Below are 69,512 nucleotides of genomic sequence, written 5' to 3'. Positions count from 1 at the left end.
AAAGAACGACTTCAACTCTTTTTCATAAGAATAAAAAATAAAATTTGGGTATTTTGCACTTCGAGTTCAACTTATTACTTTACGGGTTGGCCCGAGAAGATTTGTTTTTCAGTTTAAAACTTGAAATTAGTACAAGTTTTATATTAAATTCATTTAAATGCTTTTTTTTTTTAATGCATTAACTGATCTAAAAATATTGTTCTTCTCAAATCAAAAATAATAAACTCGGATTTGCAGAACTGAAAACCTAATAACTAAAGTATAAGGTTCTGTTTAATATTGTGGTGGTATGATATAGTTTATTGTAATTTCAAAAATTATTAGATTTTTATTTTTTTAGCATATTTTTTATTTTAAATTATAATAAAAAATAAGATTTAAATATATATGTATATAATTTATTTTAATTTATTAACAGAAAAAATTATTATAGTACCAGCTAAAAAGGTGGAAAACTGGTTCGGTTTTTTAAAAAATAAAGAAATTTATCTAACATATTACAAGATATATTTATATTACTAGATACTTTTTCATATTTCACCTCGGGTTACATATTCTTTTTTCTTAACAAAAAATTTTATATACAAACTTTTTCGACATGTTTTTGTATTATAAAAATTTAAGTGAAAATATATATATATTATATATATATATATATAATTAAATAATTCAAGAACTATGTATGTTAATAAGTGGAAAAAAAAACCATAAACGATAACTAAAATAAAACTGAAAAAATCAAGAGATAAGTTTAAATCAAAATATTTAATTTTACAAGAAAGAACATTTACACCATTAAAATAAATTTTTTATTCAATCAAACAATAATAGAAATAAACACACATTAAATTGATTGAATAAAATAAAAGAAAAAAATAATATGCAAGGCTACACATATGAAAAATATTATTTGAAAATAATTTTTTTATTTTCAAAAATAAAGTTCATCTATATAAAAGATTAAAAAAAAAGAATAGATGAATCAAAAAAAATTCCTTAAAAATTAAATACATAATTAAAAAATAACTGTCATTTCAAAAAAGCTCTCTAAACAACATAAAAAAAAATGGTGTATTAATCTAAATATAAATAAATAAAAAAATATTTTCAAAAAACATATAAAAGAAGGATTAATTTTTTAAGTAGAAACAAAAAAAAAAAAAAACAAAGATTAGGCGTTGCTAGGCCTAGCAAGCCAGGTTAGCCCGCTTAGCTCATTTTGTTTGGGCCCACGCACCCTAACCCTTTATTTTGTTGCAAATTGTTTATGAAAAAAAAAAAAAAAGATGACACGTCACCTGCGAGCCAGATATTTTTTTATCTTACAAAATAGTTGTACGTGCATTTTTTTTATGCATTTTTATATATAAAAAATGATCATGCATATATGTAATCAAATAAATCAATACTTGTATGAATTAATAATAAAAAAAAAAAAGATATTAATGATAACTAAAAATAAAATTTGAGAATAAAACCAAACATTTACCCAGTAGTGTTTTTTGAATTTTTTTTATTAAAATTAATCTTTTTATTCAATCAAATGATATTAAAAATAAACACGTGTATTAAATTGAGTAAATAAAATAAAAGTGGAAAAAAATATTATGCAAGGTTATAGATATTATCTAAAAATAAATAATTTTTCTTTTTTTAAAATAAATTTCTTGTATATCAAAAGATAAAAAAAAATATTAATTAATTAGAATTAGTTTTTAAAAAATTAAATATGAACAACACCACAAAAAAAATAATCTATATCCTAAAAAAGTTAAATAAAAAAAAATCACAAATTAAGGATATTAATTGAAACATAAATTTTAAAAAAGATATATAAAAAATACCACAAAAAAAGGAATATTAGAAAAACAAAATTGCTTGGTTGTTCTAGCTTAACTCGTTAAACTTGTGATCAGAACCATAAACTCAATCGGGTTCGTGTGTTTTTCTAAATTTATATTCAACCTTTAACAAAAAAAATAATAAACTTGTGATTTGGATCATGAACTCAACCGGACTCAATATTTGTTTCCTTTAAATTTTAGAAAAAAAAATTAAACCCGTGACTCGAACTATTAACTCAACCGGGTTCAATAATTTTTCCCCTTAAATTTATATTCAACCTTAAAAACAAATGCGCACAACACCATCAAAAAACAATTTCTACCCAAAACAAGTTAAATAAGAAAACAAAAATGATGTTAATTGAAACATAAATTTAAATTATCTAAAAATATATATTTAAACAAAGATACCAATAAAAAAAAATATTAGAAAAAAAAATAATTGTCTGGTTATTGTGGCTTAACTCGTTAAACTTATGACTCGGTTCATGAACTTAACTAGGTTCAATATTTTTTTCTCTTAAATTTATATTCAACCTTTAAAAATAAAAAAATTAACTCATAACCCAAACAAATAACTGAACCATGTTCAATAATTTTTTTTCCCTTAAATTTATATTCAACATTTTAAAAAATATATCTACATTAAATACGCATAACACCATAAAAAATTGGTAAACAAAAAAAAAGCACAAATTAGAGATATTATTGAAATATAAATTTAAGTATTATTTTAAAAAAAGATATCAGGAAAAAAAAAAGCAATATAAGAAAAATAATTACTCGGTTGTTGTGGCTTAACTCATTAAACTCATGATTTGAACCTTAAACTTAATTAGGTTCAATATTGTTTTCCTTTAATTTATTTTCAACTTTAAAAAATAAAAAAATTAACTCGTAACCCAAACAAATAACTGAACCATGTTCAATAATTTTTTTCCCTTAAATTTTATGATGGAAAGCACAACACCATAAAAATCAATCTTTATATATATAAGAAAAAGGTTAAATAAGCAAAAATAAATCATAGATGAGGGATATTAATTGAAACATAATGTTAAAAATTATTTAAAAAAAGATATATATATATATATATATATATATATATATATATATATATATATATATATATATATATATATATATATATAAAGATACTAGTTAAAAAAGCAATATAAGAAAAAAAAAATTGCCTAGTTGTTGTGGCTTAACTCATTAAATATGTGACTTGGATCATGAGGTTAACTTGGTTCAATATTTTTTTTCCTTTAAATTTATAACAAATCTGAAACAAAAAATACAAAGTAAATAGTGCTATCTACAATAAAACATGTAGGGTAAACCCAGATTATAAACTAAAAGTTCAATATTTTTTAAAAAAGATTTATAGTCAACTTTTATTAAAAAAAGCTCTGGAATATGAAGTCAATAAAGTTAAATATTTTTTCTCTAAAAATTTATAACAAATCTTAAAAAAATAATAAATAATAATATGAGGGGTCTTCGCTATATATATATATATTAACTAATAATCTAAATGGCGTGGGGAAAGTACTGTAGCTTTCCCCACGCCACATGCTTCTTCTTTCTTTTTTTTTTTTTTTCGTATTTTTCCTTTTTTTTTTTGTTTTTTCTTTCCTTTTTTTCCCACATTTTTTTTTATTTTTTTGGTCTTTAGTTGTTTTTTTTTTCAAGATTGTCTTTTTTTGTGTGTTTTTTTTTTCAAAATTATCTTTGTTTTTTTTTTTTTAATATTAAACTGGTTGAAAATTTAGTTTTTTAGTTTTTTTTCTTAAAATATTATGAATTAATACAATATTTTCCTATATGCTTTTCATAAAAAAATTTCTTCTTATTTTTTAGAATGGTTTTTGTTGATTTTACTTCGTAGTTTTTTTCTTTAAAACATTGTTGATTGTTACAATGTTTCCCATATGGTTTTTGTTTTGATATAATGTTTCCCCCCATGTATTTTTTTAAAATTATCTTTGTTGATTTTTTTTTAATATTAAGCTGGTTGAGAATTCAACATTAACTTTCCCCACATGTTTTTTTTCCTTTTTTTTTCAAAATTATCTTCTTCTTCTTTTTTTATTTTTTTTGTGTTTTTTTTTTCAGAATTGTTTTTGTTGATTTTTTTTTTAATATAGAGTTGGTTAAAAATTTAGCTTTATAGTTATTTTTTTAAAAAAAAAAAAACATTGTGGATTGCTAGAGTGTTTCTCCATATTGTTTTTTTTTTTTTTTTATGATTTTTTTTCTAAAATTATCTTTGTCGATTTTTTCTTTTCATATTGAACTGGTTTAAAATTTTGTTTCATAGTTTTTTTTTTTTAAAAAAAAAAAACATTGTGATTGCTACAATATTCCCCCACATATGTTTCTTATTATGATTTTTTTTAAATTATCTTTATCGATTTTATTATTTTTAATATAGAGCTGGCTGAGAATTACAATTACAAATTTGCTCATGAAACACTATAGATTGCTACAGTGTTTCCCTACATGTTTTATTTTTCTTTTCAGTTTTTTTTGTTATAATTTTTTTCAAAATTTTTTTTGTTAATTTAATTTTTTAAATATTAATCTGGTTAAGAATTTAGCTTTGTAGTTTTTTCCTTTAAAACATTGTGGATTGCAATGGTTTTTCTTCATATATTTTTTTTTCCACAAACCTACAACAACGCACAAGCATGTCACAAGCCCGCAGCATCGTGCGGGCATGGCATCTAATTTTGTTCTAAAACGCTTTAAACAATACACTAATGTTTTTTTGCTAGTATATATATAAAAGGGAAAAATAGGAAAGGACACTGTTTTTCCGACGAGTTTAGATTATAGGTGATAACATGGACGACCCATTAACTGAACGTATCTTTACCGAGTTTATTAACATTGGTTTGAACTCTACTTCTCTACTTTCCACACTATTTACATTCTCTTTGATATTTGGGACCCCAAAAAGTTTTAGCCACAACCCGCAAACAAATAAAGGATGATGACAATGAGCATGAACACGAGCTCCTCCTCCGTTCAAGTTCAAATGCAGGTAGCAGTACCCTTTCATTTTGAAAAATGCCAATCCATGTCTCAGCTGAGGCAATATCATTCCCAGATCATCCGGCTCGGCCTCTCCTCTCATAACCATCTCATTCCCCCACTCATAAACTTCTGTGCCCGCGCCAGCACCTCCGATGCTTTAACCTACGCTCTCAAACTGTTCGACTCAATTCCCCAACCAGATGCTTTTCTTTACAATACCATCATTAAAGGATTCCTTCATTCCCAACTACTACCTACTAACTCCATCCTTCTTCTCTACTCTCACATGTTGCAAAACTCCGTTTTACCCAACAACTTCACTTTCCCCTCTCTTCTCAGAGCCTGCAGAGAGATCCAACACGGGATGCAAATCCATGCCCATCTTTTCAAGTTCGGGTTTGGAGCTCATATTGTCTGTCTCAACAGTCTGATTCATATGTATGTCACCTTTCAAGCATTGGAGGAAGCCAGGAGGGTTTTCCATACCATCCCACACCCTGATTCTGTCTCCTGGACTAGTTTGATCTCCGGGTATTCAAAGTGGGGATTAATTGATGAGGCTTTTTCCATCTTCCAACTCATGCCTCAGAAAAATTCTGCTTCTTGGAATGCCATGATGGCTGCTTATGTTCAGACCAACCGCTTCCATGAAGCGTTTGCTTTGTTTGATAGGATGAAAGCAGAGAATAATAATGTGTTGGATAAGTTTGTGGCAACCACTATGTTGTCTGCTTGTACCGGATTAGGTGCTTTAGAACAAGGGAAGTGGATACACGAGTACATTAAGAGGAATGGGATTGAATTGGATTCCAAACTCGCTACTGCAATTGTTGACATGTATTGCAAATGTGGTTGCTTGGAGAAAGCTTTGCAAGTTTTTCACAGCTTGCCTTTGCCTTGTAGATGGATTTCTTCCTGGAACTGCATGATTGGAGGGTTAGCAATGCACGGTAATGGAGAGGCTGCAATTCAACTTTTCAAAGAGATGGAGAGACAGATGGTAGTTCCTGATGACATCACTTTTCTGAATCTCCTCACTGCCTGTGCGCATTCAGGGTTAGTTGAGGAGGGGCGTAACTACTTCAGTTACATGATCCGAGTTTATGGAATTGAGCCCAGAATGGAGCACTTTGGGTGCATGGTTGATTTACTTGGAAGAGCTGGAATGGTGCAGGAGGCTAGAAAGCTTATCGATGAGATGCCTGTGAGTCCTGATGTCACTGTTCTAGGCACTCTTCTAGGAGCCTGTAAGAAGCACAGAAACATTGAGTTGGGAGAGGAAATAGGGAGAAGAGTTATCGAACTAGAACCTAACAATAGTGGACGATATGTATTGCTAGCCAACTTATATGCCAACGCTGGTAAATGGGAAGATGTTGCTAAATTAAGGAAACTGATGGATGATAGGGGAGTGAAGAAGGCTCCGGGCTTTTCCATGATTGAGCTACAAGGTACTGTTCATGAATTTATCGCTGGTGAAAGAAATCATCCTCAAGCTAAAGAATTGCATGCCAAAGTTTATGAGATGCTGGAAAATCTAAAATCTGTTGGCTATGTGGCTGATACCAATGGAGTACTGCATGGCCATGACTTTGATGAGGAAGATGGAGAGAACCCCTTATACTATCACAGCGAGAAACTTGCCATTGCCTTTGGGCTATCAAGGACTAAACCTGGGGAAACTCTTCGTGTATTAAAAAATCTGCGGATCTGTGAAGATTGTCACCATGCATGCAAACTTATTTCAACGGTTTTTGATCGAGAAATAATTGTAAGAGATAGAACTCGGTTTCACCTTTTTAAAATGGGTCAGTGCTCCTGCCAGGATTACTGGTAAGTGGGTGGTCATGGTGATTTAAGGACCTTGTATCAAAATATCTAGTAGATATACAAGATGAAAGTGCAGAATGATAAAATCATAGAAACTTAGTTTTTCTTTCCTTTTTGTTCCGCACTTTTTTTATCTGAGCAGAAACCAACTATATCATAGATCGAAAAAGATGCACACAAAACGGATTCAGAAATCAAAACATCAAAAGAACGATAGAATATTATGCTCTGTATTGGTTCCTTAAAAGAGATGTATATTTAAACTGAAAAGAGGGGACATAACACATTGAAGTTGTTTTACACAAAAATACAGTGCTTTCAACATGTTGGTCATGAGAAGTTTACATAACATCTTGTTCTGTGTGTTCTTAATCAACGGATTTTGTCGGGGAAGAGGCACCAGGAAAGATGTATCCTCTATGGTACGCACCCTTGTTAATTGCTGCGTCTTTGTGAATGAATGGCTCCGATGCCCGGGCACTAATGTGATGGATGAGCCCCGGAGCTGCATGTCTTTCTCTATATGATGCCCAGGTGACCAAATAAAGGCCAGAAATGATCAGGAATCCTCCTATAAGGCTGTTTCGACACACAAACAAAAAAAATAAGTACAAAGTCAGCTTCCTTCTTGCACCAGCAATTTACCATCCGAACCATATTCTATAGCAAAATATAATCAGAAGCATATTATAATCCTGAGAAGCAAATCGAAGCATCATTGTGGATGATTGTATAACATACATGAAATATATGTAAGCAAATTAATCAATAAGCTGCGTAAAAAATTTGAAAAGAACTAGAGTATAACCTTCCCAAATAAATAGAGCTTCCAAGAAAAATTTTTGACAGAAAGGCAGATGCTGCAGGTTGAAGTGGATTGTAAAGTGCAACCAAAGCAGGCCCCAAGATCTTGTTGGACCATGTCAGCAGGCCATAATTAATGGCAGATGCAACAACCCCCTGAGAAAATTAAGACTGAAGTTAGATACAGCTTGCACTTAAAGGTTAGACACTAGAAGAGCTACTTTAGATTTACAAAGAGAAATTCAAAGTCGAAGGTAGGGAAATTAGATGACTTGTCAAGAAGCTGGCCAAAAGAACCACAATCTATTATAGATGACAGCTAATGCAAAACTTTAAGCCAAGAGGAGAAATCCACAATAATTAACTTGCTATTAGGCATCCCTGAAAATGTTTTCCATGTTTTGATTCCTAAGATAATCAAAAGGTTTTGTTGAGCTTATGGAAATGGAATATATGGCCCTTTAAATCCATGGCAATGGCTGAGATTACCTTTGTGGTTATGAAGGAAAACTCACACAAAGAAAAGATAACAAGAAAAGAACATGGAGGAGGCAAGAGTAGTAAACTTAAAATCAGTCCACCTTCATATGTTGGACTTGAACCATAGTATACCAGAAAAGAGTATCACATTCTTCTCTCTGTAGAAGAAGTAACACCATTCTGATTTTTAGTGCTAGTTTAAAATGTCAAGCTTGACCATGTTAAAGTCCTCTTCAGGCTTCAAATTTAGTAAGTGATATAAGAACTGGAAATGTATTGATGTGAAAAAAAAAATCCAATTTCAATACAGCCCCAAAAGGAAACTTACTGCATAGATGACTGCAAAACATTCAGATTGCGTCAAACTCCAGTCTGTTGATTCATTGGTCATAAACAATGCTGTTACTACCATCAACAGAGCTCCAAAAGCATATGAATACGCTGTGACTGAAAGACTGGTTGGATACTTCGCTAGAACCGGAGCCTGGAAGTTTTCCAAACTATGAATTGAACTTCATCAAATATAAACCATTAAAATGTAAAGCAAATAAAACTAACTAAGAAACAAAATGTTTTTGGCATTAAAAGATGCAAGCTATCAGAATAAACAAATGTACTGAATTTAGAAGTTGTTTTAACAATTTTCAACATTCAAATTGTAAGAATGGCTTAAATTCAGATATGAAAATTGGTTGAATTTTCATTAGTTGAGAGGTACATAGAAACACAACAGTGCAGAGTTGTCATTAAAAAGAATATCTTGTGATCCAGATTCTTCAAAAATGATTCAACTTTTACAAGGTGAAGGGGGTTGAACCTTTGAATTTGTATCATTCAAAACATAGTGTCCAATCATACACACAGGTATAACCAAATGATGGTGTACCTGAATGGCTAGGAAAACAGCCATGCACATGCAATTCCCTATTAAGCATAAAACTCCAAGGTGCCAATTATCCAGGCCAAAGTCCAACAAGCTAGACAAGAACCATCCAGCAGGCTCTGGTTGACCCCTAGCACTTATTTCAGTTGACACAAAGTCTGCTTCCTTAAACCCAAATACAGAAGGACCACGGAAGAGAACCATCAATATGGCACCAGAAACACAGACAAGGATACCTCCGACCTTTGCTTGACCTTCAGTTGTAAACAAATTCAGTCTTTCAGTACTGCAAGAGAATATATTGAGGATGGTTCATCAAATTTTGAAACAAAAGCCACCTCATGAATCGAATTAAAATTAAAAAAAAATAAATTAAATTGTATAACAAGTAGAGAAAAATGGATTAAAAATAAACTAACCCCATAATCACAGCCAGGATAAAGGTAAAAACTGGAATTGCAGGCTGGATGGCAGCCGCATAAGTTGGATTTGTGTAGCTAAGACCAAGAAGAAATAATAGCTGGTTGCCAAATATCCTAGCAACAAAATTGATAAGCAGGATGTTGTCATTCGTATAATATATTTATAATAGTAAAAAGGAAGGATTAATTAAGAGAAGAAAAGCTTACCCTGTTAAGCCAAGAAAGAAGAACGACAGGAGGAGTGGTTTAGTCAAAGGCTGTCGAATTCTCCTAGGGAAAAAAAAGAAGTTATAGCATCTAGTAGATTCATTCGAGTGGAATATTAGCTAACCTTTCTATCCATCTTTATAATAATAATAATAATAATAATAAACATAAATATCAAGATGCAATCCATAATGGAAAAAACCCAAGAAATCTAATAGAAAGAATTGAAAATAAAATGAAAAAGAAGATACCTTTCGCGAAAACAGGCAACAGGGGCTAGGATAGCGAGGGCAAGAAGATCCCGATAGACACAGAAAACGAGCTGATTGACCCCAACATTGAGAGCCACTTTTGTAATGACATGATATCCTCCATTGAATACCTGCACCATCGCCATCGCCGTATGAGCCTTCCATGCCTCTCCTCCTCCAATTCCTCCTGATGTTGTCATGTCTTATCTCTCTCTTTCTCTCTCTAGAGAGATGTATTCTATTATTAAATGTAGTGAAGAAAGAGAACCCAAAAGGGACCAAAGCAGAAGCAGGAGCAGGATTGTGCTCTTACATATTTGAGGAAACCTCAATTTAGTCCCAAATATATATACCAACTCTCAATTACATCCAAAATCTATTAATTTATTAATTAGATCCCAAGTATTTTCTACATCTATCGATTGCTATCAATTTGTTTTTAATATTTTAATCTAATTTGCATATTTTATGAACTAAATGATATTAATTCGAAAAAAATTTAACAAAAAGGTTAATGAATATCAACGTTTCTATCTAATGTGCATTTTTTGCAATAAAAATGCATCAATTTGAACAAAAAATTGAGAAAAATGCTAATGAATTTTAAAGAAAAAAACCTAATTGAGAACTTTATAAAATGTTTAAGAATTAATTGATAAGATTTATAGGTTCGGAACTATTATAAGATAGATATAGGAGAAATTCTCAGAAGAGGATAATTGTATGGTCCTAACCTAATCAATTCCTAGTACCTTCCCTCTTAACATTTAATAAAATCAACTACTTACTTGAAATTAAATGTCAACTAGAGATCCTCCGGTCATAACAGATGGGCATGGCATCGTCCATTTGGCCATGGAGTTCGTTGAAAATTAATGGAAAGTGGAGGGCTTGATTTAATCAAATTGAAAGCGAAGATCTGGTTTGACTAAATGTAAAGAATTGAGGGACCGTATCTGGTTTTTATCTGTAAGCTAGACAGCTAGTGATAAGTTGGTGCTGGACGGTTGGTTGGGATTGCTTCCAATAACAGCCTCCCTCCCTCGATTTGGACATTCTCTGTTTGTTTATATGGTTAATATATATACAGTTTTTATTAAATTTACTTTTTAAAATCTATAAAATTATCATAATGTTAAACACACTCACTTTTCAATTTCTAATCTACCGAACGTAAGAATTTGAATCTTAAAAGTAAAGAAATTGGACTTTTTTTTCTTTTTTTTTAAGTAAAGGGTCATAGTTTTTTAAAAACCTTCCATATTTAAAAGCCATCACACGAAAACTAACCTAAAGTTAGGTTATGATTTCTCCATGTCCAATCTTGTATTGTTGGGCTGGAGTATGCTCACGCCCAACTCTAAATTGGATCATGACGCATCCATGTCTAATTCTAAGTTGGGATATATCCATGCCCAATTTAGAGTTGGGTCAAGATGAGTTCACTCCTAACTTTAGTTGGGTTAGGGCATATCTACACCCAATCCCTCTTGTGCTCAGCGTAACGCTGAATCCAATTTCTATTAGGTTCAACGTACTGCGAAACCCAAATACACTTAGGTTCAGTATACAACTAAACTCAATTCCTTTTTGGTTCAGTGTAACACCGAACTTAATTTCTATTGGATTTGGCGTACTGATGAACCCAAATACACATGGGTTCAGCTTACAAGCTGAACCCAGTTCCTCGTGGGTTCAACGTAATGTTGAACCCAACTCCTATTGGGTTCGGCATACTATTGAACCCAAATAAACTTGGGTTTAATTTATAACTGAAAAGTAACTCCACTCTAAGCCTCCCTTACTTTAGGTCTGGGCTAGTGATTATAATACCCATCACATCCCATTAATTATGAACAAGCAGCCAATGCTTTTATTAATGAGATGTGATGGCATCAACAGTAGAATAATATTATTCTATTATTACAAGATTATATCTCTACCTCTCATATATTATATGAAACAAGTTATGATAGTTAATATAAAAGAAAGCTTGAATGCACAGAAAAAAGGTTTGAAACCTTATGCTCTTAGACTTATACACATTTCTTCTTTTCTTTGTAAACTTCAAGGCTCCAAATCCAATGGTAATTAGGAATGCTAATAGCCTAGCCATTGGAGGAGTGATCAATGGCTCTTTTTTTTTTTTATCATTTTCTCATAGACGGTGTAATTGATGATGTCCTAAAAACTCCACATAGCTTGGGGGCAAGACTTGTGTCTTGGATAATTGGCTAATCTCTTAATTATGACCATCTGATCCATTATCTTTAGCCAAGGTGGCTAGATGCGGGTTCCTAATACCTGTAAAAGGTTCTCTCTAGTGAATTTGGAGACTTTCTGATGATTAAATCAATAATTTTTTAAGAAAAAAAAATGTAATAATAGTACAAAGAAATACTATGAAAATAAATATACAATAGAGAATGAAGATTCCAAACCCTTTGTTTAAAGGACTCATGGTCTAGTTATAGCTTATGAGTCTTTTTTATAGAGAGGATAAGTTAAAATGTAATATTGCCTTGATAATAATAATGAGAGAAAATATATTTGACATATGTATTAATGTGTATAGAAATATGATGGATCCTTGAAGGATTTTTATACACTATCTCTTACACAACATTAATATTGATGGAAATATGATGGGTTCTTAGAGGACTTTTATATACCTAATATGTGCAGGAAGAGTAGGATCCAAAATGTAGTTGTGCTCAAATGAGACTAAGCCCAAGGGAAGTTGGGTTTTTTGGGGATTTTTTAGGCCTTTAAATTTAGGTTTATCAATACCCAATCATTTTTTATGTTAACTAACATAAATCAATAATAAATAAATAAAACAACAATTCAACTAGACAAAATCCATAACTTAAGATTCATACCACACCAACTTATTCAAAATTTCACATATCATAAAATAAATCAAATTGATCACATGAGATGAGTTTGTTACCTTAGTTAGATAATAATTCAAGTGTAAAATGCAAAAAAAAAAAAAAAATTAACCATAGATCCTTTCACCTTTCTTCTTCTCCTTCAAATCTCTTCAAAACCCTCACTTTTAGTTTGTTAAAACCCCTTTTAAACACTTAATTTTTCCTTTATTAATCCTCCAATACCCTTGTAATCCCTCTAAGTTAACCTTTTGTATGTGATTTTATCAAGATTTGAGAAGAAAAAAAATTCAAAAACCCTCCCCCTCACTTTAAACCTAGTTGTTAGCCACAATGCAAAGAAGGAAGACATTTATAATTCTAGATTTTTTTTTATTTACACATTCGCCCCATAATCTTTCATAGTTCACTTTTTTCCCCACTTTTTCTTAATTGATTTTCCTTTAACAATTTAATATCATGTCATCGATTCTACTTCATTCAATTTCACTTATATACATTTAATTTAATTTTCTAAATTTAATTTAACTCATTTTATCTTCAGGTTAAAATTTTTATAGTTCAAATATTTTTAACCAAAGGTTTACAATCTCTTCTCCTCAAATAAAATTTCATCCTCAAAATTTAAACTTTGTACCTGGGTCTAATAACAATTCAAGATGTTTCCTCCTTATCTCTGATTCTCTTTCCCAATTCACCTTTTGAATTTAGGATCTTTTTCATAATACCTTTATTATAGGTATCTTTTTGCTTATGAGTTCTCTTTCACTTCGATTAAGTACATTTATCGACTTTACTTCTAAGGTTAAATCTTCCTTAATTTCTAAATGAACTTACGGTAGTACTCTGGATGGATCTACTTTGGCCTCTAGTAATAAGGACACATGGAACACGTCATGAATCTAGGACAAGTAAGGAGGCAAAGTTAACATGTAGGCTATAAGTCCAATCTTCCTGTCAATTTTAAAAGGTCTGATGTATCTTAGCACTAATTTTCTCTTCATACCAAAACATAGCATATGTTTCTATAAAGCAACTCTTAAGAACACTTTATCTCCTACATTAAATTTAAGTGGCCTTATTCTAATGTCTGCATAACTCTTTTGTCTATCTTGAACTTCTTTCATTTTATCATTTATAACCTTTACTTTTTTTCTGAAGTAATATGCATCAATTTCAGTCGCATCAATTTCCTATCACCCACCTCCTCCTAACAACGGTTGTTTAACACCTTCGTCCATAAAAAGCCCTATAAAGAGACATCCCACTGTGGCTTGATAAATGTTATTTGACACAACCAAAAGATGGATGTCTTCTCCCAAGTGCACTAGTGTCGAAGTAATAAATAACTCGGCAAGACCAGAGTCGAACCATAGGGAGGTTAACTATATAAATTATAAATAATACTAATAATAATAAGTTAAAGAGGACTTTGAGATGGAAGATTAATGTAAGGATTCAACAATGATAAAAAAACAAATGTCAAGGTTAGAGGATCCACTTATAGTATTAGAAATAAATATAGTATAAACTCTTTTTATTAATCAACTGGAAACCACACACAAAGAAGGTTCCAATCGGATAATTTATCCTTAATAGTTCATTATAAATTTTTAACATGATCATATTAATTATCTTATTTAAGTAACACTAAACTTTTAAATATTGCCAGGAATTCATGATGCTAACTTATGTTAACAACAAATTAAGTTCCTTTCATAGCACAGGTGTAGGTTATACCATACGATTGGCTATGAAAGTGCCAAGCATTTGTTGTACCAAGTGTTATACAACATAAATCTAGATTAACCATTTAACAAGCAAGGTATTAAGAATTGGTAAGATAAAAAGATAAAACATGTTAATAACAAACTTTCTTGGATATAAACATTGAAGTCCATGTTGAGTTTATATTATACATATTCTAACACCATAAGTGAAACCTTTTCACCTTGACATAATAAACTTAGTTAAACATAATGAAAAAGATAAACATAAATAAACAACATAAGAACATAAGTATAGTAAAGGAAATGAAAAGCATAAACAAGAGATTAAGGAAAATATAACATGAAATAAAACTTAAACATTACAAAAATATAAAGAAAGAAATAAAGAGCATGATCTTGATCTAAACAACCAAAATGCCTAAATGCATGACAAATGCCTTCTTTTATAGGCCAAAATTTAAAACTATTGATTTGATGACTAATTGTTGAGTGGGTGGCCAACTTTTGACTTGATGAAAATCCTTATCCTCTTGTCTGAATAAAACATCATTGCTAGCATTAGAACTAAAACCACCTATACTCATGAAAGTTATAGAAAATTATCTTATCTTTCCAGGAAAAAAAATTGAAGTCATTTGGACTTCTAGAACTCAAGATATGGGTTGAACACTGAACAGTGTCTGGGCTGCAGGACAGATTGGAACTTCTCCATTGTTGCTATAATTTAGACTTGAAAATGACATTTTTAAATCTTGGACTCCACATGAAAGTTGTAGGCCTATATCTTACCGAATCTTTCCAAAAAATTAAGGTTATTTGGACATCTAGAACTTGAGATATGACCCAATTATCGAATAATGTTCCATTTTGGACTACACCAACATCTCTTTTCTAAGTTTGGCGCTCTCTTTGTCATTTCAATTTCAATACTTAAACTCATCAATCAATTCTTTTATTTATGTGATAGACCTGCATTTAAGATGAATATTTACCATAAATTAAAGGTATCTTATATTATTAGATATATTATTATAAAACATGCTTTAATTAAGGAGTTATTGATACTTCAGGTGCAAAATGATGATATAAAACCTTGATAAAAATGCTCTTTTAAGTACTAATCATTATTATATTTAAACTCTACTAGTAACAAGTGATCCTTCTAGTTACTTTCAAACTCCACTATACATGCTATCAACAAGTCTTCCAAAGTCTAGATTATTCTCTCAAATTAATCATCTATCTAAAGATGAAAAGCAGTGTTTAAGTTCAATCTTGTTGCTAGAGCACGTTGTATATTTGGCTATGGTTGAGAAGTGAACATAGGATCTCGATTTGAGACAATTAACACCAATACCCTATGCATTCTCACCAACTCATTTACATATAACTTTGCCAATTTGTTAACTGGATTTGCTATCTTCATAAGCAAGAACAATACAAACTTAGTCAATCGATCAAATATAACCTAAATAGCATCACCTCCCATTTTCCTTTGGGTAGCCCTAATATGAAATCCATCGTAGTGAATTTCCATTTCCATTCTGAAATTAAAAGTGGTTGTAAAGGCCTTGCCAACTTTTGATGTTTTGTTTTAACCTATTGACACATACCATATTTAGATACATACCCAGCCACTTCTTTCTTTAAATTCAACCACCAATAACACTCGTTTAAATCTTTGTACTCCCCAGGTGTACTACAAACCTAAACTCATGTGCCTCCTTCAGCACCTCATTCTTAAGAATCGTATCATCAGATAAAGACATTCATCTTCCCATTACTATCATCCCATCTTTTAGGATTTGAAAAGTAGTTTCAACTTATTTTACTTTGTCTCTCACTTTACCCACCTCAATATCTATCTTTTGGGCTTCTAACACTTTATCCTGAAGTATTGATCATACTTTTAATTGCACCAACAAGGATCTCACCAATCCAACTTCCAATCGAGCATTATTTTTTTTCAATTCAACTCATTTATTTTTATTCCAATCCATGGACTCATCCATAACAAATTTATTTCTTAGACTAAGAGCATCAGTAACATCATTTGCTTTCCCTGGGTGGTAGTCTATTATATAATCATAATTTTTAATTAACCTTAGTCACCTTTTTGTCGCATATTCAGCTCCTTAAATGTCATCAAATATCTCAAGCTTTTATGATCAGTAAAAATTTCAACTTGAGATCCATACAATTAGTGTCTCCATATTGTTAAGGCAAACACCACAGCCATTAACTCTAGGTCATGAACTGGATAATTTACTTCATGAGGCTTCCGTTAACTTGATGCATAAACCATTACCTTTCTATGTTGCATCAAAACACAATCCATCCTTAAAGCATCACTGTAAACCATAAGTCATTCGAATCCTGAAGGAAGTTTAGTATTGGGGCAATAGTAAACCTCTTCTTAATTCTTAAAGCTTTTTTCACATTCCTCTAACCATTCACACTCTACTTCTTTTTGAATCAATCGTGTCAAAGGTGTTGCTATGGTTGAGAACCCTTCAATAAAATTTTTATAGTATCATGTCAACCCAAGAAAACTACAAATTTCTATGACATTTATTAGTCTCTCCCACTTCAGTGATCCAAATATCACTTATGAAGATATGACTTGTCCTATATAAAACACTTTTTTTAGTCAAAATTCACACTTACTCAACCTGGTATACAACTTTGATCCCTCAAAGTTTACAATACATACCTTATGTGCTCTTTATGCTCCATATAGGAACTTGAATATATCAAAATGTCATCTATGAATACTACCATAAAATGATCTAAATAAGGTCAAAAAAACTTGATTCATGAAACCTTTGAACATGGTAGGAGCATTTGTCAACCTAAACAGCATTACCAGGAACTCATAGTATCTATAGTGAGTCCTAAGAGTAGTCTTTAGTATGTTTTACTCCTTAATTATCAACTGATAATACCCTGACCTTATGTTTATCTTTGAGAATACTTTAGCCCATTTCAATTGGTTGAATAAATCATATATTCATGAAAGTGAAAAAAATTTCTCCTGCAACTGGATTTTAAATTTAGCCAATTCTACAAGTATCATTTTATAGAGAGACTGAGCTATAAGATATACGTTAAGAAGTACATCAATGGAAACTTCAATCTCCCTTTCCAAAGGCAACCTTGGCAACTCTTCTAGAAACATATCTAGAGATTCCTTTCAAATTAAAAGATTATTTATCTTCATCTCACCTTGTTCAACATCCTTCATATATGCAAGGTAAGTCGAGCACCCTTATCTCAGTCATAGTTGAAACTACACAATTTGGTTGAACATTTCTTTCTCCCCTAAAAATTACCCCTTATCATATATTTCCTAAAAGGTTACTGCTTTTGCAAAGCAATCCATCCAAGCCTTATGTTCATCCAACCAATCAATTCCTAGAATGAAATCAAAATCATATAACTCACACGGATAGCATCTCCATGTCCAGGTCCCCTATTTTTACCTTAACATCTTTATACATATAACCCACATGGATAGTATCTCCAAGTGGGGTATTAATTACAAACCTTTTCTCTAACTTGGTTGGTTGCAGTTTTAGTTTATTCTGAACCTAAGCTCCTTTCATCTTTCTTCTTCCTATTTAAATCTTTCCAAAATCCTCATTTTTAGTTTCTTAAACTCATTTTAAACACAAAATGTTTTCCCTCTTAATCCTTCAATACCCTTGAAATCCCTCTAAGTTAACCCCCCTCTAAGTTAACCCTTTATATGTGATTTTGTTAGGAATTTTAAAGAAAAAAAATCCAATGCCCCTCTCTAAACCTAGCTGATAGCCACAATGGAGAGAAGGAAGACATTTATAATTCCAATTTTTTGTTATTTACATATTGGCCTCACAATCTTTTATATTTCATTTTTGTCCCTAATGTTTCTTCATTGATTTTCCTTTAACAATTCAATATTATGTCATCAATTCCACTTCATTCAATTTCACCCCTATCTATTTAATTTAATTTAATTTAATTTAACTCATTTTATCTCCGAGATAAAAATTTATTAGTTCAAGTATTTTTAACTAGGGGTTTATAGTTTTGCTTTCTTTTTTTTCTTTTTTTTTTCTTTTTGAATATTCGTTATGATTTTCTTTTCAAATTTATTTTTGTCGATTTTATTTTTTAATATTGAGATAGTTGAGAATTTGACTTCATCATTTGTTTCTTTTTATTTTGTTTTTCCATAAGGTTAGTGTGATTTATGGGTTTGTGAGGTTAACTCAGATTGCTCTAGTTTACAGGTTTAGTGAGGTCCTTCTTTTTTTAATTGAACTTGATTTTTTTTTTATCATCTGTTTTTTTTCTCATATAGTTAAAAAAGATAAAATTAGCTTTAGAGAAAAGTCATGTTATTAAACTTTATAAAGTGTATGGACTTATTCACTGGTTTGGTTGGTTGATCCGGTTTGTAGGTCTTGCAAGTTTAACTTTTTTTTAATTAGTTTTTTTCTTCTTTTATCCATAAATATTGGATTAATTGAAAATTTAGTTTCATAATTGATTTCGTTTTACCTTTTATGAGGTTATCATGGTCTTAAAAAAACATTTTGGTGTTGGGTTGATTTTTTATTTCACAATCGTCCATTTTTGTTATTATATAATTAAATAAAAAATATATTAAAAAAAAATTATAATCTCAGTGGAGTCCATACCCGATTCACAAGTTTGGAGGGCTAGCCCGGTTACTTGATTCATAAGTTTGACGAGTTTACCTACCGATTTGATTTTTTTTTTGTCTTTTAATTGTTTTTAATTGATTTTTTTTATTTCATCCTTTAATATTAGATTGATTGAGAAATAAATTACATGATTGATTTTTGTTTGCTTTCTATAGGGATAATTATCTCAAATAAGTATCTTATTTTAGGTTGGTGCTCAATTTTATAAGCATCTATTTTTATCATATACTTAAATAAAAAAAATTATAAAGAAAATTTTTTTAAATTCAATAGAGTCCATGACTAAGGCCATGGGGGGATCAAAGTTGATCCAATCTGTCATTGTTTCAATATTTTTTTTTAAAAAAAAAAGTTGTTTTAAAATCTAAATCATGTTTTTACCAATCATTAAAGTTACATTTAGACCCATAAAATCGATTAATTTAAGTCAAGCTATCTCTCATGTAATTTAATTGGAAACTCGAGACAGACAAAAAAATTGAGTCGAGAGATTTCAAAATTAATCCACTTAATCAAGTTTAATAATACTATCAAAAAAATTACATACAACAAAACTCAAGCAATAAGCTTTACCCTTCCATGCAAAGTTTCAAACGATGCAAACTCTGTAGGGTATAGCTTAACTAGTCAAATTCTAGATTTGCTTCCTAGAAGTTATTGGTTCGAGTCCTACAAACTTCAGGGCCACTAGAAGCTTACACGATCATCAACTTCATGACTCGTAAGATTAATCGAGGTACACATAAACTGACTTAGACACTAATATTAATATAAAAAAAATACAAACAATGCATCAACAATCGACTAAAAAGAAATGGAGCCCTAATGCAATAAATAAAAATCTTTGGTTTTCTTTCCTTTTATCAAAAATAAAATCTTCATTCAATCCATAACAAAGAGGTTTTTTTTTTCTGCCTAATTTTCAAAATTATTTTTCTTTTAAAAAATATTAAAATAATTTTTTATGTTAAAATTTTAAAGAAAAGCATATATTTTTAATTGAAAAAACATATTACCAATGGTGCCCGTTTGGCATTGCAGAACCTACTTTTCAGAAAATTTTAATTTTTTTTATTTTTATTTTTTTTTGCTAAAATTAAATGGATTTGTACCTTTTAAATTGTTTTGATGTGCTGATATCAAAAATAATTTTTAAAAAATAAAAAAAATATTATTACCATGCTTTTCAGCATGAAAAGTTATTTAAAAAGCAACAAGGGATCCCTGCGGTGCAAAATGACTGGGGCTGGGGTACTACACCTTTGTATAAAGTTTCTGCATCCACATCGTTTGGTATAAAATACATTCTATTTGATCACAATAAGAACAGCTCATCTAACAAACTACAGAAGAATATCAACAAGAGAAAAAAAAGGAATCAAAATCAAAATTTGAACCAACTCCTCATTTTTTAAACCCAAAAGATGAAATTTTAAAATAGAATTGAACTTGTAGAGCTTCATAGGCCTAAAATTATCCGTATCTGATCCGGAGGGTGCCTTGCCAGTGATTGGGGCTCTGCATAGCCATTCTTGGGATCCATTATTGCCGTGTAAATAAGCGCATAAGCTTCAGCAAGAGACCGAGCCACCTGTATACCAGCTTCAGAGCGCAACTTTGGAACCTGCATCTGCTCAAATTCAGGAAGGGAACTCTCATTTCCTATAATAAGCCCAAAGAATGCCCTCAAACATTCTGAAAGAGACACTGGAGAGGTATCTTCAATTTCCACCAGAGGGGTGCCAGCTGCTGTACTGCCCTCCTCGTTAAGTGACTTCTGGAAGTAGTGCATCTTTTGCGACAAGCCACATCTACTTAAAATGGCCTCGGCTTCCTTTTCTACAAGTGAATGCATGTGATTGTCAATCATTGCTCCCAGTTTCTTTACATAGCCAGCTGCAACCTTGTGCCTAGATAGCGGTTGTTGGATGGCGCATAAACAATTGATGAGGAATATTTTGGAAGGAGTTTCACTATTCTGCAAGGATTCATGAATCCATGATATTAATTGATATTATAAATTAGGATGCAAAAGCCATTTGGAAGAATACACAAATCTGCATATGTTTCGTCACTTAACGTTAGACAAACTATGCTGGATGTAAGTTGAGCACAAGCATCACCCTTTCAAGCTCTTTTTTGGCATCTTAAGATGTTCATAAAAAATAAAAAATAAAAAAGAAGGGTTGTAATTCATGAATTCAAACATGAGCAGGATTATAATTGCCTAGTTCTGTGTAATCACCACAACAGCTACCCTGAGATATGGTATTGAATGCTCAGGATTTAAAATGCAGGGACAATAGCGACAGTGAGGCATATGGCCATTAAGACAATGGATACATATACATCTTAATAGAGAGAAAAGGACCATGTTCAATCCTGACATGTTATGACTGAATACTAAGTTGGAAATGATTCAGTTTACGTTCCTAGGGTTCCTTCCTTCCACTGACTCGACAAAAGTATGTCAAGACCTGGAAATTTCATCATAAAGATTATTCAAAGGTAGCTAATTTTAATGGTCCTAGATGCCAGGAAAATGCACCAGTATACAAAATCAGGGGGCTAATTGATATATCAAGCCTTCAACCATATAATGGCTCAAAATGCTCATAAAGCATACCACAACCCCACTAAGAAGTGTGAGAAGAGAGAAGTGAAACTCTAGGACTGAAAAAGGAAGACAACAATAAATGCATTGAGAGAACAGGCAAAACCTTGGACGATGTTGCAGGGCTGTTATTTGACAAGAGAGCATCAACTGATGATTTACTAATTTGGCCCGAGTCAGAACTTGTTCTTCTTCTCGATGCATGGCTAACACCCTTGGACTTGTGTGCCTCTGCAGCTTGCTCACACATCTGTGATTATTGAAAGCAATTAGATGGAAATCAAAAATAATATGTTGCCTAAAAAAACTCAATGGAATATAAGTTCTTAACAGAGAAAAACTAGTCCTAAAATAGAAGCAATACTAGCATGTTTGAAAAACATCAATCCAGTTTCAAAAGTAGTGCCGAAAGCAATTCACAACAAGCTAAGAACATAAACTCATCAGAAGTTAAAATGTAAGACCAATTGCCATTTTCTGTTTCAAATGCAATCACAGATATTTGCTCCAGCGCAACTTTAAATCACATGGTTAGAGCCTAAGCATCTTTGGAAGCAGATAAATTTCCAAACTTTACACAGTGATTGTTACAGGTCATTATGCACAACACAATTTTAACATTAAAGTTATTCAGCACATCCACCAAGTTTAATGCAGTTTGTCCACTTATTTTATCTTGTGTTGAAATTATGTAATCAGGGGCATGCTCACCATGAATAATGCTATTCTACCACTAACATCAAAGACAAGCACACCTGAATGATAGGGTCAAGTAAAGCAGAGATCACTGGATCAAAATCAGGCTTCTTTGTAACAGGAACCATCATGCTGTTGTGGGTTTCAATTATTTCAAGCAGAACCGAGACTCCTTCCCTCACTGCTTTTGGTGGGGAAAGATCAACAGCAACAAGGGGAGGATATCGTAAAAGCTTCTCTCCCCGACTTTTCAGAATGTCGAAAAATGTTTTCTGAGCAGCATCCCTCAGTGCCCAAAGTGTATTACACAGAACTGTATCTCTCCCAAGTAAATCAGAGATCTGATGATCAGCAGAAACTACAGTTATAGTCATCAAGAAGGAGAAACAAAAAAGTGGGCGTGGAAAACAAAGATGAGGTAAACTCACGGTGTAGCTGTAAAATTCCAGTGTGTTACTGAGTTTACATGCAATTATGAGACTAGGTTGTGACTGCAAAACTTGTTCAACTCTAACTTTAAATGGCCGGCAAACTCCTTCGAAAATTCTATCCAGAACAAATGTTAGGTCAGATTCTGTCTTTCCAGTGCCATTCTCCAAACTCTTGGAGAATCGGTTTACGGTTGATACGGTATCTACCAATGCATCTGGGTCAAGTAGGACAAGAACAAGTTCTCGTTCAGATGCCAAGGCCTGCACGTGGACCAAATTGACATAAAACTATTAAAGAACGAAACTGAGATTAATATGTGCATGGAACTCAGCCAAGCAGAAAATTAGAAGTACAACACAATCAGAGAGGACTCCAAGTCGAACCTGATGTAACCATCCTAGCATGTCACCTACATATCTTAACGGATCATGAGCATGAACCTCAATAGGTCTTGGCATTCCACCAGGTCCTCCACGTGTAAGAGCGCTTATAAATCTTCTAAACAATGCATTATGCCTCATATTTGCTACCTGTATAAAGAATTATGAAAAATTAGAGAGGAAAAAAAACAGCATTTGACCATTAAGCTATTCGTCATTAAGGTTTGCCACATGAGAACTACCTCTTCTGCACAGTACTTAAAAAGAGCAGGCCTTTCCTTGAGCCAACGGACAGCTGTTTTCAAAAGCTCATCAACTTCAGGATTATCACTGTCACCCAATTTCCTACACTCTGCCTGAACCCACCTACATAATTATACATATGCATGAAGGAACGATATCTTTTAAATTAAACCATACAAGACAGGCGAAAAATTTAGAAGAAATGAGAAACAAAGAAACGGAAAGCAAGAATCCATTCCTCATATTAAAATGAAACGAGTGGTTCTATATATTGAAGGCAGGCAAAAAAAAAAAAAAAAAAGGGTTTGCCTGCAAAGGCGCTCAAAGGCTCCTTCTTGGTAGACAGCCATCATATCCATGAGCTCCAAACCAGCACGCTGATGGTGGGTACGCAGCAGAACCTTGCAGTTGGCGTGGATTTGTTGAACATGAGAAAGAGCCTTGAAGAAGTTGTCATCGAGATCCTCATCCCTAAGAGCATTGATCTCTTGATTTGAGAGCTGGTAATCGCGAAGGAAGCAGGATACAATGTCTTGTCGCTGAGTGGTGATTTCTAGTTCCTCTTTGAGCCTCTCGGTGGTGCTGATAATATCACCCGTACTTGCACTACAACTACTCAAAGCCTTGGCAATACTGAAATGAAAGGATGTTTTTATTTATTTAATTTTAACATGGAAAACTGAATTGGAGTAAAAATCAGGGCAAGAAAGGACAGAAAGTTACTTATCGCAGCATTCGGCCAGGGCGTTAACCTCCTCCTCGACACGATCCAAAGCCTAGTAATAATAGATCAATTCAACTCAGTTCAAATTACAGAGAAATAGATGTATAGGAGGATTCGGAGTTTTATTGCATAGTTTACTTGCTGGGCGGTGTGGGAGGCTTGAAGAAACTCGTGATTGAGGTGGAGAGAGCGGTCCTCGATGGTGGATCTGAGGTGGCGACGTGACTGAGGGGTGTTTTCGTTGTAGAAAGCTGACAGAGTATTGAGCGAAGCCACCAGATCCGGACTGTCCGTCCGACATTCCAGCACCTTCTTCAGCTTCCGAGAAAGTCCCGGCGCCAATCCCACCGGCGTTCCCATTTCCCGTTTCCGTTTCTTGATTCTGTTTTATCTGGTGATGGAGGAATTTTGGTGCTGCTGCTTCATTTCTCAGAGTTTCCTTATAAATCTATAATAATTAGATGTAAATATGGGCTTTCCCAAATCCACTAAACTCATCAAATTTTAGACCCGTCCAAGCCCACCTCTGCCTAAAAGGGCCCTTTCCCACCCCTTTTTTTATCCAATCTCTTCGGCCCAGCTAATTCCCTAGATATATTTTAAGCGACCCACAGGCCACGTGCATCAAACAAAACAAAAACTGCATTTGAATAAAACTTTTATGGGGAAACTTATATATATATATATATAATATATATATATATATTATATATATATATTTGCATATTTTATATCCTAAATTATTGTTTATTAAAGAAAATCTGAAAAAAAAATTAAAATTTACAGTCTCGTGTTCATATTTATGCACTAAAATGACATCAATTTAAGAAATATAATAAAGATATTGATGAGAGTTAACAAATAAATTTGATTAAGAATTTTAGGACTTGATTGATAAAAATTATAGATATAGGATTTGGAAATAAATTGGTGTTTCTCCAAAATCAGTGTCCATGCCGAAGACTAACTGCTTGGGCCTAATAGGAACCAAACTCGAAATGCAGATAATCTGCACATTTTAAACAAATCTACATTAATTAGGCGCCCCTCGCCAAGTTAATTATTAATTAATGTAGCTTCCACGTGTACACAAAAATTTAAAGGTCACCCCTTCCTTTGTTTGCAGGAAATTCCTTGCAAAATGAAATCAAGTGCATTAGAAATTATATGAGGCAATGTTACTAAATCAGTCACTAGTTTATTGGTCGGTCCACTATAATATAAATATAGTTTATAACATAAAAGCATGAATAGAAATTGTAGAGTTGGTAAGTGCATTATTTTTTAACTTGAAAGTATAAATTAGTTATAAAAAAAAAAGATTTAATATTTTTTAGATAAAAAATACTTTGAAAAATATCAGTTATGCAGAGTGAGAACTAAGTATGCGTTTGGTAGTGCGTTGCAAGGTGCTTTTGCAAAAATATTTTTTAATTGAAAATATATTAAAATATTTATTTTCATAATCTTTTTTTTATATTCATACATCAAAATTATAAAAAAAACATCTAAAAATCGTCAAGTTTAATGCTTTTTCAAACGAAAAACAATTTAAAAGTACTTTAAAAAACAGGTTGAATTATAAAAACAAACTTTTCCTAAAGTTTATATTTAATTTAATACATAAAAAAGTATATAAAAAAATAAACTAGTTTTTTTTATTATATCAAATACTGTATAATATCTAATATATGTATTTTAATTATTATCAATAAAAACTCTTCACTAAATTCTAATATTTTTTCTAAATATTGTTTGACTATGATCATCGCAATTATAATATAATCGGTATATATTTATCGTTACAGTTAGTTTTTAAGCCAAATACATATTAATGATTCGTTTAGAAATGTGATAAAGTTTGTTTTTTAAAATGTTTTTTTAATTAAAAATAAATGAAAATAATATTTTTATTTTATTTTTATATTAGAATATCAAAACAATTAAAAAATTAATTTAAAATTAAAAAAAAATAAAAAGTTTCAAAAGTAAAGTTATGCCGCAGTGCCTATAACCACCAAAGTATAGCTAATTTTACCCTCTCTTTCTGGCTATTACAGTACATAAATAATAATGCCATAGGCAATGCCCATCACATATTTATTTGCCTATGGCTAGCTAGCTTTTGGGATCAGATTTCCTCTCTTTATGATATCACTTCAACTATGTCCTCGTCATGTGCTCGTTAATTCCCCTTTTCTATAATATTTCTCTTTTTAAATCACAAGTTCACAATATTTATATAATTATAGCTTTATTGACTAAGTATTTTAATTGCCTGTATACCCACAAGTCAAATTACTCCCACGGTTTTAAGATCAAGGTGATTAAATATATATGTGCAGTTCTTCTTCTAGATGTCTAGCTAGCAATATTTCCTATAATAAACCTCTTATGGATTTTATATACTTTGCATACATGTATTGTAGTGTGAGTATAATACAAGAACCAATATTAATCTTTTCGACTTTTTTTTTTTTTTGAATAATTGGACATCTTTTATTGACGGATCGATTTCAACTTTTTATCTATATCTACTTTATAAGCATGCAACTATATATAATAGATTATAAACAGGAAACCAACTATATAGTGCTATAGTTCTTCAATATTCAATATATATATATATATATATATATATATAGTACTATAGTTTTTAAATCAACAACTACTACTACTACTTTCTCTGTCAAATCATCATTATTCAATAATTCCCATTATAAGTTAGCTTTTAGGCGTATAATGCAGATGATATAGTTAAAGATAATGTAATATATATGTCAGTTAATCAGTTGTTGGGTTGTTGTCTCCATCAAACAAATTAAGTGCGTGGTCTTCTGCCCATTCGACTGGTCCGCATCATGCTTATATGTGAAATTAACTGTATAAATATAGTTTTTATATTTAAAGAATAATAAGTGGTATCTTATTAGTTACTTTTTTGATATATTTAAAGAAAGATATAAATATAAGTGAGAGAAAAGAATATCATATGGAGATATTCTTATTCCTTATGATGATGGGTTATAAATTTTTTTTTTTTTTATGTTTATTTTTTTTTAAGTAAATAGATTCAATAAAAGATACTTGATTAATCTAAGATTCAATAATTTCTCACTAAGAGAGAGAGAGTAAGAGGAAAAGATTTAAGATTCTAATAAGAGTTCACAGATTCAATACTCAGTTTTGATCAGTTACAAGTGCAAGTTATTCCAGGAGTGGCAAGTTTTGAAAAAAAAAAATTTGAAATTTTCTCTTTGGTTTTTTTAATTTTCAGATGAGAAATAATTTTTTTATTATTATTAATATGAGTGTTCGGGTCAGCTTACATGCACCACAACTAATTCCACGGCCTTAAAGTTAACGATCATATATATAAATCCTCCAGTAACTATTATAATAGCAACTAAATAACTCGAATTTAAAATTATAAAAAAAATAAATCCATTAATTTTAAGCTTTTATCACTAATTCAATTAATATAAGGCTCAAATGAGAGATACTTGATTATATACGATGTGAACTTGTGTTAGTTTTGACAGTGAAAATCCAATGAAATGATAAATGAGAGACACAACAACTTTTTAAGAATAGATTGCATATAATTAAATCTACAAGGATGGATGAGACACAAACCTTGAAATTTATATAAAGATATGTCAAGTCATTTTCCCTTATTTTCCTTGTTGCGCTCATTAACACTATAAACTATAGAGAAGATTTTTTTTTTTTTTTATGTGTAATCATTGTTCATCTAGACAGATCAGCCAGTTTACCCAATTGTTCATAGCCGATTTTTTTTTTCTTGATCCATAAATTTTCTGATTTCTTACACACCAGTCACCACACTTAACTTCTTTTCAATCTTATAATTTCAAATCTTTGTTTCCAAGGTTTTATGTGTTGGTAAATGTTTTAATTATCATTCCTCTGCGTGTCTGAAGTATTTTATCATTAAAAATAAATATATATTTCATAAAATAAAATTTATAATTTTTTTGTAAGAAAAGATAAAATATAATGACCAAAATTAACACTAATAAAAAAATAAAATTGTTTTTACCAAAAAAAAAAAAACAAAGCATGGAAAAATCCAATTTTAAGTCTGAAGTCTCAAATTATATATGTTTAGTCTTTGTTATTTTAGATTCTTTACGGTCTAAAAATTTATTATAGTACGTCCTTATACATAGATGGACGTTGAGGAATGAAAAAGAAAATCATTAAAAAAAAGAGAGAGAAAATTGACACTCATCCATATTTTGATCACTAAAAAGATAGGAGAACTTAATGGTTGTGATTTTATCATTTAAACATGTTAAAAAAATAGATATGAACTTTGTTAATTTATTTTTTATTCTATTTAATTTTGGATTTTTAAATTTATAAGAGGGTGTTTTAGACTCCAAAATATATTTATTTATGATTTTTATGATGTTTTTAAGGTTTAAGTACTCGTACTCTGACTTTCCAATCATTGAAGGTCATTAAAAAATATAAAAGTAAATGATATATTGTTTGTTGAGATAAAAAAAAAAAAAATGGGTTCACTCTTAAAAAAAAAAAAAAAATTAGGTGTCCAGGCTCTATATTCTAGGAGCATTCATACTTGAACTTTTCCTTATAGATCAGGCTCGCGAGACTTTTTGGCATTCCTCATTTTAGGCGAGTTTTTACTCAAATTTGAATCGGCTTGCAAAATTAGAGTCAGACGGGCGATGAAGCGGCTCTTTCTAGATCTTTCTTCTCGACCGGCAAAATGAAAAGAACTATGCTTTCTTGGCAAGCCTAGCAACGCATAATCTCTTTTTAAAAATTTTATTTTTTTATTTTTGGTTATTTATTCAAACCCCTCTTATTATTTTTTAAATTATTTTTAATTTTTTAAAAATATCAATTGATCTTTTGGATTATTTCTATAATTTTATAATACTTAAAATATATTATTTTAACTTATCTTTATTTTTTTGTCATCTTAAATTTTAAATTGATAGTTTAATTGTATTTGCATTGTTCATTTATAATCATGAAAATCATATATATCTTGGGAGTATAATTAACCTTGAAGATAAATAAGAGAAAATGTATAAAATAAAAAGGATAGTCGAGATAAAACTTTTACATGTATATTTCTTTTATTTCTTATAAATAAAATCAATTTCTAACCTAGGTCTTTAATTAGCATTAATGAATTCTATTTAATTTGTTGGTTTTTTTTTTGTTTTTTTATTCATTTATTACACACAAAAAATTTAATTAAAAAAATGATATAAAAAAATATGTTTATAATATTATTGTTGTTTTCTTCTCCGTTAAAAAGTTAACTTGAAATATTAGCTGCATTGTATTGTGTGTATATTATTCTAAAAAGAGGGAATGTACAGTATAGGAAGATCTAAGAAGATAATTAAGGTTGTTAAAGCAATAATTAGTGGAACATGTGAGGAAGAGTGATGAGAGGCTTAAAGTCATCAATGACCGAACCAAAAGACGAATGAAACAAATTAGTACTCCCACGACTATAGGTAAATAAATTATAAATTAGTCACTTTAATTTTATAAAATAAATTAAATAATTTTTTTATTTTCAAAAATTAATTCATTAATTACTCCCTTAACCAGTGTCAATCATGCTTAATTTAACACACACTCTATCTCATCATTGTAGGTCCATTTGCAAAAAAAAGAAGAAGAAGAAGAAGAAAAAGAAGAAGGAAATTAACACCAACAATTATATATTAATTTTAGTATGTCGTTGCTTCTTTTTCTATCCCTAAGTCGCCTAAATTCATATGCATTCTTGAATTGTGAATTTAAGAGGAGGTATCATGGAAATTTTAGTATTTACATAACCTTGACTTTCAAAATGAAAAAATAAAGGGACAATTAAGATTTGTGAAAAAGCTAGTAAAAATGGGACAGAAGGAGCATTGCATTTTTATTTTATTTTTTTATCAATCAATCTTCTCATGTTATCCACTTTCATTTTTTTTTCTTTTTCTATTTTTAAAACAAAAGAGAAATAAATTGAGAAAGCATGTATCTAAAAAGGATAATTAAGTTATAGATAAGTTTAAGATTAATTAATTAGTTCTTACACAACTAAATTAAAGAACTAATTTATAATTTACTGATAGACTATACCTACACTATACTCCTAAATGGAAAAAGAAAGAAAGAAAGAAAAAGAAAAGAAAAGAGGGAGACGAGAGGAGGGGGAGATCCATCATCTCCAATTCCATTATTGAATAATGACAATAGAATAATGGGAGAAGATAATGAGTGGAAGATTGGCTCCACCAAATGATTTGCTAGATCTCATATTGCTTCTCATGTGTAAACGTAATCTGTTTTTCTTTTCTTACCACAAAACGACGCCTAATTTCCCACTTCAAACTAGGAGTGCGTGCCACGTGTCGGCTTCCCAACTCCACCCTACAAACTCACTAAACCAATTCTCAGGGCATCATGCTCCCATTCCATTGGTTTGTTATAATTATAAAATCACTCCACATAACATGAAAAGAGATAATGTAGCTGGTGAATGCAGCAGTACTCATGTAATGGCATCATCACCATCCCAATTCTCATCACTTGCTTTCCTTAATTTCCATATTATCAATGGAAATATCTATCATGGGACAGATAATGGATCCTAAACATTATATTTTATTCAGTTCTAATAATAAATTAATCGATCAATATTTTACATTCATCACATATGTGTGAGTCTCATTCCTCTCTGTTTTTCTTTCTTTTTTTTTCCTCCTTCCCGCAGCTACAGTACTCCTCTTGGCGCTCGCTGCCTGAGCTCAGGCCATAAGTTCATAGCACAAGGAAAGTACCCTAAATTCAGGCCAGAAGTTCACAAGGAAAGTATCTTCAAGAATTAAAATATTATATGTATGTATAGGTTTACTGAATATATTCTATAGGAAATGTAAAATTAAATATTGAATAAAAAATATAAGAACGAATATAAGAAACATAATATAATAAGAAAAATAATGATAAAAAAATAATTCATATAAATGCGGAAATTACACGTATTAAGAAAAGCCAAAAAAAAAAAAAAAAAGCAACACGTTTTTTTAAAATTATAGAAGCAATATATACATATATGGATTCAATCAACCTATGATTGTCAAAGAGTGATGACCAAAGAAACAGCTAATGGCAAAACCTGGGTGCCCCCCCCAGCAATGGTCGGGGCGTTGAATTAAAACATCCTAGTCCCCACACGAGCTCCCAAGAGGACGAAGGTATGAAAAAACATTCTCAAGTGCAATATGTTTTTGCATAAGTGTTTTTGTACCTAAAATTAAATACATTGAAATATTTTTTAAAAATTAAAAAAAAATCTAAAAAATATTAATTTAATATTTTTGCAGACAAAAATTAATTTGAAAAACATTTTAAAGAAGATATTAAACCATATTAATTACCAAACATGTATATACAACTTTAATTAATGCAGGTCACGGTATTTCAATTCAACACACTCTCGATGATCAGATGTACATGGCTTCCCATATATATATCCTAATTAATGCATTATATATATAGCAGTTGATTAATATTGGCGTGGCTTTGAACATATATGATATCCTATTACCCCAATGTAATAAAGCTAGATTTTGGAGACGTTAATAATTAAACCTGATTTATTAATTCATTCAGTTAGGTCTCCCTGATGAGTATTCGTTCACTATAAGTTTTTAAATAATATTCACTTCACTATAAAGGTGATGTTTGAATATGTTGAAATCCGAGTGTCTTCTAATTGTAGTGCACGTCCTTGTTATCTAATTATCAGTATAATTGGCAGAATATGGAATTCTCCTAGCTAGTCAATATATATACATATGCACATGATTGATATCTATCTTGAATGACAGATGAAGGTTCAAAACATCGATCCTATATATAGACGCACAAACCTCCTCTCCAGGTCCCTTATTTTCTGTTGGTCAAATTAATTAATTATACCTAGCTAGCGCTGTCACGATCCTCAATATAAAAACGAAATGGAAAAAAAAAGGAAAAGAAAAGGGTTAAGGAGAGGAGACGAAGAGATTCTCAATGGGAATGGCATCATCATCCTGACTAGCTTAGTAGGATGATCACCGAAAAAGAAGAGGATATTATTGATCCATTAAATAGCTAATCAAGGAGCTAGCTAGAGATGATGATAGATAGATTTGAAAGAACAAAGGCATGAATATGTGGAAGGAATAGCACTAGTGGAAGCAAAACTACTCTCATGCTTGCGAGGCAAGTTGGGGGGGGGGGGTAAAACGAGCATTAAAATATGAAGCGCACCCACAGCCTAGTAGCCAAGAGGCTCAAAGCTTCAAAATAAAGAAGAAGAAAAAAAGCTAGCTCCGTGCGGACCCATGCACTCTGATCTCAGTGCTCCGATAATAAATATATATATATTTTTTTTTTTATGGACAGAAATTGGAATCCGATTGATGGGTTCCCCTTTAATCATTCCTCTCTCTTATTCTGCTGATCAAAACCAAAAAGATTACTTGAAAAGCAGGAGACTTGTTCTTTCAGGTTCAAACATTAAGATTATCGTCCAAGAATCATTTGAGGAAGGAACTAATCTCGACTAAAGTATAAACTAAATAAAAAATATCTATGTTGTCAAGGAAGAAAAGCAACAGAGAGGAAGAGGAAGAGAACATTAGCTAGGGCAGGAGGACGACTTTGCTTAGCATCTAACACCCCCCACCACCACCGCCAGCACCGCCACCACACCTTTTTAATTGAATAAATATGATCATCTACAATGGTCATATCGAATTTCGGTGAGACGAATGTTGAAAACTACAGTAAAAATCAAATACCAGCAGTTTAAAGAGAATATGGGAATCAGGTGGCTTTACAAAGAAAAGCAACCCTACATTCGTGCTTTCACTTTAGTTTTATTTAAATCTGCAGACAATTCAATCCAACCTCAAGTTTCTCTAGTAGTAAACAACCACCCTCCCTGATGAAAAGTGAATTCCCCGCCCATTTAAAAGTGAGGATATCCTATGCCTCGTGAATAAAACGCCACAACTGCATGAACAATATTTCCATGGATGCTGTGTAATGACTTGGTAGCTAGAGGAGCATTCAATAAATTTTCGTAAATAAACGCCACAACTGCATTATATTCTGTGGAATATAATAACAAATTGATTTAGTTCCTGTGAAACTGTTTGTTTTTTCATGGAGCACGTTTTTCAAATTTGTTCCTCGATTTTCTGAATATTATATATTTTATTTATTTATTTTTTAATTACTTATTAAAGTTTGATATAATTAATTTGTTTTTTATATCAACTTTAGTCATTATTATTTTTTTATTATTTTTTTTTTTTATCTTTTTTTTTATTGATTTTTTTATCTGTCATATTTGGTCCTTATTCTTTTAATTGCTATTTATTTTATTTTATTTGAATTTTTTTTCATTATCTTTCAATCTTTTTTTATCTATATGATTTTGTCACCATTTTTCTAATTATTATTTATTTTATTTGAAATAATTTATGAAATTGAATTTTTTTTTAATTTTATCATCTTTCAATTTTGTTATATGTTAGATATGGTTCTTATTCTTTTGATAAACTTGAAAAAAAAAATATTTTCTAGCTTGTTTTTTATAATATAATTAAATATTGAAAAGTGTTACCCAACTCATTCATTTTCTTTGATAATATCAAGTATCATAGAATAATCTACTTTTTAAAAATTTATTTTTCAACAAACAAATGGGGTTTTAGTTTTGATTAACACGCAAGCTAACTGGAAGATACTCTTACAGTGAAAAAAAGGTAGTTAGAATCAAAAGATTATACAAGAAGATCGGGAAGTAAGGAGAAAAAGAAGAAGAGAGAAGACAGAGTGTGGAGGGGCATGGAGAAAAGGAAAGAAAGTAATGAAGGTACTGTCTAGTGACTGATATTCCATGGATAGCCACACATGCAAAGAAAGGAGAGTATAAGAGATGCTTTTAGTTTGTTTTCTCATACCCTCTATTTCAAAGTTTTTGCCGTTCGAGCCTCAAAATGCATGCAACCCTAAATCCTAAAAAGCATGTAAAAATAACCAATCTTAATTTGAAGATGCTAATTGATTATACATTTAACACAAGTAATTAATTGAGAGATGCCATCACCACGCTAGCCATGTCAATACGTTTTTTTTATAATGCAAGATCGATGACAGACAGAGAGCTTGAGAGATGTGTTTCCATATCTGATTTTACTTATATGTTGGAAACTAAGAAGAGCAAGAACAAGAGATGTATATATGATGCAAGAACCAAAACACCATTAAAGTGAAGCAATATATATATATATATATATATATATATATATATATATATATATATATTTCAACTTTCCTACTTTATTATGGTCATATTATACTTTAATTACTGCCGTCAACACCTTGGTAATCTCATATTTTACCTTTTAAGTAAAAGTTTTTGGTAAGCATTTCCCCAAATTAAGCAACAAACTTTAGACTTTCAACTAGTATATTTGCATGTGAGTTATTGCGGGTTGGATTAATTTTTTTAAAATATAAAAAGATATTAAGAGCATGAAGAATTTTTTAATTGTATTATTAATCCTGACTAAGTGAATTAATTTTAAAAACCTCCCGATTTAACTATTTATCTAACTCAAGTTTTTAATTAAATCATGTAAAAACTAACTTTATTTAAATCGATTGATTTTATAGGTTTAAATACAATTTTGATGATCAATAAAAACATGACTTAGATTTAAAAAAACTTCAAGATGATAATTTTTTTAAAAAAAAATATTAAGACAATGACAGATTGGATCGACTTTAGTCTTTTTATGACTTGGGTCATAGACTTTATTAGGATTAATAAATTTTTTTTTATAAACTTTTTTTATTTAATTATTTGATAAAAATAAATACTCACAAAAGTGAGCACTAACCTAAAAACAAACAATTATTTGAGACAATTATCCTTATAGAAAGCAAACAAAAATTCATAATCAGTCTATTTTTCAACCATTCTAATATTAAAAAAAAAAAAAAAAATTAAAAACAATTGAAAGATAACAAAATATATATTCTATCGGTAGGTAAACTCGTCAAACCTGTCAGGTATGTTGGGTTAGTACGTTAAACCAGTTAAATGAGTTATGAACTCCATTAGGATTATAAATTTTTTTTTTCAAAACTACTTTTAATTAAATATATGACAGAAAAACTAGATGATTGCGAAATCAAACACCAACCCAATATTGAGATTTTTTTTTAGATCGCAATAACCTCATAAAAGGCGAAACGAAACCAATTATGAAATTAAATTCTCAATTAAACCAATATCCAGGGGAAAAAGAAAAAATCAAAACACTGTGTATTATTATTATCATTCATAATGCAATGTGTGTGGGTGAACAATGGTTTCTGCATACCCTTTAATTTTTGTTACTTTATAAAATTTAATAACATGATTTTTCTTTAAAATTATTTTTTTCTTAACTATATGAGAAAAAAAACTATAAAAAAATCAAGTTCAATTAAAAAAACAATCCACCAAACTCGTAAACCAAGACAACTTGTGTTATCTTGGAAACCCATAAATTACGCTAACCTCATATAAAGATAAAATAAAAGAAAGCAAATTATAAAGCTAAATTCTCAATAATCTCAATTTTAAAAGATAAAATTGACGAAAATAAATTTAAAAATAAATATCATAACAAAAATTCAAAAAAAAAAGAAGCAAAACACTGTGGATTACTATTGTAATCCACAGTGCAATGGGTATTCGGTGAACATTCGTTTCACCACGTTCTTTAATTTTTATTATTTTATAAAATGTAATAACATGATATTTCTTTAAAGTTATTTTTTAGCTATATAAATAAAAAAAAATAGGCTATAAAAAAATAATATTCAATTAAAAAAAAAAAAAACTCCACCAGACCCTCCAAATAAAGGCAATTAGGATAACTACCTTCACAAACTCACCAACAATGCTAACTAATGAAAAAGGCACTCTCCACGACGTTATATAGTGATTTCCCCCACCTGTTTTATCTTTTCCATGGATTAATTAATTAATTCTTTGTTACACCTATGCAAAAGAGAATGCTATGGAGTTGCTTTTAGCCACATCATGTCAGTTTTTTTTTTTAAAAAAAGAAGGCACGGTTGTAAATGAAGTTTCTACCCTTTGACCCCCCCAAAAAAAGAAAAAAAAAAAAGAAAAAAAGGGGCTCCTGGATAGCACAAGAAGGCATGAAAGGCAATTTAAAAGATCTCTTAAACCATAGAAGAGGTGGAAAGAGCCAAACTTCAGGTGCATTGACCGAGAGATCATTAAAGGTCAAGAGGTCATACTATATATCCAATTATGGACTCATTGAAATGGGGATATTTTAGGAAAATCTCGAATCTGCACGCAGCTCGTCGTCAAGGACTATTGATAGAAATACAAGAATGGATTTAACGACAGTTTCATGCCTCTGTGAAATGATGGGAAGCACCATCAATGTCTTCCAAGCACCACTGATATGTACCTCGTAAGCACACATATCTCTCTTTGTGTGGAAAATTATTCGTATAGATCACAGATGATATCTCGACAAGCAAATATGTATATATAGAAAAGCGAATAAAAATATATAAAGCTCTTACGAACTCTGAAACCCGAAGGTAGAGCAATACTTAGCTCTTTTAAGATTCCTCTTGCTTCATGATCTAGGTACTCTGCGTGATGTGGTGGGAAGCACCATCCTTTGTCTAGTAGGCGGTACCTAACAATTTCTATTTTTCCAGTTCTACATGCACTGAACTTTTTGTATGCAGTATGCATGTGCATCGCAAGCACATAAAATACAGAACAAAGATCCAGAAGAAATCATTTACGATTCCAAAATGGAGAACAACAACGACAGTTAGTGCTCCTGTACTCCCATTAATTTGGTACAAGATGTGTTCCTTGCAGAAGTACATTATGGGGATTTTCTGAGGTGCTGCATGGAAATGGTTAGAGACTAATTGGAGTGATCTTCATGAGTTGTATACACACACACACACATCGATCACTGTTAGAATGATCTTCAAGATTATAACTGTTCAAGTCTGGCCTTTAAAAGAAGCAGGCACCCACTGTTCAAAGAGGACGAGAGAGAGCAAGTGAATATGCTGCCGATCAGAAAAGAGAAACTCCGGCGGAGATTAATTAGCATATAATAACGCAATTAATTAAGAGCTAGTGGCAGAATATTTTTAAGGAAAGGGGTGAGATCCCACCATGTAGGCTAGGCCCACATCACAGAGCCACAACACACACAGGAGAAATCCTAGTTTGTATGTCTCTATTATATATTCATGTGCCGCCCAGTTCAGTTTGGGAAGCCAAGTTAAGAGAAATTCCTTAACTTCTCCCTCTCCTTATTACAACCATCATCACTACCACCACTGACGCAACGACAGTAGTAATTATTAAGATCGCCTCACATTGGCTTTGCCTCTCAACTACGTAGTTCCCAAGCCAGATCACAGCAGTGCTCCAACGGAAGGTCTGCCAAGGATGCCTGAAACCAACAACAGGGCTGTCCTCTCCTACCCAGGACAAGCCGCCAATTCACAATCTGTGCTCCAACTCACCATATATCCTACGACTTTGAAGGTCTCTCACCTAGAATCATAATAATACATCTCCTTTCTTTTGATCTGGGGGTACTTTTAGTAGTATCATAGAGAATAGTTATATTAATTAGAAAGACTAATGAACAGTTATGTGAGAGAGTAATCAGATAGCATTTCTCATACCTAGCTATTACAAATTTATTTATCTTATCTGTTTCTTTTCAGTTTGAGGAGGTGGTGTACAAGGTTAAACTGGATCAGAAGGGATTGTGCTGGGGTGGCACTTGGACTACCCGAGAAAAGACCATACTGAATGGGATAACGGGTATGGTTTGTCCAGGGGAGATCCTAGCAATGCTAGGTCCATCTGGCAGTGGCAAAACCACCCTCCTTACGGCTCTAGGAGGTCGTCTCAGTGGTAAGCTATCCGGAAAGATCACATACAACGGGCAGCCCTTTTCGGGTGCCATGAAACGACGCACAGGCTTCGTTGCTCAGGACGACATTCTGTACCCGCATCTAACAGTGTCTGAAACTCTCCTGTTCACTGCACTGCTAAGGCTACCCAAGACGTTAACCCGGGAGGAGAAAGCGCAGCACGTGGAACGAGTTATAGCTGAACTGGGATTGAGTCAGTGCCGGAACAGCATGATAGGGGGCCCACTCTTTAGAGGGATATCAGGAGGGGAGAAGAAGAGGGTTAATATTGGTCAAGAAATGCTAATCAATCCAAGCTTGCTACTACTAGATGAGCCCACATCAGGTCTGGACTCGACAACAGCTCAAAGGATCCTGACCACAATCAAACGGCTTGCGAGTGGGGGACGAACTGTTGTCACCACCATTCACCAGCCCTCAAGCAGACTTTACCATATGTTTGATAAGGTAGTCTTGCTCTCTGAGGGACGCCCCATCTACTATGGTCCTGCATCTGCAGCCTTGGATTATTTTTCCTCCATCGGATTTTCTACGTCCATGACTGTCAATCCCGCTGATCTCTTACTTGATCTTGCAAATGGTAATTTGAAATCCTAACTCTTAAGCATATCTAATTTCTTCCCATAACTATATATTTCTCCAAATGAAACTGCAACCTAAGTGAGCTCTAGGGGCAGAGGGAAGTTCCTTGTTTTTCATTTTCCACTATTTTCATTTATTTTCTTACCACTCACTTGCACAAGACTGAGATGTAAGTTGGCTGTTGGGCCACCGAAGGTTTCTTCGGTGCTTAAACTTGTTAATTTTACCAAGAGAGTGCAATGAGTCCCCACCCCCTATAGAAGAAGGGGAAAACAGTATTTTCAGTTTTCAATTTGGTTGACTGCGGGAAATTATAGCCATCTCTTATTGAAACGAACCGCTAAATAAAAGGGTTCCAGTTTTGGAATGTAATTGTTTGTCCACACAAATACTATAGCACTAGCATTGTGTATTAAGTTAATGAGACAAAAGTCAACTTATATATTCTCATACAACTTGTGGAAATTTGCAGGCATTGGTCCTGATTCTAGAAATGCCACTGACTACGGTGAGAACACGGAACAAGAACAGAAGTCAGTGAGGGAAGCTCTCATTTCTGCATATGAGAAGAACATTTCTACCAGACTGAAAGCTGAGCTTTGCAATTTGGACCCAAATAACTACTATTATACAAAAGATGCCTCTGAAAGTATGAATACCTTCTCTTTATCCCTCCTATTATATTGACAAGGATGACACAATCCCACTTCTACTTCCTGTGTGCTCTAGTATTTAGCTAAGTACCAGTACTTATTGTGACAGGAAATGAAAAAAAGTCAGAGAAATGGTGCACAAGCTGGTGGCATCAGTTCAAAGTGCTCTTTCAGCGGGGGCTGAGAGAGCGGAGGTACGAATCCTTCAACAGGCTAAGAATTTTTCAAGTCCTCAGTGTCAGTATACTTGGTGGCCTCCTTTGGTGGAAAACACCAACTTCTCACATTGAAGACCGAGTAAGAACTCTACTTCTAGCTTATTAAAGAGTAGATTATGGAGACTGCTATTGCTCAAAATTCATTTAAAACTCATGCTAGGATTTTAAAAAATACGTTGGTTTGAGTTTCATATAAACTCCAAGCTAGATGAACACGTTATGCTCTTTGTGTTGATGATAGCTAGGATCTTCAGTAGTTTGTTTCCCAGCTATACTGAACTGGGAGAAACTGAAACCCGAGAAATCTAACTCCAACCCCTTGGTTCCACATATGTGCTAAAAAGGTTGGCATTTCCTTGCAGATTGCATTGCTCTTCTTCTTCTCTGTGTTCTGGGGCTTTTACCCACTCTACAATGCCGTTTTCACATTTCCCCAAGAAAGAAGGATGTTGGTTAAGGAACGAGCATCAGGAATGTATCATCTTTCATCCTACTTCCTGGCTAGAACCTTTGGAGATCTGCCATTAGAGCTTGCGCTCCCAACTGCATTCGTCTTCATAATCTATTGGATGGGCGGACTTAAAGCGGATCCTATAACTTTCATCCTTTCCCTCCTTGTTGTTCTTTACAGCGTTCTAGTCTCTCAAAGTCTTGGATTGGCCATCGGTGCTATTCTAATGGACGTAAAACAAGCCACTACATTAGCTTCGGTTACAACTCTGGTTTTCCTCATTGCCGGAGGATACTACGTCCAGCAAATCCCTCCTTTCATAGTATGGCTGAAGTACTTGAGTTACAGCTACTACTGTTACAAGCTTCTTCTTGGTGTCCAATACAATGAGGATGATCAGTACGAGTGCTCAAAGGGAGTCTTGTGCCGGGTTGGAGATTTTCCTGCTGTCAAATCAATGGGTCTGAACCATTTATGGGTAGACGTGGCAATTATGGCCCTGATGTTAGTGGGTTATCGAATGGTCGCTTATCTGGCACTGCATCGCGTGCAGCTGAGGTGAACTTTAGCAGAGGTCTATTCAAGAAACATAACAGTTGGAAGAGTTTTCTCCTTCTTCGACTGAGGAATAATGCTAGGTTTAGAATGTGGGAATCAGGCTGTGAATTTTTGTTCAACTACCCTTCCCACTGAGTTGATGTATTGACCTTTTCGTTTCACTTAAGATTATGCTAACTCATAAACTTTTAGCTTCAGAACTGGTAATAAAAAATATCTAACAATGGAGGAATAATACGAACAAGTGATCAAAGGAAAGGAGATGAAAACGATCTTTTTGGAATTTCCGAATCCAAAACTTAGTTTTTGTTTAATAGTTTGCTGTTGAAAGTGCATGAACAGGAAGAAGGGAAAAAAAATAAAAAAAGGCACTTGTCAACAACAACAACTGATAGTGATGTCGATGGACAGGAAAGATCTAAAGAAAAGCAGAGTAAGGTGCACCATATATTTGTTATTATACTAAAGTAATTGATTATCATTATCATCATTATTATTATATATATATGTATATATATATATATATATAAAGAATGGTGGGAGAGGGGTAGAATTTAATTCAAGGACAGCATTATGCAGAAAGGCATGTAAAGGAATTTCTTCACCACATGCTATGAGCAAAAGTGAAGAATGATTGGCAAGAAAACTGTATACAAAGGAAGGAAATATAGGATAGAAGAAGAGAGCACTAGGATAATTGGAGTAATTATTATAGGAGTGGCAAGTAATTATCATATCGCTCACCATTCACAAGGAAAGGACACCACCAATATTTGCATTTGAAAATTATGTTAACCAGAAATAACATAAATAAAAAAAGAAAAAAAGCAGCAGCAGCAGCAACCATACACATGTATGTGTATGGACACTGGAAGAAGTAGTGGAGGCAATGAGATAGAGTGCACATGTATGTATGTAGAAAGTGGAGATATTGACAACCAAATCTGCGTACCAATCCTTTTGGTTAAATTTGAAGCACACCTGGGCCAGAGAGAGAGAGGTGACAGCAGCCTAATCAGTATGTTCTTGCTATGCGCAGCGCGGTGCAAAAAAAAATAAAAAAACAAACGGGCGTTAAATTCATGTTTGTTAAGGCGATCAATCAACCCTTAAGCCTTAATAGTTTGGCTTAAATCTGCCCAAGAAAAAGACAAAAAAGAAGAAAACTAGATACTTCCACTTAGTTGATTGTGAAGTTGAAGCTAGCATGGTCTAGTATGTATATTATTGTGTGTTTTTATTAGAGGTGGAAGTTGAGGTTTTGGTATGGACCACTAAAAAAACTATAAAAAACATAAAAAATTAGTTTTTTGTGGTTGAGTTTTATGCATAAATGAGTTACATCCAACCACAATCTCAATCACAAAAGCTAAAACAAACACACCTTTATAGATGTGTAAAAGTCTTTTAAGGACCCACTATATTTTTATCGGGTAAGTAATATTTGTAAAAGTTTTTCAAGGAATCATCATATTCTTATCAGATAAGGGATGTTTATTCCCCATTCAATGCTATCAACATACGTACTTTGCATATCTTTTACGAGCTATAAATATATTTTGAAAGTTTTATGAAAAAAAAGTTCATAATTTTCATTTTTCTATTACTTTGATATTTTTCAGGTTATTTCTCGATAATATTTTTATATTTTTATATCTCAAAAGATATTGACTTTTATAATTAAAGAATCTTTAAATCCTCCAATTAGAAATGTTTTATTACAGGTATTCAAGACTTTCTTACTAAATTCAGAGTTTTTTAATAATAAAAATTCATAATACTTTATCGTATTATTCAACCATTGTTACAAACACCAAATATCCTTTTATTTTATAGCCTCAGATTTTTAAACTTCATCACAAGGTAACCAGGATAGAATGAGAATTATGATTTATGCATAAACGTCGATTGAGAAGATTCTACAATACTCGATTTTAATTATTAATATTTACAGGATAAATAAACAAAAAGAAAGAGAGAGAAGATTATATTCAGACTTGCCATTATTCCTCCCCAGTTTTTGTGTGTTTCTTCGGGTGGTTGCTAATGAAGTACCGTAAATGGAATGGAAGGTCAAGGGCCCAGCCCATTTCTTGACTGAACTAATTGATTGATTGCTTTTCTACTAGCCCAACTCAGAAAGGATTTAATGGGCTTTGGCTTAGGACGAATCTTGCTGCTTTTCATAACCTCTAAGAACTACCGTCTTCTTCTTCTTCTCGCTGCTTGTTGATTTGATTAGTTCCTTTTGTTCTGCTCTATTGTAAATCGGAAAGAAATCAGACGATGGAGGGAGAAGGAGGAGGGATAAGGTTGAGCAAGGTATTCGACGATAATAATAAGAAGAGTGGAGGAGGAGGTGATGAGGTTGATTACAAGAACAAATCCGGCACTGCCTGGAGCCATTCCTACCTGAACCAGAAGCCATGGCATCCTCTTTCCTATCCTAATCAACGCCGCAAATGGATCGCAGAACAGACCCACGCTCAACGCCATCGCCGTACTGAAGAAGTTGCTCGCGAGGTTCTTCTTCTTATTTCCTTTTCTTCTTCTACTTTTATTGTTAGCTTCCTAAACTGACAGCGATTATAATATATTTTTGGTTGCTTAAATGAACAGTATGCTCAAGAACAGGAATTCTTCAGGCAAACTGCTCTTATCTCTAAGAAAGAAAAGGAGAAGGTGCCTCCCTCCCTACCATCCTCCCTTTTCTTTCTTTTTATTTTTTAAAACAAAGAAAATCTTAATTGAATTAGATTTCACTTGATTTTGTTAATACGCTGCCAGATAGAGATGATGAAAGCTGTTAGCTTCATGTATGTTCGCCCTCCTGGTTACAATGCTGAAAGTGCCAAGGCCGCTGAGATTGCCGATGCTTCAGAACCCCCGGCTGCCGCCGCCTCATCATCCTCCAACTCCATGTATTTGTTCTTTTCTTCTCTACTTGTAACACTTCCATCTTTTCAACCTCATTTCATTATACTCCTTGCTTCTTTGCAGGCATCCCGAATCAGTCCCTGGTGATGACAAGAAGAAACCAAGGCCTAAAGATGCTTTTGGCCGTCCTTTACCCACCCAAGAAGATTTTCAAGTCCTCACTAATGCTCCGCGGTATGTTTCTCTCATCTTCTCTGTCACTTGCCAGCTTATGCTTCGTATGTTTTATGATTTTTCCATCTTTTTGTTCTATCCTTAAACCACTTCTTAATGGTGTGTGCATTCTTGTTTATGGGAGATTCTATAGTGGATGAGATTGCTGCATTTTATTGAGGGTTACCAGACTTGCATTTTGGAATGTGGCCCACTTTATGCTTAATTAGACATTTCCTCTGTGGTAAAGCAAGACTATCCACTGTGTTCTCCCTACTCCCTAGTAAATATAGTATGTATAAACCATCCCGATCCCTGCATTTCGAACCCTTGAATCCTTTTAGGATCACCCAATAAGCACCGATTACTCTTTCGATTTGGCCACATATACTGCAAGTTAAGTTTTTTTCCTAATATCCTTGTTCTGAATAATGTACAGAGTAGGATAAACAAAAAAAGAAAGAAGAAGAATGTGGCAGAGATAATGCCCGTGAACAAGACAGTGAGACACCTCTAGTTCTCCCAGGGCTGAAGCCAATTAAATTGTCATGGATCTAGTGCTAGAAAAGCCCACAATGTCTCTAATTACAAGTGCTACTGTTTGCATATTGTCATGTATATGCAGTCAAGTAAATTGATGTGGCTCTAGTGCTGTGGATGCCTGCTGTATCTCTAATTACAAGTGCCATTGTTTGCATAATCATCATGTATATGCAGCCACTTGGTAGTGGGCCTTGCTTGCTAACCTGATGTTTTTCAGCCTGGAGACAGGTGTTCCTGCAAGGGTGAAGCCATTTGGAATTGAAGTGCGCAATGTAAAGTGCTTAAGATGCGGAAAGTTTGGTCACCAAAGTGGTGATCGTGAATGCCCACTGAAAGATGTTATAATGCCTAACGAGGAGAGTCGTCTGAAAAGAGATGATCCCCTGACTGCAATCGTGGCTCAAACAGATCCTAGCGAGGTTGGTATTGTTTTCAATTTTGCTGTGCAGAAATTCAGTGATAGTTGTCACAGCTCAATCTTGTATCAGAGTTTTCTCTTTGCAGAATTAGGCTTTGATCCACATATGGAAAGAAAAAGGTCTTTTGTGAATCATTATCATCATTCTTTTATCATAATAGCATGCCTTAAAAATGTAAAATCAACTAGAGAATGTATGGATACAATATTTAGATATCCAATAGTTTTTAATGCTGCTTGCACATGCCCATGCACCCACACCCACACCTACGCCCACATAGACTAAGTAAGCACTTGAGTCAATCCCGTATTTATATTTTGGCTCAATAATGACAAGCTTTGGTCCAAAACTAATTTGCTTATGACAACCATTATATATGAACCATGCACACACATCGGTAGGAAATATACAAAAAAAAATGATAGTTTTTTATTTGCAAGTTGAATTGCTTTTAGAGTGGGAACGTATTTTAACCTTGTTATATAAAGCTCATACAAAAAATTTCATAAATCTGCACCAAAAACAAATCAATTTGACAGCAACAACAGCACAGCTCAGCATAAATATGACTCAATTTGCAATGGTCTTCTGGAGTCATCTTTGAAAGCATGATTAGTGGCAGGCTGGCAGCTTGCAAGTGATTTTATTTATTTATTTGTTCAACTGCAATTACTTTCATGCAGCTCATTTACAAACACATCAAGCCTCTCATTAGAATTTATTTTTGTTTCTCCTTGCAGCCGCTTAAGTGGGAGCTGAAGCAAAAACCAGGATTGAGTCCTCCTCGTGGTGGTTTTAATCCAGATGATCCCAACCAGCAAATTGTTGCCGAGGACATATTTGATGAATATGGAGGTACGTGCTTTTTCCTGTAGCAGGAATTTTTATTGCATTTTTGTGAAAGTTAACCTTTGGGATGTCATGATGTTATGCTCTAAGTGTCATCTCATCCATTTTCTAGGGTTTCTCAGTGGTGGTAATATCCCTGATTTGCTGACTACCTTCTCTCCAAGTGAACGGAAAAAGAAGTCAAAAAAGAGTAAGCACAAAAAGGAGTTATCGCCAAGTAGAGAAATAAGGGCTTCTGAAGAAAATGGGTTGTCTTCACCTTCCAACAGGGAGGAGAGGAGATCAAAGGAAGAGAAGAAAAGAAAAAAGAAGAAGAAAAGGCTGGATCATTCCGAATCAAGTTCATCCGAGGATTTCGAGTTTGACAGGCATTCCAAAAGGAACAGGCACAGGCATTCTTATTCTTCTGAAGATTGTGACTCTGACAAGAATCTTAGGAATAAAAAGAGCAAGCAAAAACATTATTACTCTTCCGAATCTGATTCTGACAGGTGTAGAAGTAAGAACAGCAGAAAAAAAGATTCATATTCGACTGTACACTTCCACTCTGAGAGGCATCATAGAAGTGGCAGGGACAAGCAATCTTATTCTCACTTATCCACTGATTCCAAATCTGATAGGCAGCGCAGGGGTAAAAAGCATTCTCACCGCCTCTTCCATCGGTCCGATTCATAACCAGAATGAGTTTGTAGGCGTCATAACTTTCCTCTCGAGTACTAGGAGAACAGGGTGTTGAGAAACCCGCTGCTCGCGTCTTCTGGAAAAGTTGTCATGGATGATAGATCAGGCGACATCAATGTTTCTACCAAATACTCGTTTCACAACCAAGCAACTTGCTGTAAAGTATTTCTGATCAGAACGAATATTCAGACCGTACCCATGTGAATGGGAACTTGAGTTTCTATTTGTACTTGTGGCCGAAAATGTTGCACTCAACTTATTTTTGTGTTTTTTTTTTTTTTTTTTATCGATCAGAATGAGAGCTAAAGCTCTAGAGAAAAATAACAGTTACAGAGACAATCGACCAATAGGGGCCTCGTGAAATATCCCAGTGTCCAAAAGGCGGTAGTCTGAGATTGCGGTTCAAATTATATTTCATGATTTTTTGAAGAAAAAAGTTGTTTAAAATTAAGTTTTTTTAAATGTTTTTAGTTTATTTGTATTGATATTAATAATAATAATAATAATGTTATTTTAATATATTTTTAAAAAAAAATTCTAAAAGCAATTATTACTGTATTTCTAAATATTATATATAAAACACCAACCAATCTTTCGAGCTTTTGTTCTGTTACCTCAGTTCTAATAGTTGCAACTTGCGTGTGCATCAATGTAGCTACTAACTAACATGTTTTGAAAAGAAAATTGCATGCAGTACAAAGGACAAACTATTCACGAGCATATTGATCCAGCTACCTTTCAATGGGACAGTGGCATTGATATTTATCAGACTGGTCTTTCAATTTACAGAAGCATATAATAGTCACCATAGTTGTTATGGAAGTCGAAGCAACAAAACTTACTTCCCAGGAGATTAACGATGCATAGCAAGAACCAAGGAAACCACATCAACCTTACTTGAACAGCAAAAAATGGAATCAACCACATGGCAAGTAAAATCTGCACCAACAAACACAAACACAAAACCAAAATAATCAATTTTATAGGTAAAACACATCAAACATACAGTGTCATCACTTTATTTTTTATTAGTTTTTGTAGAAGAACAGGTTAATGAGACCATTTCAAATCCAGAAGACTCCTAAAACAGAGGAGATAAAGATAACAAGTCTTTCAATTTCAAAGTATAGGCAAACAAATATGATATTTGTTGCAATTTTGTTCTACTTTTGTTTAACTAAAAGTCTATTTAAAAGACACCTTGTATGCATACAAAGAGTAGAAAAACAAAATCAAAGACTCTTCAAACTCTTTCTAGTTTCTCAAGTTTTTTTGTGGTATCAAAACTTCTAAAAAGACCATCATCTATTCTCTATTAATCCTCAATGACTTCCTATCTTCCATCTCAAATAATTCTACTGATCCTCTTTTCACTATCACATCCCTCTCCAATCTCTAATTCACTGTCAACATCAAACTCAACCTCTCTAACTATCCTGTATAGAAAGCTCAAACCCTACCTTATTTCAGAGGTTATGGTATCTTTGGTTACCTTGATGACACGTTTCCAATTCCACCTTAAGAAATTGATGCTCTTCATCCAAGCACAGGTGTTAGTATCAAAATTCTCAATCCTCCATGTATTCAATGGCTTCGTTAGGATTCTCTAATCCTCACCACCATTAATGCCTCACTCACTGAAGATGTTCTCACTCAAGTCATGTCTTATACAACGTCTTGTGAGGTTTGGCTTGCATTAGAGCGAACCTTTTCCTTAATTTCACGTGCTAAGGCTATTCAAATTTGCATGAAAAAGTACGTTTTAGCCCACATATTCTTCATTGACTTCTTTTCTAGTCCAATTACTTTTAGAATTTTAAGTTTTGATTTTAAGTTTTTGATTTTATTCATGTTTCAATCCCTAAGTTTGACATAGAAAAGTTATTGAAAAACAATGGAGAATAGAGAATGTTGTCGGTTGACCACATTTCGACAATAAAAGAAGTTGATTTTAGTGTCAATGAGTTCTATTTTATAAAAGAGTGCTATTGAAGTGTTTTTAGTCCATCTTGTCGAAAAAAATAGATTAGGACTTGGAAAAATAAAATTAGGGTTAATTTTTACTTTTTTATCGACAAAAGGCTGATTTAAGGTTAGTTATGGGTTTATTGAGATTTTTTGGGAGTTTTGTAGATGTTTTAAAGTTGAAATGAGTTTGGTGAGATCTAAAAGTTGGAACCCAACTTTCTGGGCACCTGAGATGGTTGGAATTCAACCAGTAGATGACATATCATCTACTATTGCAAGTAACATAGAATTCACCTAATTTAACAAAAACAAAATGCCAAGCATTACATTTTTATATAAATGGGAAACAAATCATTTGTTGTGGCAAACAATCTATTGCCTGTTGGACTACTTTTTAGTTATCTCTGGTGACTAGAAAATCAAGCTCTAAGTTTTTGGAGTCCAAAAACTTATTTTTTTTAGCTTGTTTCCACTTAAAAGCACTTGAAAAAGGCATTGCAACCTCAATAAACTCGTTGCCAACCCCATGACACCTAATTCCTAAAATATGAAAAATTAATGAATTAAAAAAATTAATGAACCTTGATCTACTTTTTCTTGCATGGTTATAGGAAAATATCACCTCTATTAAACTTCTTTTGAGAAGATGAATTCATTGGGGAAAAAATCAACATTTTTGATAGCTAGAATGTAGTTATCCTAGCATTTTCTTTCTCCTCAATATTTTCCAACAACTCTCTCTGCTTTCTCAACATCCATGGATTGAAACATAAAGAAAATATAGTGTGGTATCGAAACATGAATTGCCAAAACAACAAGGACTAACTAATAAGAAAACTAAAACTTAAAGGATCAGATGGAAGTTTTCCATGTGAAATTCTAAATGAGGCATGTTTTGTTGTTCTTTGTTAAAACTAGTTCTGTTTCTTTTAATTTCTATTTTCAACTCCAATTCATCTGATTTTGCAAAATCAAAATTCAATTAATCTTTGAATATCCCTTAAAACTCAATGCATGCGAGATAATTGAAAGAAATGTTAAAAAAAAAAAAAAAAACAATGCTAATGTAACTTAGAAGGATGAAATTGCAAATATTAAAATTTTGTTGATTGAAATGAAAAAAATGCATGGTTTATATGAATATTACACTACAAAGTGCATTGTGTGGTGGTGCAATGTGAATGACAATATATTAATTTGCCCAGTTGTTGATAATCTAAGTACTAAACCTAAAATTTTGAATCTAAAGACTCAATTTTTTTTTTGTCCATAAACATTTTCATCAAATCTTTTTGTAAAGTAATATTTTTTTAGTGCATAAACATGTATATAAATTTAAAAATATTAATATTTACTTAACTTTTAATTAAAATATTCTAAATCAACACTAAAATATACCGCATTGTCAAAATAAAAAATCTTAATGTTTAAAGAGTGACCATGAGATGCCAACCAATACAAACTATGATTTGCCTAGCAATGGACATATTGCAGCTGTACTAGCCAAGGCATTGGATGAAATTAAGAATAGAGTAGACCGATTAGGAATTGGGAAAAGGTTCCTTAACTAGATTGATCATGGTCAATTAAATCCACTACTAATTTTGAATCAACTTCAAGAATAATCTTCTTATGACCTTGTTCCCATGCTCCTCAATGTGATAAAAGAAACCTTTCAACCACACATAACATGATCGTTTAACATCTCAACTATTGTAACCTTGCCAGTGAACTCTCTTACGAGCTCTATCAATATTTAGTTTCATCAATCCACAAGGAGAAAATACCAGCACATCAATATTTCTTGGTAATTAGGACCAACATAATCCTAAACCATCCTCATGGATCTCATACTCCCTTAACTAACATACAATGGCGGTAATGCAAGCTGTAGGTTTGGAGGGCACTTAAAAAAGCCTTAATGGAGTTTCTGGTATAGTCACTAGTTTGGTCAACTCACTATCTACAAAGAAGTGGTTAAAAAAGTAATTGTTCTATAAATTTCTTGGTGAGTTCTCACTTTTGAAATTACAGTATAGTTAAAACCTTTGATAATAATATTAAGGGGGTGTTTAGGAGCGCAGTTCTGTTGGGTTCTCGAATAGTATATACACAGTGGAACACAATAAAATAAAATTATTCAGGATTCCCTGGGATTTCATTAGGCAGATCTAGAATTATTTAAAGATTTATTACGTAAAGATCTTATCTTTTTTGGCTTTGAATAATTTTTTAAGGGCTGGATTGTTGCAAACCACAAGTTGTCCAATTATCCAGTCTCTAACGATAATTAACATGAACTACCAGTTAAAAATCTTCTAAATCTTTATTAGAATAGAAATTGTTATGCCTAGAGTGCTAGCTCTCTATTTTGTGACTTTATGTAATTTTGTGTTTAGCAGACAACCACCTCTAAATAAAAGACATATCTTATTATTTATAGGAAAATCTAAAAAACCCTATAAATTAGTAAATGAATTTGTCCCTTGAATAATATACATATATTAATTCAGAATAATTTTAAAAATTAACTTAATCAAGTCCTTACTTGATTTTCTAAGTTTGGAAATATAATCCCTATATTAATTATATCATAATTTTTAATTTCTAAAATATATTTTAATCAAGTCATACTTAATTAAATCATCTCAATTTAATTTCTAACTAATAATTTTTAATATGTGTGACTTGTTAGGTTTCTAATATGTTGGCTCAAATATAAATTATAATTCTACTTAAATAGAATTAAATAAATTAAATAATTTAATTTATCATCAATTCAACAATTGATTAATTATATTTAAAGATAATGTGCATTATCTATCAGCATGTCATGATCCCATAAATATTAAAAAAATCATTAGTAATTTAACTTAACCTTTCAGTGACTAGTTTCTTAGTGTAATTACTATCATTTCATCAATAATGTTATGATTTAACATTAAAGCATGGAGTATGTCTACCATGTTAAATTGTATTTGTTTTTTACATGATAGTTATTGATCATTTGAATAAGATTTGAAACCTTTTTCAAATATCATTCCATATTAGCCAATGATTCCTCAATTAATACTATTTAAGAACAAATGAAACACTTTTTCTAATTCATCTAGGGTGATGAGTCATCTCTTGATCACTCAAGTACCTTCATATAGTAATGCCTGCCTTTTCGTTATCTCGATTAAGATAACATGTAACATGATTAAAGTATAACATTCTATATAAGTTAACTTAATAATCTCAAGTCTAATGATCACATACACAATTGTCACATGAGCTTTTTCATAGACATAAGTGATCTCTTCATAAGAAATTCTGATCCGAGTTAATTCAGTGTATATGTCTTATGACTAACACTTACATATCAATTCTAGGTATCCCTTATACCTTAGTTTATGAGAATAACTGGTTCCTTTCATAAAGAAAAAATAATAATATGCACCAATCTCTACAGCTCTAATGAATGTACAGTATTTAAAAGAACATCAACTAAGAATAATTTAGGAACAATACTTTGATGCAATACGAATCTCATAATTATAATAAATTTATAATTTTTTTTGTAAAATATTTTTGTCCCAAAAGCTTTATTTTTACTCTTGATTTATAAATCAAATACTAGATTCATTAATATAATATTATATGAATAGTTAAGATAAATTCAGACTTTATTAATAATAAACATAGATTTACATGAATATAATAATACCATGTGTAACTAACTGATTGACTACATAACATATCAAACTAATAGGTCCAACCACGCTTGTTAAAAAATTGGGATTTTTTTTTTACTTTAAATTAATTTTTTGGGTGTTTTTGGATCGTTTTAATATATTGATGTCAAAAATAAATTTTTAAAAATAAAAAAAATATTATTTTAATATATTTTAAAATAATTATTTTTTAAAATAATCTTTACTATTGTCCGAAACATCTCAATCATATTCTAAACATAAATTACCTATAAATTAACTTATAATTATATTTAAACCATGTTTGCTTTTATGTAATTTGTTTTTAATATCAACTATTATGCTATTCATCTCTTTATTGAGTGCATGAGATAGTGCAGAAAGAGAGTTTATATATATATATATATATATATATATATAAGAAAAACAATAGGAAAATAAAAATGATAATTCTATATATTCCTAAAAATGATAATTCTATTTTCCTACTTTTTTTCTTAATTTTTCATTTATAATCTTTTTAAATTTTATAATATCTCACAAAAACACTTAGAAATAATAATAAAAAACTCAAAAACTAAAGTTTAAAAGTATGATATTCGATGGCTATGGGTTATATTGGAATGTTATGGAAACAATAAAGGCAACATTACAAATTTTTAAATTACAAAAGTAGAATTTTTTTGGTTAAAAGTGTTTTTTTTTTTTTTAATGTTTTTTCATATTTTTTAAAACAAAATGCACTACATCTGTACCCGACCCACCCGATAATCGAACGTGGGCGGGTGGGTCGTGTTGGTGGCTACTAGGCTTATCTTCCTCGTATCTAACATCTATCACGCAACTCAACGAAGCTTTTTTTTTTTTTTTTTTTTTTTTAATTATTATTAAAAACTCCATTCAAGGACCCATTCCCAATCGCCGGCGAATATACCGGAAAGTCAATCGCAGATCCCCGCATGACGATCTCAGACGAGGAAGACGAGATTTTGGCCAAGTTCCTGGAATCGGAGGTCCTCTCTGAAGTCTCCGATCAAGATCAGGTATCCTTAGTTTATTTAATTTCGACATTTTGGATTGTTTTAAAAGTCTTATCATTGACTTGCAGGAGGAGGAGGAGGAGACAGAGGAGGCAAAGAAGGAAGAAATTGAACCAAAAGGCAAGAGAGTTCGTTTCCAGGAAACACAAGAAGAAGAGAAGGAGCAAAATCAGAAAAAGAAAGCTAATAATAATAATAATAACAAGGGTGAGCAAAGGAGGATAAAGAGTGGCATTTTGAGCAAGATCCCTCCTGAGCTCTTTCCTCACATCCTCAAATTCCTTTCCTCTGAGGTAGCACTTGTTCTTATTTTTATTTATTTATGTATTTATTTGTTGCTAATGATCCAAAATATTTATATATTTCTCGCAGGATCTCATAGCTTGCTCTCTAGTTTGTAGATTTCTGAATTTCGCAGCCTCTGACGAGTCCTTATGGCGTCGCCTGTCTGTACTTCTCTTTTTTTCTTTTCTTTCCTACTAGTATCGGTATCGGTATCATTTCATGTTTCACATTGATTGAATTCTAGCATCCAGGTCTTGTTTTCCCTCTTGCTTTTCTTTCTTTATGACTTTAGCTTGGGGTTTTTATAAACCCGTGTTCTTGTGTTTTCCACACTTCTTTTCAAAGATTTTATAGGAATATGATTTAAAATAAAAATAAAAACAATACTATTGATTCTCCATATTTCTTTTTCATCTCTCCTGCGAGTGATAGAGAACACTGATTTGTGCTACCAAAGTTTGTTACTTTTGTGCTACCGTTTGTTACTTTTTTTCATTATTGATTTCAAATGATGGCTTTCTCTTTTCAGAAATCCAACAACGCCCCCTGTTCTTCCACTTTGGACTTGATTTTTTTTTCCTGCCCCCCGCCAGTAGCTACGAGTTTAATTTTAACGTGATAATCTTTGCAATTCTATTCCTGCTTCAATCAATTTCCCTCTATGTTCTTGTTGATATATTTTGTACTTCAGCTATGCATTCTTCATATATATTTGTATCATCCAGTCAAGGACATGCTTCTCATTTCCCAAAATTTGGCAGGTATTGCATGCGATGGGGTTTCTTGTTGCCCCCTGCTACAAAGTTATGCGAGAATGCTTGGAAGAAGCTGTACATTCAGGTGGCTCCTTCAATTTTCTCTCCATGTAAAAGTGAACTAAATAAAAAGTTATCTCAGAAACCTCCTCCATTGCAAGTGATATAAATAACTCCCTCAAAAGTCTGAACTCTGAAGCAATAGCAGCGCAGACCTCTAGTTTCATTTGGTTAACTGCCAGTGGGAATCTTAAAAATGAAAATTAAACTCAATAGCTGTTTTGCTATGTACCACCATAAATCCCTCTAGCTTGCAGTCCAACATTTCATCCATGATCAACATTTTGCTTAACCACGTGTATTGATCCTGTTCCAGTTCTAAGAAATCAACATAGATTCCTCCTTCGTGTTAAAAGCTGCTCAACAGTTTAGGTTTTAGGATATTTCTATTGTTACTTTTCAGCATCATAGCACCCCCACAATGAGTTAAAGCTGGGGTAACAGTGTTATTGAAGCTTTGCCTTTACGTTTTGCAGCGTGATGAAGAGGACATGGTTAAGCTTGTTAGGAACTGCCCACCGGAGTTTAAAGAATATTATGTTCAAATGAATGCAGCAAAGAGAAGCCAAGCACCTCTTCCTTCACAGGTAACAGGCTGTTGTTGCTTGAACCCTTTTTCATCTTCTCGTTCTCTCTCTCTAATGTCATGGAGGAGTTTGTTACTGTTTGTTGATGTTGCTCCCGGCCTTTAGTTATTTTTCATGGAACGAAATGTTTATTCTGAATAGGCTTTAGATTATACGATTCTCTGATCAAAAAATCCTAAAAGTTAAAAAGTCTTAGCCCACCTATATTGACTGAAGAATAACACTAATTTTTAATTTATTATTATTATTTTAAGGGCTGCCCTGCTTTGTGAAACAGCTAATCTTTTACAAATTCTAGATTAGCTCTGAGGTCTCTGTCGTATGAGCATCTAATAGCAGATTCAGGGATGTGCATGCTTGACAGTAGTTTGTTTATCCGCTTGATAGTGGATATGCAGCATTATGGAAAAGTTATGTTCTGTTTTGTGTCTTATCTCTCATTTATTTGTTTACCATGTGAAGGTGAAGGATGACCGCATAATTCTTGACAAGACCATTGCTGATCAGGTATCTACATGGAAAAGCCGCAGAGGCCTGACTGATAAGGTGGTCACTGATCATGCTTGTTCTGGAGAAACTTGTTCTTATTTCAAGCTTGGAGATGTATTTGTTTGTGAGAAAACTGGAAATGTTCATGGTAGGATTTTTTTTTTTAAAAAAAATTTGTGCAAATGTTCTTTTATTTAATGATGTCACTGCATGGTGATTAATTTCATGTTTCTCTGTTTCAGTGTGTGATGATACATGCAGAGAAGTCATTATGGACCCTACAAATGAGCTTTTGGTCTGTACAATATCTGGGCATTGCTTTGATAGGTGGCTCTTGCCATCTGAAATGGAACCTGATCCCGTAAGTTAAAATTTTCCTCTGGCTCGTACATTCCGTAATAGAATACCAGCTTCCCACCCCCACAATAAGGCAGAGAAGAAAGACCATTCCTGTCAGAAGTCAGTGGGAGGAGGTTATACTTAAGGATTAATTTCTTTTTTACCCCCTTGAAGTATGAGTTTATCAATTTCTTCCCAAGAGTTTATTTTCTATCAATTACCCCCTGAGTTGGTTAATTTCATTTTACCCTGTGTAAAAAATGACCTTGTTGATAAATAGATGAAATGTTAGGGGTTACTTGATAGAGAACAAGCATTTGAATAAAAAATTGATAGCTACCATTTATTTCAAGGGGTAAAATGAAATGAACCCAATCCTGAATTTTACAGGTTAATGGTTCACATTGCGTCGTAGCATACTTTTCTGCACCCCCCTCTGATAAGAAACGGCTAGTGGCATCTCCACTTCATATTTGTTTCTAATTCCTCTTTTCCCTTCTATATATTTAGGACCAGCAACAAGGCGGCATGACTGATGAAGCAGAGCCATTCATGGGATCTGGTCGTTTTGGTAATTGAATCTGCTTTGAATGCAGCTCCATGCGCTTCTTATTTCTGCAAAAAGTTCTTTGTACATGGATCTCATATTTGTGTTTGTATATGTAACAGCACGGGCTTATCTGCTGGGATATAACTGTGATGATGATAAGGAGCTAGAAGCTGCTTTGAGGTTTTGCTGATCCTAATCTTTGATCTCTGTGAGGTGGATGGATCAGCTGAAATGTATGGAAATGGCAGTGGATGTCATCAGATGAACATATGAGTACTTAAGATTTGCTTATCCAACAGTTGCATGTATGTAGAAGTTCTATCCTTTGATTCAAAGGGAGAGTTTGTTCCTTAATCCCACCTCTTCTTTCACTTTCTTTCTTCTGTCTCTGCTTTGATGTAAATTTACAGGGTGGCTTCACGCGTCTTAGATTTGCCTGAATATGCTGTGGTCATTCTTGCTACTTCAGTGCCGGGAAAAAGATAATGGCATGGGCAAAATTTTGGGATATCATGTTTGCTGATTTCGTCTGGCTTGGGCAAAATAACTGTTTTTTTTTTTTTTTTTTCATTATTTTCTTAAAATAAAATTGCTATATTTCATTATAAAAAAAAAGGTGTTATATTAGTCGAGGTTTTTTTCCCCGATAAAATGAAAACGAAATGACAACCGAATCCAATTCGATGATCATTAGAGGTTGGAAGTCTTTGTCAAATAGGAAAGGAATACACCATGGATTTGTGTCGGCTTGGTGATTTAAGATCAGGCAACGCACTTTGTATCAATTTGATATTTTGTGGTTATTCTTCCTTTTTTCTCCCTCAAGAATTCAGAATTAAATTGAGAATTTTGCTTTTTCCTACAATCAAGCTGCTCCATCCTTCCAAGGAACTCGTGCTTTCGTAATATTGATGTTTTTTAAAAGTTTTTTTTTTTTTTTTACTAACCACACTCGTAATATTTAACTATTTATCAATAAAGTTCTGAGAAGAAATGGACAGAAGCTGTGAAGGTAACGAGATAAAAAAAAGGGGAGGAGCGGAATCCTCGGGTTCATGCATGCCATTTGCCAAGGAAAGGGAGAGTGCAGTGCTGTGCTTTGATTAGCTTATATTAAAAAAAGACGTGTCAAATCCGCGTAAAATAAACGCGTGAGAGGAGGAGTGGATGAGACGAGTCGTTATTGATTATTAATATCATCAACCTAAAGAAGTAGTATATATAGAAGGAGCCATGGGAAGGTCTCAACAGTTTGTTTCTGTCTTAAGAAAAGAAGTCTTCGATCTCGATCACAACACCGCTATCTCAATCGGTACGATAATGCATCTCTCCCCCCTCCCCTCCCCTCCCCTCCTTACTCTCTCTGTCGTCTATTATTACAATTTCTTGAAATCAATTCAATCCTTTTGAGATTTTATTTTTCCAGTGATTTTTAGTTTTCTTCAGGATTTGATTTAATTTGCTATTTCACTCCAATTAACAATCATCCATGATCGTTTTTAATAGCTTGTATTTGAGACTTTCAACGAGATTCAATCCCTTTGATTTAAGTGTGAAGATATCTGCAGACAAACTAACAGTTTTTTCTTTTTTTAATTTTGTAACAAAATATGCAGGCACAGTTTGTTATTCTTCCCTGACAAAACATGGGAGGTGGAAAAGATAAGAACAAGAATGGTGACGAGCAGGAAAAAGGTCTCTTTGGTCATGGTTTTGGTCATGGTGCTTCTGGATATCCTCCACAGCCTGGAGCATATCCTCCTCAAGGTTATCCTCCTCAAGGTTATCCTCCGCAAGGTTATCCACCCCAAGGGTATCCCCCGCAGGGCTACCCTCCCGCTGGTTACCCTCCCGGTGCATACCCACCATCTGGTTATCCTCCTGGCCCATCTGCTCCCCACCAACCAGGTATCTTGTTCATTTCCTCAATCTTTGCAATAGTTTAAACTGCCGAGAGAGAGGGAGAGAGAAAGAAAAATGAATATAAGTTTAATAATTCTCTAATATTTCTGGTTGCCGGGGTCATGGTTGCATACAAGTCTTACTATGAAAATCTTAGGCCTAGTATTATCTTTTTCCCGAAAGAAAAATCGGGGGATGAGATGTTTATTTATTTCCTGGATATTTTGTCAACTGTGTATGTTACGGTGTCCTATATGTAGATGAGTCTCGTTCCTTTATGTTTTCAGGACATAGTGGTGGGGGCCTTGGGGGGTTGCTTGCTGGGGGGGCTGCTGCTGCTGCAGCAGCTTATGGTGCCCATGCGCTTCAAGGTGTAGGCCGTGGTGGTTACGGCGGAGGCCATGGTAGTTACGGTGGAGGCCATGGTGGTTACGGCGGAGGTGGTTACGGTGGAGGTCATGGTGGTTACGGCGGAGGCTATGGTGGTGGTCATGGAAAATTCAAGCACGGCGGCAAGCACCATGGTGGAAAGTTCAAGCGTGGGAAGTTTGGGAAGAAGCACGGAGGAGGGAAATTTAAGAAGTGGAAGTGATCATCCTGCATGTCAACTGGATTTAGTCTTGATTGGCTACGCATTTGTAGATTCTGGTTTCTTTGAATAAATCTTCCTTTTTACCATCTCCAGCTAACCTTTTTAGCTGACTTTGATGATTACATTGCTGGTCCAACATAAACATAATATATATATGTTTGATTTGTGCTTCCAATACATATTTTGTACACCCTGTTCATAGGTAGCCCGTCATCGATCACAGTTCCTTGTCACGGGGCCATGATGTGAGTTCTTCACCTTGGGTTTTGTTGGCAGGCAAATTAACCTACGTTTGCTGCTTGCTGCTGCGGCGGCGGCGGATAGGGTTTCCCAGATTGTTGACTGTAATAGAAAAGCCTTTTGTTCTGCTTTCCTCCCTCAATTGTCACTCAGGAATGATTCGTGTCTTGTTTAATTTTACCAATAGGAAGGAGCTTAACAGAGTTTGATGGCTTTTTCTTTCACCATTGTGTTTTGCACCGCGGTAGCTGTTTTTTAAAAAATAGTAGTTTGAAGAACAATTATAAGTGGGATTTATGCGTGTTCGAGATATTTTTTAAAATTTTTGGTTTTGTGTAAAATGCAAATTGTAATCTACTGCATATGAAGCCTTGATTAGTTTATCCATGCTGGCTGATCATGTGCTGCTATATTTTGTAAAGCATATTATTTTTATTAGGAGTAGCCTTTTCCACTCCCCCTGGCTGACATGCCCAATACAAGGGTTAAACTACATGTGTTATCCCTGTACTCTGATGTATTGTTTAGCTTAGTCCCTCTTAATGATTAATAATTCTGTTTACAGTCAAGGCCACTCCTCCATTGCAATGTCAATACCGATTTGCATGACAAGTGTGTGCACAGTGGCGTAGTTTCATTTCTGAAATAAAATAAAAAATAATGCAATTCGAAAATGAAATTGGATTGGCCTATTTTCAATTTATTATTACAAAAAAGGAAAAGGCTACTCCTAATAAAAATAATATGCTTTACAAAATATTATTTATTAGAATAGTGTTTTTTATGTTTTTTTTAAATACCTTTTATTTTAATTATTAATTATTTATTTTTATTATAATAAACTATTAATCTCTAAAAAATAAATTTAAATTAATAACCAGTTAAACTAGACCGTGTTAATTATTTTGATTGACCTCTATAAGTTCTCAAGGTAACAAAAAATTATTATAATTATAATTATAATGCGCGTTCCCAGCACGCGTATCTTCTCCTTGTCTTCTTCTTCTTCTTCTTCTTAATTTCTCTTTGGAGTCAAAATCAAATAAAGAAGAAAAAAAAAAAACAGGGAGAGATGGCAAATCAATTGACGCGTGTAGCTATAGTAACCTCCGACAGATGCAAGCTTAAGAAGTGCCGTCAAGAATGCAAGAAAAGTTGCCCAGTTGTCAAAACTGGTATTTTTCCCTAATTCAATTACTTCACTTTTGATTTAAATCTCATCGATCTATTTTAATTATTTTAATTGTTCGCGAGAGTCTGTTTTATTTAGGCTGTGATTAGAGCTTAGGAAAGCCTTCTTACTGTCAATTTGGAGTATTAGGTTTTCTTATTGTTATTATTATTGTTGTGAGATTAATGGCTTGGTCAATATTTTAGTGTTTGCTGATTTCATCTGGTTTTGCAGTCTAGTTCTGCTCGGAATATGCATTTTCGATATAATTAAATAGGGATTTAGGTTTGGTGCAATGGTATTTATACGTCTTTTTTCCATTATTGTTGGCGGTTTCATTTAATTTTTTCTTAAGTTAGTTATTTTTTGTGTGTGGAAATAACAGTGTTATTTTGCATTATTTTCATATAATAACATTGCTATATTTCTTAATTGAAAAAATGGAATTACATTATTCTAATTTCTTATTGATAAACTGAAAACAACATGCACAACCAAATCTATTTCGGTGATCATTAGAGATAGAGAGTCTTTGACAAAAAGAAAAGGAATACACTATTGACAGCGTCAATGGATGCCATGTTTGTATTTACTTGGTGATTAAGATTGGGTAAAGTACCTTGTATCAATTTGATATTTTGTGATTTTTTTCAGAAAGTCAGAATTAAATTGAAAATTTTGCTTATTCCTACCGTCAAGTTGCGCCATCTAAGGAACTTGTGTTTCATGTTTTCTTGGTGAGTGGGTTGAACTTGCATTGATGTTTACGTTGTACACCTGTATGTTAGAATTTTGTAATTTTATCTTTATCCTAGTGCATTGGTCGTAGTCTATGGTGTCTGTCAAGCATTATGGTGCCCATAGAGGAGTTATGAGCTTCAATACTACTATGAGTAGGGTGGCTGAGTCCTTGACCTAACCTGAACAAATGCAATACGGAGCACCTTCCACCTTCTCCTTCTCTTCTTCTCTTAGAACTCTAGCCTAGTCCACTCCCCCTTGTATTGGGCATGAAAAGCCACTTGAATCCCAGAAGTAGATCCTAAAAGGCATGAGTTTAGGTCCAACCCCCGTATGCATTCCACTCAGGACTTCGCATCTCATATGCGTCGCCAGAACACCTAACCCTAATAGGTAGGTCTATTGGCTGGACCCCATGCTGCAGGCGGGTTTAGCCCATTCCATCACCAACAAGGTTGTGAGTCAATGCTTTATTCAGGACAAGTCCTTCACTCTGTTCTCTTTGTTTCGGGGGTTATTAAGGCTTTTAAAATCATCATTTGGCAACCTTGGAGCAGAGGACCCATTCACCAGGAGAGAGTTCCCCAAACCAGCACTATTATGGCATGTGCTGCCTTCTTCTCCTACTGCTTGCGCCGAAGATTCACTACCAGCTCTTTTACCGCCCATAGTTGACTGATTTGAGTCAGGAACTACTTTTAGGAATCTTTTGACTTTGTTCAAATTGTTCAAAAATCGGCTGTTATCGAACAGGTTCTTCTCTTTGAATCTACTCTGGTCAAGCCTGCTACCGGATATAAAGTCTCAATTTTACAATTTACTTGATTAACATTAAACTATAGAAGTGGAACATGGTTAGATCTACACAGCAAAAAGAAAGGCAGAAAAATATCAAATATACAATCAAACTATTTGATAGAACAAATTTTCAGGTAGAATTTGATAGAAACTATATAATTTGAGGAGTAAAATGAAATCAACTGGATAAAAAAGGGGGAAGGTTTAATCCACAATGTATGTGTGTATGCATGCATGCGAGAGGAGTAAGAAAACAGGTCATAACACGCTGTTGCTTTTATAAGGTTATTTGATGATTATTGTTAGAGGAATCTTACAGATTGATTGAAAATTTGATTTCTGGTTGATTTATGAACTCTCAGTTAAGATCATTCCCTGGAAGAAAGCATGATACTTTGTGGGGGTGAGGAAAATGTTGTGAATTTTTTCATTGAACTTTCAGATGGAATTTAGAGATCACAAACATGTTTACTGACTTAAAATATATGTAACCTAGTTGGACTTGGACTTGTAAATAGGAAGGCTCGAGTATTACTAAATAATAAGTGAAATCTTAAACAAAATCCATTTGTTTGAGGAAAATCAGGCACTGGTATATAAAATAGGATCCTAGACCTTGCTATTGACAATTTCTAGCAAAGATAGAAATAACCTCAAACCTACTGACATATTTGGCCTCGGTTTTGCAATTTCTTCTTGCAGGGTGAGGCTGGGGGTGAACTCAAAACCCTAATTATATTTTCTCTTAATCATGAAATTTGTAAGTCCCTATTTGTGTGTGTTTCTCAGATATATTCTGATTTTATGTTAGTTCATTTATATAAAAAAAGTGTTAATTAGTGTTTATTTGCAGACTTGCTTGAGCAAAGGAAGTGGTTTCCATTTCCCACCATGTCACATTCTTGATGTGAGTGGATTCAGGATATTACTTGATTGCCCTTTGGACCTTTCTGCTCTCACAATCTTTTATCCTGTTTCTCCATCACCCAAAATGGAGGAGGGGGAGCAAACTTATGATTTTGCTGTCAACAATTGTTTGGATATGAGGAAGAGGCAGAAAATTCTAAAGTCTTTGATCTGTGCTCAGCCTTGGTATAAAACTCCCAATAATTTGCACCTTTGGGATCCTTCTTCCATTGATCTTGTACTGATTTCAAGCACAATGGGGATGCTTGCCCTCCCTTTTCTTACTCAAACCAAGGGCTTTTCTGCTAAGGTAACTGCATATTTCTATATTTTTGCTTGAAACCACCCCCTTTCTTGCTATTTAATTTGTTCAAGTTTTGTGTTCTACTGTTTAGATATATGCAACTGAAGCAACAACAAGGCTTGGACAGCTTATGATGGAGGATCTTGTTTTAATGCATAACGAATTCCATCTTTTTTTTGGATCTGACTCTGGTTCTCCTCAATGGATGAGCTGGGAGGAGCTTGAACTGCTTTCACCTGCATTGAGACAAGTAGCTCTAGGCAAAGATGGAACAGAGTTTGGTGGATGGATGCCCCTGTACAGGTAATTGACACTGAAGTTATTGCTTTTGTAAGGCTTTACGATTAATCTATTTTCATGGAAAATTGACGCTGAGCCTTTTCCATAGATCACTTTTTTCCCTTCACGTGCACTGCACTTATTTTTACCTAATTATATGGCGAAAAAATGGCACAATAAAATGAAATGAATAAAATTTCAGTTTCCCTGACAGCATAACATGCTGTCGATTGGGAGTTCTTCTGATCTGTTTTTGCATGTGTTATTCTACTCTATCGTTCGGTACTAAGTTGATTTGTGCTCATAGTTATAATTTGGAAAGAAAATTACTGGGGAACTTTTATCTTAAAAAAAAGAGCTGCTTGGCAGTGGATAGGTATATTTAAGTTTGAGTGTTGTTTGTAAAATGGATCATAGGTTTACAGATCCCTGGTAAATTAATAATGTTGTTTGATCATTTCCTTAGGCTGGCCTTTTGATGTTTTCATTACTTTAAGTGGTTATTACTGGCATCTTCTCAGTTATGCTACTTCCATTTTAATTTGCATGCTGCTTGGGTATGTTGCATATTCTTTAGACTAAAACTTCAAATATATTTTGATAGAGGATGTTGTCCAGGTCTGCGGATGTGGAGGACTGCGTGAAGAAGGTTCAAACACTTAAATATGCAGAAGAAGCCTGGTACAATGGGACATTATTGATTAAAGCATTCAGCTCGGGCTTAGAAATAGGCTCCTGTAATTGGACTATAAATAGTCCAAAAAGAAATATTGCATGTATTTCAAGCTCTAAATTTTACTCTGTTAATGCAATGGAGTTTGATTATCATGCTCTGCGAGGTAATGATCTGATATTATATTCAGACTTCTCATCTGAGGGTGTCTTGACAAATGATGAACATGATAATAACCTCTCTGCTTCAACTACCTACAATCCGTCAACTCCCAGGTAATGTCTCCCTACACCCTTACTATAGTATATTGGATGAAATATCAGCCAGATTCTTTACTGCAGTCCTTGGATATTAGGAATTCATGTAGTCCTTAATTTTGTAATTACTAGAAAGGTCAAATGAACGTTCTGCTTTTCTAACGGGGATTGCAGTGCTGATAACGACGATCGGATACTGAAAGAATGCTTATTGCATAATGATGAGAGTTTAGAGGAAAGGGAGAAACTGGCATTTATCTGTTCATGTGTTGTAGATTCTGTTACAGCTGGTGGCTCTGTCATTATTACTTTAAATCAACTTGGAATTGTTCTGCAGCTGTTGGAACAGATACCAGTGTACCTTGAATCTTCAGCTATGAAGGTAATCTATGAAAACATATTTCCTCTATAGATATGTGCAAAGTTCAATACATAATGAATAAAATGCTGAAACTTAGAAAGTTTAATACAAGTCCAGAACCTGGAAAAAAAATTGCTGTTAAACTTTAATATGCTTTTGCTTTCTCTTTCTTGGTTTGATGTATCCGCAATGAAGGGGCTTTAGGATCCCACATAAATAGAGCAACAAATTGCAACTTCAGCAAAAAACAACATGACGTTATTAAATAAATATTGATGCACGATGTTTGGATAACAAGAGGTTTATGCCATCCATCATGCCTGCTCTGTAAAACCATTTTTTATTATCAATCATTGATAATTTTTCTGTATACAAAAAAAAAAAAAAAAAAAAATCCAAAGAAAATCAATATGGCTATTGCTTGCATGATTTTAACTAACCCATCCCCTTCCTCTTTCAATTAGGCTTTAAACTCCATTATTTTTCTGGGTATGCATCTTTTATACATGTAACTTAATGAATGGCTTATGTGCCTTGTGTCATGAAGTATCTAGCTGCCTATCAAGGAAAAACACATTATATGGGAATTTTGTGTCTGAATAGTTAGGAAGATTTACCTCACTGTAGAAGACATTATCTATCTGATGCAGAAGCATCCTCTTCCTCTTAGGATGGGAATCCTAGGTTTTGGGATTCAGGATGGGGCGACATGCACAAAAGACCCATTAGGAGCAACTAGCAATTTGTTTCTGCATCATAATCTCAATAATCCAGTCTTGATATGCCTTCCTTTAAATTTTAATCAAATTATTCATCATTCTTTAGGTTCCAATATATGTCATCTCTTCCGTAGCAGCTGAACTTCTGGCATTCACCAATATCATACCAGAATGGTTATGCAAGGAGCGGCAAGAGAAGGTACCTGGGTTCAGAGTCTTCCTTGTTTAGTTTGCATAGAGCTTTCCATTAATGGTGTTACAATAAAAATAGGAGAAGTTAAAAGTTTCTCGCTTTTGATGGCCTGGCAGCTATTTTCTGGTGAGCCACTGTTTTCACACTCGGAGCTCATGAAAGGAGAGAAACTTTATGTCTTTCCTGATGTTCACTCACCCGAACTATTGTAAGAAACTACTAGCCTTGCTATGTAAATATATTTCTTGTTGGTGACTCTGTGACAGGATAATGTCAAAGTTTTTACTAATGCAACCTTTGGTGTCAGTATTTTCAATCTTCACTTCAGTGTAAGGAATTTTTCAATATTGTTTAATAAAGCAAAGCTGGTGTTCTCAGGAATATTCTTTCTCATTTCTTGGTGTTTGTGAATGAAAATATATTACTATTTCCTATGGTTTGTTAGAATTGCTCATTAAGCTAGTGTCTTGCAAAGAGCATCTGAGCATTTCAGTTTTGTTTCAGTTGTAGTTGGACTTAAATTCATATTGAAACTACATTTAGATTATGTAGTATTCCCAGAAAAATAATTGGTACTATCTGGCATCATGTTACAAGATGGTTGTTAAAGAGTGAAAACACTAGTAGCTCTTTCTTTTGAAACATTTGGAATTGTGCTTCCCATAAGAATGATTAGGATTAATACCCCTGCAGTGGAAGTTTCTTCCAACATTTTGTATCTTTAATATCTTCGCCATTATTTCCTCTAATTAGCTTTGGATTAATTACCCTTCATTCAGAAAGCAAGATGTATCTTATAAAAAAGCACAATTTGTGATATAGCAGATTTTGATGAATTTACATAACATTCCTTTCTCTCCACAAACTGACATCATGTGCTTAGAACCAATTGGCAGGAACCATGCATTGTTTTTTCTCCTCACTGGAGTCTGCGGCTCGGTCCAGTTGTTCATTTGCTTCGACGTTGGCGTGAGGATGAAAACTCCTTGCTTGTTTTGGAGGTGCTCAAACATTCTATGAATTATCTTATTTGATTCCGAATTGAACTTTCTTTCTTTGCATTCACTTCAATGTCATTTGGACTCAAACAAGGGTCCATTCTATGTGATTTAGTTGGGGCTACTTTTATGAAATGGCTAATTGAATGGATTACTTGCAGGATGGACTAGATACTGATATGGCTCTCTTGCCTTTCAAGCCAATGGCAATGAAAGTTCTCCAGTGCTCATTCCTTTCTGGAACAAGGTAAGCTTTTTTGTTTCTATGATAGTTTAGGTCCCACTTACAAGACATCCATTTTCTGAAAATTTAGGAGGATGGTAAATAGTTGTGCTTCATGATTCTGTCTGTCAAGCAAATTTTTTTTTATCTAGGGCTTCTAAGGCTTTTCAGATTCTGTAATGTAAATGATCACTTTCTGGCCTTGCATTACTCTTAACACATGGAGATTTTTTTGTCCTGAATTGAGCTGGATTGAAAGATTCTTTTTCCTCAGCTCAATGTCTTCTCAGTGTTGAGGAATGTTATATAACTTAAATTTGTCTGCTTGTTTACTTTGCTTATTCACTAAGCTGCTGTATTTTTTTGAGGAAAAACAAAGTTCAAGTGCATTGCCTCTTTTTTTGAATACACACACACACACACACACACACGCAGAGGAGAACTTCATTGCTTTTGGCTCTTTTTTAGGTTGCAAAAAACTCAACCTTTGTTAGAGATGTTGCGGCCAAAAGAAGTTCTGGTAATAACCCTTCCCCATTCTTCCGTAGTCCCTCCTGCTTATTATTTATGTATTTATTTGACATTTTTTCAATCTCTATACTAAATTCTGTCTTCCTCGTTTCTGCACAACATAGTTCCCAGAGGATTTGAGGGAACAAATCAAGTTTTCAGGCTCACATTCATTCTCAGTATTCTACTATGCTGAAAATGAAACATTAGGTGTGCCAAGATCGAAAGGCAGTGTGGATCTAGAGATTGCGTCAAACTTGGCTACACAGTTCAGTTGGAGAAAGTTGGATCATGATGACGTGGATATAACAAGACTGGAAGGACAGCTATTCATAGATCATGGCAAACATCAGGTACTATCAGGCAACCAGGTATCATCGTCCTCAAGAAAGAAGCCATTACTGCACTGGGGTTTTCCAGATGTGGAGAAGCTGCTTGCTGTGCTGTCAAGGATGGGTGTAAAGGGATCTGTAGAACGATGCATGAGTGATGCTGAATCTGGAAGCGATGAGATCGTACACATCCATGAACCAAGCAAGGCCTTGATTGAGGTTAGTGCAGCGAGGACTGTCATTAGTGCCCGGGATGAGCAATTAGCCTCCCTTATTTTCGAGGCGATTGGTACTCTTACGGGTGGCATCTAGGATGATGAGTGGGATTCCGAATCAGGTTAATCGTATTATGGTGGTTGATTATGATGTATTAATTGACTGAATCCCTCTCATGATTAATTAATTCTCTTTACAGTCAACGCCCTCCATTAAATAATAATGTCAGCGCTGATTTATTGTTGCACTCGATGCCTGACAAGTGTGCACTTCCACTAAATCTGGCCTCGTTTCATTTGTAAAGGAAAAAACGTGCACTTTGAAATTGAAATTTGTGTTTTTTGCAATTGAAAGTGTAATTAAGGAAGATAAAAGATAATATTTTCAATAACAAAAATGTAAAAACTCTAAATTATCTTTTCATTCTGCATGATAAAATCAGGGTCTGTTCTGGTTGAACTTGTTATTTTTAATTTTTTTTGTGATTTTAAATTATTTTGATATGTTGGTATTTTTTTTAAAAAAATTAGCTTAATATTTTCATCTAAAAATATCTATAAAACATTATAATAATCTTAATAACTTCATTTTTAATCTTAAAAAATTTTATAGTAAAAAAAACTTAAAAAACAAACTGAATAAAAAAACTTTTTTTGAATTTGAAAGTAATGGCTAAAAATACTTTTATATAACTCTTCTTCTCAAAAGAAATCTACTAATGTGACAATCAGTTTTGCAATTAGAATGCGGTTGGCCAAAGCCTTCTACATCCTTTCTTTTTTTATGTAATCATTTTTAATAAAATTTTATTTTTTCTTATTTATTATTAATGTTAATTAGAAAAGAAAAATAATAATAATAGATGAATTAATAACCCGTTTAATATTATTGTGATAATAATTTTTTACTTGAAAATATATTAAAATTAAAATTTTTTATTTTTTAAAATTTATTTTTAACATAAAAACATTAAAATAATTTAAAAATATAATATTTTTTTTTGTAAAATACTTTTAAAATATAAAATATACTGAAAAATACCAGAAGATTTGAGATTAAAGTGAAAGATGACGTGGGTTAAAGAAACCGACTTAAGAAGAGAAGAAAAACGGCGGCGGATCATCAAAAATAAGAAAATGGAAAACCCTAGTAGACTTTTCATTTTCATATTCATTTTTTTGGTAGGGGTTTTTCACCAGAATACAACTCCACAGAGAGGGAAGCGTTCCCAGCACGCGTATCTCTCCCCTTGTCTCTTTCGAATCCCCCCCTCTCCTGTCTTCTTCTTGATATCTCTTTAGAAGCAAAATCAAATAAAGAAAAACAGAGAGAGAGATGTCAGATCGATTGACGCGTATAGCTATAGTAACCTCCGACAGATGCAAACCTAAGAAGTGCCGTCAAGAATGCAAGAAAAGTTGCCCTGTCGTCAAAACTGGTACTTTTCCTTGAATCAAGTACTCCACTCTCTGTTCATTTAAATCTAATCGATCTATTTTCATTCTCGTAATTATTATCTCGAACTTAGGCTGTGATTATAAAGCTTAGGAAAGCTTTCTTATTGTCAGTTTGGAGTGTTAGGTTTTGTTATTGATAATATTGTTGTTGTGAAATTAGGGCATTTATAAATGCATAAATAAGCAATGGTTTAACCTAATATATCCAAATATTAGGGAAGCTGTGTATCGAGGTAACTCCAGCTTCGAAGATAGCTTTTATCTCGGAGGAGCTGTGCATTGGATGTGGTATCTGTGTTAAGGCAAGCTCATAACCTTCTCTCTCAGAGTTTATTATTATTGTTACTAGATTGCTGACTGGATGATTGTTTATCCTGTGATGCAGAAATGCCCGTTTGAAGCAATTCAGATCATTAACTTGCCCAAGGATTTGGATAAAGACACGACCCATCGTTATGGTCCCAATACCTTTAAATTGCACAGGTTGGTTGCCTGCCGGCCTGCCTTTACTTGCTCGATCAATGCTTTTTCTAGGAAAAAAAAAAAATACAAAATAAATGATGT

General features: G+C 33.1%; 10 protein-coding genes across 17 annotated transcripts in view; 7 read left to right on the top strand and 3 right to left on the bottom strand.

Moving 5' to 3' along the window:
* Nucleotides 1-120, bottom strand: part of LOC118050078 (probable apyrase 7) — a 6,023-nt gene extending 5,903 nt beyond the window's left edge. For 2 of the 3 annotated variants that reach the window (XM_035060304.2, XM_035060305.2), the window contains exon 1: nt 1-120. This exon is cut by the window's left edge and continues 197 nt beyond it. The gene's annotated coding sequence lies outside the window, so the exon portion shown is untranslated. The other variant, XM_035060303.2, reaches the window with a different exon arrangement.
* Nucleotides 121-4,842: 4,722 nt separating this feature from the next.
* LOC118050079 (pentatricopeptide repeat-containing protein At5g66520) lies at nt 4,843-6,723 on the top strand. The gene has a single exon (XM_035060307.2). The coding sequence runs from the start codon at nt 4,843-4,845 to the stop codon at nt 6,721-6,723; it is 1,881 nt and encodes a 626-aa protein (XP_034916198.2).
* Nucleotides 6,724-6,906: 183 nt separating this feature from the next.
* LOC118050080 (WAT1-related protein At4g19185) lies at nt 6,907-10,040 on the bottom strand. The gene is made up of 7 exons (XM_035060308.2): nt 9,764-10,040; nt 9,513-9,575; nt 9,303-9,419; nt 8,887-9,169; nt 8,329-8,484; nt 7,525-7,676; nt 6,907-7,295 (listed from the first exon to the last, which is right to left on the bottom strand). The coding sequence occupies exons 1-7, from the start codon at nt 9,961-9,963 to the stop codon at nt 7,085-7,087; spliced, it is 1,182 nt and encodes a 393-aa protein (XP_034916199.1). The 5' UTR covers nt 9,964-10,040; the 3' UTR covers nt 6,907-7,084.
* A 10,278-nt stretch (nt 10,041-20,318) lies between these two features.
* Nucleotides 20,319-24,620, bottom strand: LOC118050081 (conserved oligomeric Golgi complex subunit 6). The gene is made up of 9 exons (XM_035060309.2): nt 24,327-24,620; nt 24,188-24,240; nt 23,774-24,097; nt 23,464-23,587; nt 23,225-23,371; nt 22,838-23,101; nt 22,469-22,750; nt 21,820-21,963; nt 20,319-21,077 (listed from the first exon to the last, which is right to left on the bottom strand). The coding sequence occupies exons 1-9, from the start codon at nt 24,546-24,548 to the stop codon at nt 20,559-20,561; spliced, it is 2,079 nt and encodes a 692-aa protein (XP_034916200.1). The 5' UTR covers nt 24,549-24,620; the 3' UTR covers nt 20,319-20,558.
* Nucleotides 24,621-37,577: 12,957 nt separating this feature from the next.
* LOC118050082 (ABC transporter G family member 14) lies at nt 37,578-41,009 on the top strand. The gene is made up of 5 exons (XM_035060310.2): nt 37,578-37,866; nt 38,052-38,844; nt 39,319-39,495; nt 39,609-39,796; nt 40,080-41,009. The coding sequence occupies exons 1-5, from the start codon at nt 37,768-37,770 to the stop codon at nt 40,728-40,730; spliced, it is 1,908 nt and encodes a 635-aa protein (XP_034916201.1). The 5' UTR covers nt 37,578-37,767; the 3' UTR covers nt 40,731-41,009.
* A 1,917-nt stretch (nt 41,010-42,926) lies between these two features.
* Nucleotides 42,927-46,563, top strand: LOC118050083 (uncharacterized zinc finger CCHC domain-containing protein At4g19190). The gene is made up of 7 exons (XM_035060311.2): nt 42,927-43,249; nt 43,346-43,408; nt 43,514-43,647; nt 43,727-43,837; nt 44,577-44,778; nt 45,519-45,633; nt 45,740-46,563. Exons 1-7 carry the CDS (start codon nt 43,013-43,015, stop codon nt 46,300-46,302), a joined length of 1,425 nt encoding a protein of 474 aa, XP_034916202.1. The 5' UTR covers nt 42,927-43,012; the 3' UTR covers nt 46,303-46,563.
* A 6,253-nt stretch (nt 46,564-52,816) lies between these two features.
* On the top strand, nt 52,817-56,430 carry LOC118050084 (F-box protein SKIP31). The gene is made up of 9 exons (XM_035060312.2): nt 52,817-53,014; nt 53,080-53,304; nt 53,384-53,457; nt 54,058-54,136; nt 54,588-54,698; nt 55,161-55,335; nt 55,430-55,548; nt 56,037-56,097; nt 56,196-56,430. The coding sequence occupies exons 1-9, from the start codon at nt 52,931-52,933 to the stop codon at nt 56,264-56,266; spliced, it is 999 nt and encodes a 332-aa protein (XP_034916203.1). The 5' UTR covers nt 52,817-52,930; the 3' UTR covers nt 56,267-56,430.
* Nucleotides 56,431-57,230: 800 nt separating this feature from the next.
* LOC118050086 (uncharacterized) lies at nt 57,231-59,034 on the top strand. Its single transcript, XM_035060315.2, has 3 exons — nt 57,231-57,388; nt 57,693-57,984; nt 58,266-59,034. The coding sequence occupies exons 2-3, from the start codon at nt 57,723-57,725 to the stop codon at nt 58,568-58,570; spliced, it is 567 nt and encodes a 188-aa protein (XP_034916206.1). The 5' UTR covers nt 57,231-57,388; nt 57,693-57,722; the 3' UTR covers nt 58,571-59,034.
* Nucleotides 59,035-59,759: 725 nt separating this feature from the next.
* On the top strand, nt 59,760-67,738 carry LOC118050087 (uncharacterized). Of its 5 annotated transcripts, none has more exons than XM_035060321.2 (13): nt 59,760-59,985; nt 62,223-62,280; nt 62,374-62,736; nt 62,822-63,033; nt 63,628-63,785; nt 63,873-63,957; nt 64,114-64,321; nt 65,126-65,218; nt 65,329-65,420; nt 66,096-66,213; nt 66,372-66,457; nt 66,902-66,953; nt 67,069-67,738. In XM_035060321.2, the coding sequence occupies exons 2-13, from the start codon at nt 62,272-62,274 to the stop codon at nt 67,585-67,587; spliced, it is 1,995 nt and encodes a 664-aa protein (XP_034916212.1). In that variant the 5' UTR covers nt 59,760-59,985; nt 62,223-62,271; the 3' UTR covers nt 67,588-67,738. The 5 variants fall into 5 exon arrangements, with proteins under 5 accessions (XP_034916212.1, XP_073264747.1, XP_034916209.1 ...); XM_073408646.1 differs by having other exon boundaries at nt 63,628-63,957; nt 64,114-64,174; nt 64,277-64,321; XM_035060318.2 differs by adding an exon at nt 61,280-61,475 and having other exon boundaries at nt 63,628-63,957.
* Nucleotides 67,739-68,639: 901 nt separating this feature from the next.
* The window catches only part of LOC118050088 (ABC transporter E family member 2), a 4,787-nt gene continuing 3,914 nt past the window's right edge, over nt 68,640-69,512 (top strand). Inside the window, exons 1-3 of one of the 2 annotated variants that reach the window (XM_035060323.2) lie at nt 68,640-68,929; nt 69,165-69,250; nt 69,334-69,431. In XM_035060323.2, coding sequence (XP_034916214.1) covers nt 68,827-68,929; nt 69,165-69,250; nt 69,334-69,431 — 287 coding nt within the window. In that variant the 5' untranslated portion in view covers nt 68,640-68,826. The remainder of the gene's footprint in view (nt 68,930-69,164; nt 69,251-69,333; nt 69,432-69,512) is intronic. The other variant, XM_035060322.2, reaches the window with a different exon arrangement.

Source organism: Populus alba, chromosome 4, assembly GCF_005239225.2.
Source record: "Populus alba chromosome 4, ASM523922v2, whole genome shotgun sequence".
Taxonomy (NCBI): Eukaryota; Viridiplantae; Streptophyta; class Magnoliopsida; order Malpighiales; family Salicaceae; genus Populus; species Populus alba.
This window is presented reverse-complemented; position numbering and strand designations above follow the sequence as displayed.

Bases quoted from the DNA above. Each gene is read 5' to 3' on its own strand.
- LOC118050081 (XM_035060309.2), bottom strand. From the start codon at position 24,548: ATGGGAACGCCGGTGGGATTGGCGCCGGGACTTTCTCGGAAGCTGAAG. The intron at 23,588-23,773 runs GCAAACCCTTTT...ATAATTATGTAG, and splicing joins GCCTTTGAGCGCCTTTGCAG to GTGGGTTCAGGCAGAGTGTA. The intron at 23,102-23,224 runs GTTCGACTTGGA...GTCCACGTGCAG, and splicing joins TGCTAGGATGGTTACATCAG to GCCTTGGCATCTGAACGAGA.
- LOC118050082 (XM_035060310.2), top strand. From the start codon at position 37,768: ATGCCTGAAACCAACAACAGGGCTGTCCTCTCCTACCCAGGACAAGCC. The intron at 37,867-38,051 runs GTCTCTCACCTA...GTTTCTTTTCAG, and splicing joins TATATCCTACGACTTTGAAG to TTTGAGGAGGTGGTGTACAA. The intron at 39,496-39,608 runs GTATGAATACCT...TTATTGTGACAG, and splicing joins TACAAAAGATGCCTCTGAAA to GAAATGAAAAAAAGTCAGAG.
- LOC118050083 (XM_035060311.2), top strand. From the start codon at position 43,013: ATGGAGGGAGAAGGAGGAGGGATAAGGTTGAGCAAGGTATTCGACGAT. The intron at 43,838-44,576 runs GTATGTTTCTCT...GATGTTTTTCAG, and splicing joins GTCCTCACTAATGCTCCGCG to CCTGGAGACAGGTGTTCCTG. The intron at 45,634-45,739 runs GTACGTGCTTTT...TCCATTTTCTAG, and splicing joins CATATTTGATGAATATGGAG to GGTTTCTCAGTGGTGGTAAT.
- LOC118050086 (XM_035060315.2), top strand. From the start codon at position 57,723: ATGGGAGGTGGAAAAGATAAGAACAAGAATGGTGACGAGCAGGAAAAA. The intron at 57,985-58,265 runs GTATCTTGTTCA...TTATGTTTTCAG, and splicing joins ATCTGCTCCCCACCAACCAG to GACATAGTGGTGGGGGCCTT.
- LOC118050079 (XM_035060307.2), top strand. From the start codon at position 4,843: ATGACAATGAGCATGAACACGAGCTCCTCCTCCGTTCAAGTTCAAATG.
- LOC118050084 (XM_035060312.2), top strand. From the start codon at position 52,931: ATGACGATCTCAGACGAGGAAGACGAGATTTTGGCCAAGTTCCTGGAA. The intron at 54,137-54,587 runs GTGGCTCCTTCA...TACGTTTTGCAG, and splicing joins GGAAGAAGCTGTACATTCAG to CGTGATGAAGAGGACATGGT. The intron at 55,336-55,429 runs GTAGGATTTTTT...TCTCTGTTTCAG, and splicing joins GAAAACTGGAAATGTTCATG to TGTGTGATGATACATGCAGA.
- LOC118050087 (XM_035060317.2), top strand. The intron at 64,322-65,125 runs GTAATCTATGAA...ATCATTCTTTAG, and splicing joins TTGAATCTTCAGCTATGAAG to GTTCCAATATATGTCATCTC. The intron at 65,421-66,095 runs GTAAGAAACTAC...TCATGTGCTTAG, and splicing joins GTTCACTCACCCGAACTATT to AACCAATTGGCAGGAACCAT.
- LOC118050080 (XM_035060308.2), bottom strand. From the start codon at position 9,963: ATGACAACATCAGGAGGAATTGGAGGAGGAGAGGCATGGAAGGCTCAT. The intron at 9,420-9,512 runs GTAAGCTTTTCT...TTTTGTTGCTAG, and splicing joins TTCTTTCTTGGCTTAACAGG to GATATTTGGCAACCAGCTAT. The intron at 8,485-8,886 runs GTACACCATCAT...GAAAACTTCCAG, and splicing joins CTGTTTTCCTAGCCATTCAG to GCTCCGGTTCTAGCGAAGTA.